The 61206-nt window shown below is 35.1% G+C and overlaps 4 protein-coding genes across 9 annotated transcripts; 3 read left to right on the top strand and 1 right to left on the bottom strand.

Annotated features, from left to right (window-relative positions):
* The first annotated feature begins 1171 nt into the window (after positions 1-1171).
* Positions 1172-7357, top strand: LOC114289887 (BTB/POZ domain-containing protein At1g03010). Its single transcript, XM_082899797.1, has 5 exons — positions 1172-2980; positions 3578-3680; positions 4865-4931; positions 5307-6494; positions 6655-7357. The coding sequence occupies exons 1-5, from the start codon at positions 2881-2883 to the stop codon at positions 7195-7197; spliced, it is 2001 nt and encodes a 666-aa protein (XP_082755923.1). The 5' UTR covers positions 1172-2880; the 3' UTR covers positions 7198-7357.
* A 4206-nt stretch (positions 7358-11563) lies between these two features.
* LOC114288682 (DHHC-type zinc finger family protein) lies at positions 11564-15836 on the top strand. Of its 2 annotated transcripts, XM_082899795.1 has the most exons (9): positions 11564-11952; positions 12728-12841; positions 12948-13283; positions 13590-13658; positions 13758-13829; positions 13945-14073; positions 14172-14252; positions 14801-14974; positions 15066-15836. In XM_082899795.1, the coding sequence occupies exons 1-9, from the start codon at positions 11911-11913 to the stop codon at positions 15612-15614; spliced, it is 1566 nt and encodes a 521-aa protein (XP_082755921.1). In that variant the 5' UTR covers positions 11564-11910; the 3' UTR covers positions 15615-15836. The 2 variants fall into 2 exon arrangements, with proteins under 2 accessions (XP_082755921.1, XP_082755922.1); XM_082899796.1 differs by lacking the exon at positions 13758-13829 and having other exon boundaries at positions 11764-11952.
* A 13984-nt stretch (positions 15837-29820) lies between these two features.
* On the top strand, positions 29821-33941 carry LOC114288681 (Ribosomal protein L7Ae/L30e/S12e/Gadd45 family protein). 4 transcript variants are annotated; one of them, XM_028232238.2, is made up of 7 exons: positions 29821-29955; positions 31028-31136; positions 31391-31438; positions 31593-31650; positions 31807-31944; positions 33079-33246; positions 33462-33941. In XM_028232238.2, exons 2-7 carry the CDS (start codon positions 31045-31047, stop codon positions 33528-33530), a joined length of 573 nt encoding a protein of 190 aa, XP_028088039.1. In that variant the 5' UTR covers positions 29821-29955; positions 31028-31044; the 3' UTR covers positions 33531-33941. The 4 variants fall into 4 exon arrangements, with proteins under 4 accessions (XP_028088039.1, XP_028088041.1, XP_028088040.1 ...); XM_028232240.2 differs by having other exon boundaries at positions 29822-29955; positions 33079-33153; XM_028232239.2 differs by having other exon boundaries at positions 29822-29955; positions 33079-33287.
* Positions 33942-35492: 1551 nt separating this feature from the next.
* Positions 35493-55793, bottom strand: AGY1 (Albino or Glassy Yellow 1). Of its 2 annotated transcripts, XM_082899793.1 has the most exons (20): positions 54996-55783; positions 54300-54372; positions 52343-52549; positions 50979-51081; positions 50614-50794; positions 49794-50012; positions 43785-43898; positions 43595-43708; positions 43211-43378; positions 42838-43013; positions 41468-41534; positions 41240-41386; positions 39851-39946; positions 39319-39387; positions 38999-39100; positions 38668-38919; positions 38494-38561; positions 36602-36719; positions 35937-36176; positions 35493-35818 (listed from the first exon to the last, which is right to left on the bottom strand). In XM_082899793.1, exons 1-20 carry the CDS (start codon positions 55419-55421, stop codon positions 35660-35662), a joined length of 3099 nt encoding a protein of 1032 aa, XP_082755919.1. In that variant the 5' UTR covers positions 55422-55783; the 3' UTR covers positions 35493-35659. The 2 variants fall into 2 exon arrangements, with proteins under 2 accessions (XP_082755919.1, XP_028088038.2); XM_028232237.2 differs by lacking the exon at positions 50979-51081 and having other exon boundaries at positions 50614-50793; positions 52359-52549; positions 54996-55793.
* Between the last annotated feature and the right edge of the window lie 5413 nt (positions 55794-61206).

Raw genomic sequence — 61206 nt, 5'->3', positions numbered from 1 at the left:
TTGATTTCTTATTAATTTCTTACACCTTTTATATGTAGACCTTTGTTATTGAGTAAGGGCCAAGAATGTGGGGGAGACTATGTAAACTTTGGGCCATATGTGTGAAGTCCATATATATATATGTTTTTTTTCTCATTGATTTTTTGTAAGATTCATTTCTTTGTATAATTAACTATGATTAAGGAATTAACTAACCATTTCATAATTCAAGGGATTTTGAGTGATTTATAATTCAAGGAATTTGTTTAACCAAATCCTTGATTCATTCTTTGCCCTTTATTTTTTTTTCCCTCACTTTAATCTTTAAAGTATGTAATTATTTTCAATTTGCATCAACAACTAATGTCCATCTAAAATTTTACCAAAACTTTCATGTCTGTGTCACGTCTCTCGAATTTATGGTGTAATAGAAAAAAAATATATAATATTTTAAGTATCAATGTGACAAAATATATAGTAATACTTAAAAGGTTAATGTGAGAAATTACTAATTTTAGTTCTATGGCTGTCCTTAAGTTTGAGTCGAATAAGATATTACATGTCATAAACTGATATCACATAATATTGGCATGACATTTTTCTATCTAATTTGCGCGAAACATTAGTTATTGGTCTAAATTATAAAGAATTATATAGCTTGATCAGAACCAAAAGTTTAAAAAAATGATAATAATAAAAATTAAAAATCAACGTTAGAATAATTTAGTGGAGAGAATGAAATTGACCATTGTTTAAATGATGCGTGCACACATATGTAAATGGCCTATCTTTCGGCTTAAAGTGAACTTTCCTTTGATTGTTTTTGATGATCGTAATTAGTCCTACCCAAATATTAACCAATTTAGGTGTGTACTGATAATGATCCAAAACTGTTTATTTTGATTTTATGATACCCTAGTGGAGATACATGATTTACGGGTTTTTGTTTTATAGCTACACTTGAAAATAGTCCATTCCCTTGTCCTAGAAGATTGATTGGTTAAATATCAATATTTTATATGTTAGACAATGAGAATAACTAATGTCACTAATTCACCAATCAAAAAGTTAGATTTTTTTTCGTAGTTTGTCTGCAATAATCTTGTGTCTTTTCTGTCATAACAAGACATATTAATGAAATATAAATTTTAATGGTTCGAGTTAAAATTGAAAGAAAATGATATGAAAAAAACGCTCTATTTTTTCTTTCTTTTTTTTTTTCATTTTGCTCTTTGTCCCACATTGATTTCTTATTAATTTCTTACACCTTTTATATGGAGACCTTTTTTATTGAGTATGTGAGGGAGACTATGTAAACTTTGGGCCATATGTGTGAAGTCCATATATATATGTATATATATGTTTTTTTTTCTATTTTTTTTCTCATTGATTTTTTGTAAAATTCATTTCTTTTTATAATTAACTATGATTAAGGAATTAACTAGCCATTTCATAATTCAAGGGATTTTGATTGATTTATAATTGAAGGAATTTTTTTTTGATCAAATCTTTTTTGATCAAATCGTTGATTCATTTCTTTGCCCCTTATTTTTTTTCCCTCACTTTGATCTTTAAAGTATGTAATTATTTTCAATTTGCATCAACAATTAATGTCGATCTAAAATTATACAAAAACTTTCATGTCTTTGTCACGTCTCTCGAATTTACGGTGTAATAGAAAAAAATATATATATATTTTCAGTATCAATGTGACAAAAAATATAGTAATACTTAAAAAGTTAATTTGAGAAATTGCTAATTTTAATTCTATGATTGTCCTTAAGTTTGAGTCGAATAAGATATCACATGTCACAAACTGATATCACATGATATTGGCATGACATTTTTCTATCTAATTTGAGATAAACATTAGTTATTGGTCTAAATTAAAAAGAATTATATAGCTTGAGAACCAAAAGTTAAAAAAAATAGAAATAATAAAAATTAAAAATCAAAGTTAAAATAATTTAGTGGAGAGAAAATGAAATTGACCTTTGGTTAAACGATGCGTGCACACATATGTAAATGGCCTATCTTTCGGCTTAAAGTAAACTTTCCTTTGATTGTTTTTGATGCCCATAATTTAGTCTTACCCAAATATTTACACATTAACCAGATTAGGTATGTACTGATAATGATCCAAAACTGTCCATTTTGATTTTATGATACCCTAGTGATGATACATGATTTACGGGTTTATGTTTTATAGCTACACTTGAAAATAGTCTATTCCCTTGTCCTAGATGATTGATTGGTTAAATATCAATATTTTATATATTAGGCAACGAGAATAACTTATGTCACTAATTCACCAATCAAGAAGTTGGATTTTTTTTCGTAGTTTGTCTGCAATAATCTTGTCTTTTTTGACGTAACAAGGCATATTAATAAAATAGAAATTTTAATGGTTCGAGTTAAAATTGAAATAAAATGATATCAAAAAAATGCCCCTAATTTTTATTTATTTTTTTCATTTTGCTCCTTGTGCCACATTGATTTCTTATTAATTTCTTACAGCTTTTATATGTAGACCTTCGTTATTGAGTAAGGGCCAAGAATGTGGGGTGACTGTGTAAACTTTGGGCCATATGTGTGAAGTCCATATATATATATATATATATATATATATTTCCTCTTTTTTTTCTCATTGATTTTTAGTTGATTCATTTCCTTTTAGAACCAGCTATGATTAAGGAATTACAATTTAAGGAATTTGTTTTAAGGAATTTATAGGGAATTAATAAGGAATTTCTTTTTAAGGAATTTCTTTTTAAGGAATTTATAAACTAGCCATTTCATAATATTCTTGCCTTTTCTTTCTGACTTGGAGTTATATATATACACATCTTCCTATAGGTTTAAGATTCATAAAAAGCTCTCTTTTCTTCTTTATTATTTGTTATGGGGTTCTTTGGGAAGATGTTTAAAAGCTGTTTGTTTACTTTTTTTGGCCTTTGTTTGAGCGAAGGGAGTGGGTCAAAAGCTGAGAGCATGATTAAAAGTATGTTTTATTCTTTTTGTATCTGTTTTAGTTTCTTAATCAAACTGAGTTTTTATCTTCCTGTATCCACTTTAATTAGCTTTACACATAATATAGAGTTTTTTAAAAACTAATCTTTTTATGCGGGTAGCTTTCACTCAGCTATCATTACAGGCCCCAAAAGCCCTGCAACCCTTCAGAAATCCTGCGATCTCTCTCCTCTTTCTCAAAAATCAAAAACAAAAACAAAAACAAAAACAAAAAAAACATTGTGAAAAAAGACACTACCCACCACACGTTTCACCAAAAAGTGCCACCATGGCTTCATTTTCTTGACCTTATCTTAATCAAATTATATGTACTCATTAAAAGTATATCTCTCTACCCTTTAATCCTGCGTGGGTTCATGTGTCTTTCTCCTCACTCCAGCTTTCTCTTTCTTTCCCACATGAGAGAGAGAGAGAGAGAGAGAGAGAGAGAGAGAGAGAGAGAGAGAGAGAGAGAGTAGGGTTCTTCAACAAAGTGGCAGCAGAGCAAAGGAGTTCACAGTTTGGGGATCTTGAAAGAGTCAATTCTGTTAAGTTTTGTTAAGAGTGGCTAAAGGCTGAATTTTGTCAGGTTCTGAAGAGCTGGGAGTTGTGACTGTTGGTGAATTGAAGCCCAGCATCGCAGGGAAGAGGTTTTTTCGGCCGAGTTCGAGTACAAGGCATGTCACTGAATGGTAATCTTCTTCTCCTTCTCTGTTCCACACACTGAACTAGTACTATGTTTCACAAAAATTAGGTAGTTTCAAACCAAGTATGATAAAATCTGGTTTTTACAGCCTCTAATTCTGCATTTTAACATGAATCTTGATTTATTTTTTTTTGAAAATCTGTGATGGGTTGGGTCTGGTTTATACTCTATACTTTTGGAAAATTTGAGGTTGAATAGAATTAAGTAGTTGAAAATTTTACAGAATTAAAGCTTGTTTTGGTCTTGTGCAAGAAAGCAGAGATTCCACCAAGCATCTTCTTCAACTTATATTATTCAGTCAGCCCAAAAGTTGTTTTTTCCACTTTCACTACTGAAAAGGGCAAAAAAAAAAAAAAAAACTTTAAATTTGAAATGACTTTTTAGTATCATAAAATAGGTTACTGAATTCATTTCATAACTGTAAGCAATCTTCATCGTGTCCAATCCCCCAAATTTTACAGAAGGTAGCAAAATCACACCTAGTTTTCAAGATTGAATACTTGTCGAATATGTGTCAACAAATCTCTTGTGCTTAAAAAGCACCCCTACGAGGCCGTGATGTTAAATGTCCTTATTTCAACACGCACCCATTAATGCTCTGATCTGGTTTTAGTATCCGTCTATCAATATTTTCGCATCTCACCCCTATCCAGAGGCCCTCAAGCGTATGAAGGAGTCATATAATAGATGCTTGAGTATGACATTTTTTACGTGAAATAGACTAAAAATTTGCAAACAGACAAACAGACACATTTTCTGATTGAAATGAAGGGTCCCAGCATACCCATGAAAGTAAGCGAAACAGCCAAATCAAATTGTTTCCTGAATGCAACCAGCCTTGCAATCTTCATTGCAGGTTTCAGAACCATTGGGTTAAATTTGGCCTTATCTGCTAGAAGTACTGCTTGTGAAGTCCCACTCCTTTTTTATAATTGAGCTTTTGCTTTCAACTGGGGTCCTCCATGTCGAACGTAGGATCCAAATGGATCACTGTATATGAATTGAAACCCCTTTGGAACAAATTGGTATCATAGGTTCAACATGGTGATGAAGATGTAAAGAAGAAACCAAGATTTTTAACTAACAATTATGTATGCGCAGTTTTCTTTCTTCATTCTTGATTTTACCCGTCTCTATGATGCTAATTTTGGCATGTCTTGTATCTTGCAGGCCGATATCTGATGTTTCCAGCGATCTTACAATTGAAGTTGGAACAACAAGTTTTGCGCTTCACAAGGTAAGGCAAATCTACTGCAATAATGAGAAATTTCACCTTTTGTGTAAATCAATAGCTTAAAGTGCCATAAAATCCTTTTAAAATCAAGATTTAATCCAAGTATCCCACGTCAGTTTTTTGAGGAATCAAACAATTTTCAACTTGAGAATTTGAAAATTCAGCAATATTTTGGCTGGAACAAAATAAGAAAATTTTGCTTGAACATTATGGTTTGTAATGGAGGAACCGAGGTAAAATTTTACATAAAAAAAGTAGATGAGAGTGAAATCTTATTAAAAAAGGCTAACACAAAATAATAACCACAACAATGTTAGAAGAAAGTAAATGAAAAGTATGAAAAGGAACTTTTATAATATGATCAGGATTCTTTTGCAGTTCCCTCTAGTTTCTCGGAGTGGAAGAATACGAAAACTGTTGTTGGAAGCAAAAGATTCAATAGTATCGCGTATAAATCTGTCAGCTGTACCGGGTGGACCAGAGGCATTTGAGCTAGCTGCAAAGTTCTGTTACGGAGTAAACACCGAAATTACTCTATCAAACGTTGCGATGCTACGCTGTGCGGCTCATTTCCTGGAAATGACAGAAGATTTTGCTGAGAAAAACCTAGAAACGCAAACTGAAGCATATCTGAGGGAGAACATACTTCCAAACACATCAAACTCGATATCAGTTCTTCACCGCTGCGAATCACTCCAACCCATAGCAGAAGATATCAACCTTGTCAACAGGATTATCAATGCCATTGCAAGTAATGCATGTAAAGAGCAACTCACATCTGGCTTGTCCAAGCTAGAGCACAACTTTCCTTCAAAACCTGAAACAGAAACACCCTCAGACTGGTGGGGAAAATCACTCACCGTGCTTAATCTTGATTTCTTCCAGCGCGTTCTATATGCAGTAAAAAGTAAGGGTCTGAAACATGATATAATCATCAGGATTTTGATAAATTATGCCCACAATTCTCTTCAGGGACTCGTTGCGGTTAGGGATCCACAATTGGTTAAAGGGGGTTTCTTGGACTTGGAATTGCAGAAGAAACAAAGAGCCGTCATCGAAGCTATAATCGGTTTATTGCCAACACAGTCAAGAAAGAGTGCTGTTCCCATGGCATTTCTTTCTAGATTGTTGAAGTCTGCAATAGCGGCATCAGCATCTACTCCATACAGATCTGATTTAGAGAGGAGGATTGGTTTGCAATTGGATCAAGCAATTCTTGAGGACCTACTCATTCTTGCAAATTCTCATGGAAACAATCACAGCCCAATGTATGATACAGATTCAATCCTGAGGATTTTCTCCATTTTCTTGAACTTGGATGAGGATGATGATGAGGATAATCACTTGAGGGATGAAAGTGAAATGGTATACGACTTTGACAGCCCTGGATCTCCCAAGCAGAGCTCAATCCTGAATGCGTCGAAACTGTTGGACAATTGTCTTGCAGAAGTTGCACTCGATTCAAACTTGACGCCATCGAAGTTCGTAGCATTGGCAGAATTACTCCCAGACCATGCCCGTATAGTGAATGATGGATTATACAGAGCTGTGGATATCTTTCTCAAGGTGAGCAACCCTTTCTCTCTGACAGATAGAGCTGCAAATGCCAAAACTCGTTTGCAGCCTTACCCACAGATGGATAGACCTATATCATTTCTATATTTTTGTGTCTGGATTTGTCAAGGCTTTAAACACTATTGTGTTTTGTGTGTGCTTCCACTGACAGGTTCATCCGAACATGAAGGACTCAGAGCGTTATAGACTTTGCAAAACCATCAATTGCCAGAAACTATCTCAAGAAGCCTGCAGTCATGCAGCACAGAATGAAAGGCTGCCAGTGCAGATGGCAGTGCAAGTGTTATACTTTGAGCAAATCAGGCTTCGAAACGCAATGAATGGCGGTCACAATCAGTTGTTCTTTGGTTCTGTCAATGACCAATTCCCTCAACATTCAGGTAGCGGAGCAGGAAGTGGATGCATCTCACCAAGAGACAACTACGCGTCGCGGAGAAGAGAGAACAGGGAACTCAAGCTGGAAGTTGCAAGAATGAGGATGAGACTGACTGACTTGGAAAAAGACCATGTTTCGATGAAACAGGAGCTTAGTGTGAAATCACATCTTGCTAACAAGTTATTCAGGTCATTTACGAAGAAGTTGAGCAAGTTAAATGCCGTGTTTCGGATTAAAGATATGAAGCTGATAGGTGGTAAGGCTAATTCAGAAACTCGGATTTTGTTTCAGAAGCGAAGGCGTCATTCTGTATCATGATTCATGATCAAACATGTGCGTACAAGAAAGAAAACACTTTTAATGTTATTGCGAATTTTAATGTTATTGCGAATTATGCGGTGTTGTGTTCAGTGAGATTTATTCTCTGCACTCTTTCTCCCGTTTTATCTAATGGAGTCTTTGAAAGAAAGCACTCAAATCAAACTTCGTAATTTGTATTCTAAAGGTTAGGAATTTGATTAATGGCAACATTTGGAAGGAAGATGTTGCAGGAAGCATTGATAGACAACATCTTCCTCCCAAGTGAGGCATTGATCGACCCGGAGCATTGGCCGAGCTTGGTATTGATCGACTGTGTTAGACATAATCACACATTGCCAATCTAATCCACCCAAGTTTGGTTAATATGCAAGGGCCTCTTCACTCTCATTGTCAATTGATTTTGAATTGGATGCTTTAACATGGTATTAGAGCTAGATCTTAAGTTGTCTATGTAAATATTTATCCACTCAATCAATAGGACTAATTGGTAATTAACCTTAAAAAAATATCTATATTTTTATTAGAGCATCTCTGATCCTTACTCCCTTTTTCATCATATATGTGTGAAATTTTTTTTAAAACTTTGATTTTTTGACTTGGCGAATACTTTAATTCTTATTCTCCTTTACATTTTTTCATTTTATTTGTAATTTATCGTCAATTTTTTGGAGAATTATCAAACTTATTTTTAAAAACCTATTTTAATTATTTTTGATGAAAGAAAATCACTGCTAATCCTTCCGCTTTTTAAATTTTTATCAAATTAAAGATGACTGTTTAAAATTTGGTGAAATTTTTCACTTCTCTCTTGATTTGATACAAGTTTTCATGAAAAGATTGGAGTTCACTTTTAACTTTTTATTTATCAAATTTGAATTGAATGAAGAATTGGTAAGTTTAAACATCGATTTTTATTTCAGCAATGATAGAGACCCCCTTTGTGGAGGACCCCCACAACCCCCTTTGTGATCCACACCATTCATGATGTGGACCTCACACATACATGAGTGGCCCCACACATCATGAATGGTGTAGATCAGTATGGGGGTTGTGGGGGTCCTCCACAAAGGGGGTTTGACTCATTTTTCTTCTTATTTACTTGTATGATGTGACATTTATAAAATATAAGATTATAAGAAGTGTTTGTAAGAGGGAGAATATTTAAGCATTCTTTTTCTTTTTTTCTTTTTTTTCAATTAAGTATTTAGGTCATGTTTGATTCACAAGACTAATAGTGAAACATTAATAATCCTATCAAAATTAGTGTGGTATTCACTATCCAATTGGATTAAGAGGATAAATTATCCATTGGATTAATAATCCCATCCCTACCCTATTACTAATAATTCTAAAAATTTGTTGGATTAATTATCTATTGGATTAATAATCCTAAACCAAAATGTTAAAACAAACACAGGATAATTGGACTCACAGATTAATAATCTCAATCCCATGCTCTAACCCATCCAATCAAACATGCCCTTAGTGTATTGACATGCACAGTTGTTTTTGGTTAGAAATATTAATGGAGTAATGTACAATGATTATAGTGTGTTGATAAGTAAGATATTAAAACATAATATGGTATAGAAATGTGATGAGTGTAATATTATTAGATAACTGTTCAAACTGAGAAGGCTGTACTTGATCGTACTAGTGGAGCATTGGATAAGGCACTTGCTCGGATTGTCTTGTCTGAACAAGAAAAATTAAAATGAGAAGTTTTTTAAATGGAAAATATTTGGGAGCTCTAGAAAAGGAGCTCCAATAATTCTAATGTGTGTGTGAACCCATTTGATATAATGTTTTGGCCTTGTGTTTTTTTTTTTTTTTTTTTTTTTAATTTTCCACATCACTAGAGCTCAATTAGATTTCTAGTTTTAGGGGGATAAATCACCATTGTTTTTAAATATAGATGTGCTTTGTTAACTTGACTTTTTTTTTACCAATGATTTTTGTTGACATCTTTTTAGGGGTGAGCATGGTCTGGATTGGACTGCATTTGGGTAAAATCAGGACCAATCCGTTATTTACAGTTTCTGAAAAATTGGAACCAATCTAATCCGTTTAAATCATGGAACCAATCTGAACCAATCAATTTAAATACGGATTGGATCAGTTTAGGACTACGGATTCACATAATTAAATAACAAAAAAAAAAATATATAAATAACACTTTAATTTCATAAAAACATAAACATAGTGCTATATTAGTTCCACAATAGTAACATGTCTTTCTATAATAGCGACATACTGTTCTAGAATTTAAACAACCATAAGAAAATTGGTTTCACCATAATTATTTAGACCATTACAAATTAAAATTAAAAACTAACAAACAAAAGTAATAAAAGAAGATATTATGCAGGTTTAGGTTTGAGTTTATGTTTTATATGGAATAAGAGAAGATACTATGAGGGAGGATGTATAATAAAAATATAGACTATTTGTATACGGTTCGGATCGGTTTCAATCCGGAACCGTGGGGTTTAATCCGGAACCAATCCGTGGACTACGGATTTTTAATTCTTTAATCCGGAACCGAACCACGGATTCAAAAAACCAATTTAAACTTATCGGATTGGACTGAACTGGATCGGATTACGGATTTCACGGATTCCTTACTCAGCCCTATCAAATTTAATATTCAAATACAATTATAAAAAAAAATCAAGCAGTAAATTCTTCTCAAATTCAATATTCAAATACAATTATAAAAAAAAATCAAGCGAATTCATTTGCACATCCATATTGGCATGATCATGATAGAGGTCCGTGTGCTAGTGGCTAAATGGAATTTTGTTAATTTTGCACTAATATCACAAAATTGTGTCACATCTGTAATGGTGGTCTATCTTATAATCCCAATGTCAAAATTGGTGTTTTTTTTTTTTTCTTTTTTTTTTCCTCTCCGAGTAGAACAGTAGAGGAATAGTAACGCCTCATTTGTCCTGTACTGAAAAAGATAAAAAGTCAAAAAATTATTAAAAAAGTTAAAAAGTTATCTCTATTCACTAAAAAATATATATATATAAAAAAACAAATTACACGGATGCCAAGTACAAGCATAAATAGCGGTGAAGTGATGTCAGTGATGGCCAAGTACAAGTCATACATATTGAAATGATAGTCAGTGATACAAATTTACAACGCGGGGTGCACAAAAAAATTATCCCGGAATGGTGTTGTTCGGCCCGTGGGTGCCCATCACGGGTCCCGTTTTGATAATCTGAACCGTTTAATATGTAGAATTTGTCGAGTACTATATATTTATAAAAAATCACGTTGATCGGATATCTCTAACTATATGAACAAATTAGTTTTGTATAAAAAAATGGATGGTGTTATAATTAACGGTTGACAAAAAATTAATCCGATCAGATAGCTATCGATATCCGATCAACGAGATTTTTTATAAGCATATAATATTCGACGAGTTGTACACATTGAACGTTTCCGATTAGCAAAACGGGACCCATGGTGGGCCTCCACGGGCCGAACAACATTGTCCAATTTAATGCCCGAAAAGGAGGCAAGCATCTCTTATACTACGCTCTGCAAACCGTGCTGCCTACCGTACAGTCTACAATGCACAAACTACTCCTATACACTAATTTATACAATTTTTAATACACATTTTTCGTAAAAAGTTAAAAAATTAACCTAAACAACCATATTTTTTCCCTCAACTTTTTAATCTAAAAAATTAAAAAATATATTTATTTAAGACGTCCCAAACAACCATTAAATTGTCCCACAATGTCATCCAGGTGGGGTTACTCCAGTCTCAAATGGGGTATTATTAAACCCACGTGAATAACAAACCTTTCTTTTACATCTAAGTCATTTTAAATTGATTTCTCAAATTCAAATTATTTTAAAATTTATATTTTTAAAATATGACTTTGAGCTTGAAATTCTATATTTTGAAAACATGATTTAAAAAAAATAATAATAAAACTGTACATTGTGGAAATGTGAGATCAATTTTTTTTTTTATTTTTTATTATCCCTTAACTTTCTTTTGCTAATGTGATTATTTAATATGTTATTTTAGTAATTTTTTAGTTAAAATATGAGACAAAAAAAATTAATATTTTTGAAATAATTTTTTAACTTTTTTTACAAAAATATATGTAAAAAACAGAGAAAAAATAAAATATTTAACTTTTATAAATTATTAATTTTTTAATTTTTTAAATAATTTTTTAACTTTTAAATTAGAATAGTGAGTTGAGTGTCACGGTGGTAGAGCGACATGGCAACGTCACAAGGAAAATGCCTTCGGGGGTGACCCCACCACCCCCACTAATTTTTGATTGGCTGAAAACTGTTTTATTTATGGGTCACCCCACTGGGGTCCAGCAGTGCTCACATCACAAACAGATCTGAGTCGTGGACACACACAAATGAGTGACTTAGATTTGTTAGTGGCACTGTTGATTTTTGATGTACTATAATAGCCGTCGGATTATGGAACCTCATCTGATCTGCAAAGCGCATTCAAATTTCAAAAGAAATGAAGGGAAAGTCGACCGTTGGTGGTGGCTGCGCGTGGCATGAAGTTGAAACTTCCAAGGACTCACACAAGCTCCAACTCTCTCTCTCTCTCTCTATTGTTTTTCTGCGTTGTGTTTGTTTCTATCGAACCAAAAAAGCTGCGACAATTTCTACCAAGGAAACTAAAACCCTCTCGCCCATTAATAGAAGATGAGACGCCATGGTTGGCAACGACCTCTCCACCCTTTACAGGTACTCCTCCTCCCTTTCCCGTTTTTCGTCGCAAATCAATGATGTTCTCTTTCTGTTTTGTCTCTGTCTTTGTGTCTCTATCTACTACTACTGCTGCTGCTGCTGCTGCTGCTATTAGATAATAAAGTATAATCTAAATTCATTCAACCAAATTACTTTCCAACAAGTAAAAAACACTCTTCATTTCAATGATTTGGGTATCTGAATTTATGTTTGCATCTTCGCTGAAGAAAAGTTGGATATTGATGTTAAAGCATCCAACTCAAAGCCAATTGGCTATGAGTTTCAATGATTTGGGTATCTGAAATTATGGTTGCATCTTTGCTAAAGAAATGTTGAATATTGATGTTAAAGCTTGCATCTTCGCTGAAGAAATGTTGAATATTGATGTTAGACCGTACAATACAACTTAAAACCAATTGGCTATATGAGTGGGCTTGGGTGTCTTAGATTGGCAATGTGGGTTTGAGTCCACTTTTGGGTGTTTAAATTTATGTGTGCATCTTCGCTGAAATGTTGAATATTGATGTTAAACCAATAGCAAGTGGAGGTGATTGAGAGGTCTGATTGAGAGATGGACCGTTTGTACCACATATTGCGAGAGGCCGCCCAAGACCCTAACTTAAAACCAATTAGTTATAAGTGGAGAGGCCTTCGCATTACATTAACCAAGTTTGAGTCTCTTAGATTGGCAATGTGGGTTTAAGTCTAAAAATTGAAATGCTGTGATTTGTCAATTTGTTCACCTCCAATTTCATTTTGCTGGTTATTGCAGATAGTGGGAATGGCAGTTTATAGTTTTCTGGTTGTGGCCTTTTTTTGCTTCTTGGGGCTTTTCCTTGGAAACAGAATTGCAGAAATCACTGTCACAACAATCTTCTCCTTTGTGGTAAATATAAATTATAATATCAGTTCATCCTTTTTCAAATCTCTCCGATCAGGATTCAGGACTCGCTGACACTTTTTCAAATTTTTTGTGTTGATTAAATTTTCAGGCACTTTCAGGGATGCTTCTGTTTATTAGGTGTACCGCAATTGACCCATCTGACAAAACCCGTTTTAGAAATAAGAAGAGAAAATCCAAATCAAGAGGGTTATTAAAGCTTAATTATGGATTTATTTTGGGTCAGATTATTACAAGGTTTTTCAGAAGATTGGAGCGGAAGATCCTTAGAGCTTTTATAAGGAGGAAATACTTAGATTCATGGCAAACAAGTGGTCAAATGGATCCCTTGCTCCCATTCCCCCTTGTCATGAAAGATGATGCAATTGCACCTGACCCAGATCCCAGAGAGGATGACATCTCCTTTTGCCCACTTTGCGATTTTGAGGTTGCCTGCCTGCCTACATCTATCTATGATTCTATATTCACTGTTTTGTTTGGTTCCATTTTCAGATTTTGTTTTCTGATAAATAATACTAACAAGAAGTTCAGTGAAAACAAACACCAAAAAGATGTTTTTGAAAATTATTTTTGCACGAAAAAGAAAATTATTGAGTGTTTTTGAAATTTTTTTTTTTGGGTGAATAGTTTTTGAAATTTTTATACTAATATTTTCACCAATTTAGTTTAGATAAGGAAATCCAAGTTTATTTACAGTGTGTTATCTGAAAATGTTTCTCTCATTTTATTTCAGGTTAAAAAGCACAGCAAGCACTGTAGGACCTGCAACCGGTGCGTTGAAGGGTTTGATCACCACTGCAGGGTAAGAAGTAGGGTGTTTCTCATTTTCCAGGCATTATATTTTGTTTCTGAAAAGACTACCATGTCATGACACCAATGTTCTTTGTTTGCATAATACCAGTGGTTGAACAACTGTGTGGGGAAAAAGAATTACACAACATTCATTCTTCTAATGATTTTTGTGTTGTTAATGGTCAGTTTCTTCTAAGATCACTTTAAAAGTTTCCCTTTGTTCAATAGCTAGTTTTTTTCTTCTTCTTTTGTTTTTTTTTTGGGTCCGATGCTAATCATGATTCCTACCGATACAGCTCATAATAGAAGGGGGAACTGCTGCTGCCATATTTATTAGGTGCTTTGCAGATAAAAAAGGGATTGAGCGGGAGCTGGAGAGAAAACTCATTGTAGAGTTCCCAAGAGGAGTCCTTGCAGCAATATCTGTAATGTTCTTATTGTTCTTTTCCTATTCTCAGTGTTTACTTGTTACAATTTTGAATGCAAGCTTCACCACTGATTTTAACTAGTCAATTTCTTACAGGTCATGTTAGTTCTGATGACAGCATACAGTTCAGCAGCGCTTGGACAACTTTTCTTCTTTCATGTGGTTCTCATCCGAAAGGTATTATAGTTATTGCTGCCATGCAAAGATGATTAGCACTGTTGGGTGTATGCTTAGGCCAAATTAATGGAAACTTGGGAATAAGCCATGAATGTTATTTTCTTGGTCCAATTTCTTGACATTGGTTCCCATGCATGAGAACCAGAACATGCATAAAAAGGGATGGGTTCAATGCGTGGTTTTTCAAGCAGACCCAGGCACCCAGCACTAGTACTATGTTTGGACTTGGGAAAATGTTGAAATTTCGTTGCAATTTAAACTACCACGGCACATGGGGTTTTTTTCTTCGAAGTTGTATGATGCCCCTTGCATCCCATTGTATCAACATTATAACAATAATAAGAATTCAACACTAGGAACACATTGCATTGCACAGCCCAGATCTCATGTGTGTACACACCAGTGTTATTGTCGTTGCTGCTGTTGTTAGTTTTTTGTTTTTTATTTTTTTAAATTCCATGACAACCAGACTTGAAGACATTTTGTGAAGTTCTCATTTTCATCACGGGTTCATTCATGAGATCATTATTGACTGCTGTTGCTCGCAGGGAATGAGAACATATGACTATATACTAGCAATGAGAGAGGAGAATCAGTCCATTGAACTAGAATCATTTGAAGATTCAGATTTCTCGTCAGATGATGAGAGCTTCGAGCCTGATTCTCCTGAAAAGCCATCATTTGTTTCCCGGTTTATATGCAGAGGACAACGAAAAAATCAGGTCAGATGTAAAACAGTCTCCCTTAGTTTTTGTGTTGTTAGAAACTTTTACCACAGGTCTTACTGGATAACACTATGCTTATAAGTTTCAGAACCCACCAAGATTATCCATAAGAATTGATGGAGAACATGAACCACCTAAGAAGCAAGGTTTCCGTGCAAGCATTGACCCGTGGAAACTCATAAGCATGAGCAGAGATAAAGCATTATTAGCAGCTGAGAAGGCCAGAGAAAGGCTTATGTTTCATAAGCCTGTAGTGGGACAACACGATGCACTGAAGCCACTTCCATTGGAGACAAAAAGTGGACCAATGTTGAACCTCCCAGTCCCAGTCCCACCAGTCCCAGTCCCAGATAGAAATGTAGGGTTTGGCTTGACACCTCTCATCTCCAAAGGGAGGCATTCAGTTTCACCAGGACGGTTCTCAAGCCCAAGAAGACGATTTTCCAGTTCTCCAACTATGCTCACAGGTTCAGCAGCAGCAGCAGCAACACCGAAGCACAAGTATAAAAGTAATTTTGATTTGAAGTTAACTGAGGTTTCTAGAGAGCTTGAGACTTACATTTCAAGGCAGGTGCTTTGCTCTGTTTTTAAGAAGGATGGAAGTGGTGAAGCAGCATCCCCAACCACAAGAAAATAATTTACAGTTGAATTTTTTTATGTCTCAGCCTTTGAGAAGATTATTGGTTTCTAGTTCTTGATGTAATATTCTTTATGAGTATCCTAGTGTTGAGAATCTTGAGATTCAAATTCACTCGTATACTCTTTAACAATTTATTTACAGGAAAAAAAAGGGGAAGAAAACATTTATGTTACATTTGAGGACAGATTAATTAAGACATGTAATTAGCCTGTGTGTATACTTGTCGAGGATTTTACTAGGTGCACTGTTTGGATTGGTTTTCAAAATTTATTTTCTGAATTTTTTTTGGTGAAAAAATAGAAAGGGCACACGGATCAAAAGTCCACGTACTAAAATAATATAAAAAGGGCATACTTATAAATTCTAAAAACCTTAAAATTTCATTTCTCCCCTTAAATAATATCAAAATTATCATTGTAAAAACATTCCACTAATTCAATTAAATGCACACCCCCACACCCTAAAAAGCCTCTCTCTAAAAAACTTAACAAAACCTAAGAAGGTGATTACTATTTTATCTTCACATACTTGTTCATGATCTGAAAAAATAAATATAGAGTTTTTTGTTATTAATTTAAAATTTTCCTTTTGTGGGTTTTGCAATCTCTACGACCTGCGGTTATCTGTTCCTGAACAAAGAAATGTTTGGTTATCTGTTCCTAAGCAAATGAACTATGTTCAGGCCTGTGCCCTAAAAAGCCTCTCTCTAAAAAACCTTAACAAAACCCAAGAAGGCAATTACTACTTCATCTCCACATACTTGTTCATGATCTGAGAAAATAGATATAGAGTTTTTCGTTGTTAATTTAAAATTTTCCTTTTGTGGGTTCTACAATCTCTACGAGTTGCGGTTATCTGTTCCTGAACAAAGAAATGTTTGGTTACCTGTTCCTAAGCAAATGAACAATGTTCAGGCCTGTGTTCTCGAATTTTGATAATTTGTTTGGGAGTTCAGTCCCGAAAAAATAACGAACAATTTTTATTATTTTTGCTATTTTTTTTCAAGAAATTTACCTTTACAAAGCCAATCTTATCTGAGCTAAGAACACCATCAAAGCTATGAATCTCTTTTGAGCTTTTATTGTTGTACTCCTCTCATTTCATGGAGTTTTGATTGCCGAAAAAAATTTCACTCATTGCCATTGTTAGATAAGTGTAGGCAATCAAATAGTTGCCACCGTTATCGCCGAAATATTGCCATAAAAGGGTTTTCAATGTTTTGAGGGTGTGTAGGTTTTGAAGGTAGAGTTTTAGGAAGATTGATGGATGGTAATGGAGGTGAGTGCTCTCATAAACCCTAATTCATGATGTAGTGAGTGTGTGAGCTTAATTATGAGATGGGATGTCCCAAAATTATTGATATCTTTTTTAATAATTTCATTTGAGGTTATTATTGTAATAAAAAAAGGCTAAAAATGGAAGATCTAAAATAGTTGATGGGGTGCTAATAAGGACAAACTCTTACAAAATGACCAAACTACCCTTTTATATTTGTTGTTCCTCCTACTGTTGATTTTATCTCACCCTTTCTCGTCTCGTCAGATCCCTTTCTTCTTCTCAATGTTTTAAAAATCGGACTGGTAAGTGAACCGAAAAAGAGATCTGGTGGACAAGTCATTGGTTCAAACGTTAGATTGAACCGGAATTGAACCGTGATGTCATAATTATTTTATGAATGTTTTTATAATTTAAAAATAAAAAATACAATCATTTAAAATATTTTTATAATTTAATATATATATAGATTCATCAAACATATATGTTTGCATATATTTTTATATTAATATTGTTTATAAAAATATTAAGGGCAAATTACCAACACCCCCTCGAGATTTGACTAAAATATGAATTCCTCCCTGAGATTTGAGAAATTACATCTTGCCCCCTGAGGTTTATATTTGCATAACAAATTGCCCTTCATTAATGATGAATCCAAAAATCAATTATTTGAAATCTTTCAATTAAACCAATCTGTTAGTGATTCCTCTCCTGACAATCATAATACTTCCTCTGATTATCATTCACCTAGTGAAGAATCTGATAATAATATTGAATTAGGATGCAATGATTTTTGTTGTAAACTAGTTAAACAAATTAATGTTCTTACTAAACAAAATCAAGAAGAATTTGCCCTTATTGAATTAATTAGTAGATTAGATGATCCAGACTTAAAACAAAAATATACTAATAAATTAAAATTTTTATTAACCAATTGTGATCTCAAACCTAAGTTTGATAAACCAATAATTAGTCTTTCCAAAACTTTAGAAAGATTAAAAAATAAACAAAAAGAAATTACTCTCCAAGATTTACAACATGAAATCAATCAGATTAAACAGACTATTAAAGGTTTATAAAATAAAGATAAAAAATTAGAAGATGAAATTATTACACTAAAACTTAATCACAGTTTAGATAATTTTCAAAATAATTTGAATCCCCTCGTGATTCTGCTAATAATTCTGAACATGATTCTGATCACACAAATCCTGAGAAATTGTTATTTGATAATCGATCACAATCTCATAATCTTGAAGAAAAAAGATTAAATCTAATTAATAAAATTTATATGCAAAAATGGTATTCAAAAATTAAAATTACTGTTAGTGATTTTGAATTAGAATTAATTGCTTTAATTGATACTGGTGCCGATTTAAATTGTATACAAGAAGGATTACTCCCTACAAAATATTATGAAAAATGTCATGAAAATTTAACCTCTGCTAATGGTAGTAAAATGCATATTAAATATAAATTACCTAAAGTTCATATTTGTCAAAATAATGTTTGTTTTAAAACCTCATTTGTTTTAGTTAAAAATATGACTGATAAAATCATTTTAGGTACTCCATTTATTTATTTACTACATCTAGTGAAGGAATAACTACTCATGTTTTAGGTCAACTTGTTACATTTAAATTCTTATCTCCACCTGAAATGCTAGAATTAAATCAATTAAAAGATTGTTCTATTTCTCACACTATTAATTGATTAACTAGACAATTAAATTTTCTTAAAGAATAAATTAATTATAAACGAATTGATCAACAATTAACTGATCCAATTATTATTTCTCAAATTAATGATTGTAAATTAAAATTAGAATCAACTATTTGTTCTACTTTACCTACTGCATTCTATATATTAAAATTTTTAATGAAAGACAAATACCTACTAAATCTATACCTATTCAGATGAATCATGAATTACTTGAAATGTGTAAAAAAGAAATTAATGAATTGTTAAAAAATAGAATAATTAGTCCAAGTAAATCACCATGGTCTTATCCTGCTTTTTATGTTAATAAAAATGCTGAATTAGAAAGAGGTGTCCCTCGATTAGTCATCAATTACAAGCCATTAAATGTTGTTTTAGAATGGATTCGATAACTTATCCCTAATAAAAAAGATTCGATTAAACGCCTTAGTCAAGCTGTTATTTTTAATAAATTTGATTTAAAAAGTGGTTTTTGACAAATTCAAATTCATCATAAAGATAGATATAAAACTGCTTTCACTACACCCTTTGGTCATTATGAATGGAATGTAATGCCATTTAGATTAAAAAATGCTCCTAGTGAATTTCAAAATATAATGAATGATATATTTAACCCCTTTAGTCATTTTTCTATTGTTTACATTGATGATATATTAATTTTTTCAAAATCAATTAGTGAACATTGGAAACATTTAACTACATTCTTTTACACAATTAAAAGTCATGGTTTAGTTATCTCTGCTCCTAAAATTAAATTATTTTAAACTAAAGTTAGATTTTTAGGATATGATATCCACCGCAATACAATTCTGCCTATTAGTCGCTCTATTGAGTTTGCGTCTAAGTTTCCTGATGAAATTCTTGATAAAACTCAATTACAAAGGTTTTTAGGTTCCCTTAATTATATTGCTGAATTCTATAAGGACCTTAGGAAAACTTGTCAACCTCTGTTTGATAGGTTAAAGGATAATCCTCCTCCTTGGTCTTCTGTTCATACTAGTATTGTTAAATAGGTTAAACAATATGTTAAGTCTCTTCCTTATCTTGGTATTCCTTTTGAGAACTCCTTCAAAATTATTCAAACTGATACTTCTGATATTGGTTATGGTGGCATTCTTCTTCAGAAAGTCACTCCTCAATCATCTAAACAAATTGTTCGTTATCACTCTTGTGTCTAGAATAAAGCACAATTAAATTATAGTACTATTAAAAAAGAAATTTTATCTACTATTTTATGTATTAGTAAATTTCAAGATGATATTTTAAATCAAAAGTTTTTACTTCGTGTTAATTGCAAATTTGCTAAATATGTTTTAGAAAAAGATGTTAAAAATCTTGCTAGTAAGCAAATTTTTGCTCGTTGGCAATCTATTTAAGTATTTTTGATTTTGATATTGAATATTTACCTGGTTGTCAAAATTCCCTTCCTGATTTTCTTACTCGGGAATTTTTATAGGGGGGATAGGGATGGCCACTCCTTTATCTCTTACCATAAATCCCAAATTACCCATTATAAAGCCCTGATCAAACAACTTACTTATTGTATTCACCTCCTCAAATTAGCCAAAAAAACTACTAAACGTACTCAGTATATTAATTATCATCAGATTCAAGCTTGTAGAAATTTACTTGCTCACAATTACAACTGTTTGAATCATCATCAAAATTATCTTGATCTTCTTAGTGGTTGCTAACCCTTGTTTCTTAATCAAACAGATGTCTCGCCCAAGGCCTCCTTCTGGTAAGGCTTTGGTCCCTTCTTTTGATAAACCTCCTTTTATTCCTCCTTTGGAGCTAGTAACCCAATATCACCCTATCGAAATGATTAACCGTTACCAAGTTCTTGGTAACATCCCCAGACCTAATTACTCTTCTGCTTTGGCTACTGATCCTTTTGCTTCTGCTAGCCAAGTAGTTTCAATTACTCCATTCCCTGTTAATCCAATCAGGTCTGCTCGATCTGATTATGTTAAATCAACCACCACTAATCTCTTTTTCAAAGAGCCTAGTCATCCCAAAAGTCAAACTATTAATGAACTTGCTAAATCATTCTTTGGCCCTGGATTACATTTTGTTCCAGTACATCGAGACAAAACAATTACCTATTATAAAGATATCCTGATCAATCACCAATCTGTTCTGATTAAACCCATTTATGATCGAACTTATGCCAGTAAGGTTCTGTATCATTCTATTTACATTCATAACATTGTTTCCTTAGCTGAATGGGGTCCTCCTTATCAGCTCCGTGAATTACCTGGTCATTCTATTCCATACAGTTACCATGATTACATTGATGCCTGGTTCAAGATCTTCTTGTACCAAAATAAAACCTTCAGTCACTTCTGGTTTATTCAATTTGATCAAAAATTCAAATCAGAATTACTTTCTTGGTTTCTGAGACGGTGGTCTCATTATGGCGCCATTTCAGATATCTTCCCTGATATTCTGATAGAACAAATCAACTATTTTGCTACTGTTTTCCCATTTACTCCTCATCAAAGGAAATTTCCACTCTTGCTCATTTTCATATCCAAATACAAGATTCCATGGATATTCAAATGGCATTATGGAATTTCTGATGATATAATTATCCGGCAACATTCTGTTAAATGATGGGATAAGTTCACTTCTCACTGCATTGTTGAAATTGTTCAAGCTGAATTCCCAATTAATCAATGTGCTCCTACTTCTGCAATGATTAAAGCCCAGCAGATCCCAACTGCTGCCATTTCTCAAGGAAGTCCTAGTCTTCCTCCAATCAACCTTGGGAGCCCCTCATCTAGTGGTTCCAAGCCCAAATCATCCAAGTCAAAGTTTGCATCATCAACTGATAAATCAAAGTCCAAGGCTAAGTCCAAAGCTCCTGCAGTATTGACTCAGCCCAAGACTCAATCAAAGCCCAAATCAGATAAATCAAAGGCTGCTCCATCCAAGCCCAAGGTAAAGCCTGGATCAGCCAGTGATCAACTGCTTCAAATGGTCCATCTCCTGATGGATCAAGCCCAAGCCCAATTAAAAGATGAACCGTCTGATGATGATCTTCCTGCACTGGCCTAAAAGTCCAGTTCAGAAGAAAGTTCAGATAGTTCACAAGGATCAACTAATCAAGACCCATATGGACCAGAGTTCCAAGATGCTCAGGATCCATATGCCTAATCAACATTGAATTCCATATAGATACAAATTAGCTTCAATCAATACTCTTTTGAGAAAAGCTGCCAATTTGTATTTATATTGATTCCTTTAATCACATGTTCCACCAAAAGCATGAATAGTAAAAGTTACTGTTCACTTTTACTGTTCATCAATAAACTTTTGTTAAAGATAATCAACTGTTCAATCAATCAGCCGAAAGCAACCGACAGCTCTGCTCAGTCTCCAATGCTGCCAGCTGCCTTCAATCAATCAACCAATTCACATGCTGCATAGTTATTTTCTTTTCTATATATTGTAATCAAATGTATTCATTCAGTATCTTTCAATTTTGTAAAACCTTGAGAGCTCTGAGTGAAAATCAACCCTTCTGCTTTCTAATTAAGATCCTTGCAACTGCAACAATTGTAATTGTAAGTTATTTTCTATATTTGAAATAAAAAGTTTTAAATTACTGATTTTGTTTTGGTTTATTAGTGCATTCCAATTCTGTGAATCAATTGCACATTTTGATTTCGTAATCCGTTTTCTTCATTCTGTTGCTGCTTCCGCCTTTTCATTTGTTATGCAAATATAAACTTTAGGGGGCAATTTGTAATTTTTCAAATCTCAAGAGAAATTCGTATTTTACTCAAACCTCGAGTGGGTGTTGGTAATTTGCCTAAATATTAATTATACATGTGTTTGAGGGAAATTAGTTTGAATAATATTATATATTTCCTATATATTAACAATGGCGGTAAAGTGCAAATTCATGCTCTTTGAAGCTTGAAATGTTAGGTTCAAATCCTTTTAGCATAAGCTTTTTCAATATTGGTTTGCTTCAACCCGGGCCAATTCATCCGGTTCCACGATTTAATAGCGGTTCGCATTGATTTAGCTTAAAAAGACCGATTTTCAAGAGGGAATGGATTAGAAGATATATCTGCACTGGATCATAGACCGATCGAACTGGCTGGTTCGATTTTCAAAACATTTCTCAAACCCTTCTCTCTTTCTCTCTCCTTGTCAGATATCTGTCTCCTCTCGTGCGTCTTCATCTTCGTCATCGAGCCACTGCTTCAATGCTGCTACTGCTCACTACTCCTCCGCCACGTCCAGTCATTCATTAGCATCAACGACCACCCTGCCTCAATCCCCTAATCTCTCTCTCTCTCTCCCTCTCTCTCTCTAATCTGCTTTTAGATCTGAGGAAAGGCCATCGTGTTCAACACCTTCCTCATTTCCTCAAGAACCCCGCATAGGTCCGCCATCGTGCCACGACATTGAACGACGAGGCTTTCTCTACCGCCGCCGAACCACCATCGCTAACCCACGGGGGGTGAATTACCACCACCACCGTCAAAATTGTTGGACAATCTTCACTATATTTCGAATAATTTAAGTTTGTGTACTTAACAACAAACAAAAGAAATAAAGGAAATGAGGAAGAATGTTTGATTACAAAAATCAAACTAGAAAATAAAATAAATAAAAACAAAAACAGATTTTTTATTTTGTTACAAAAACAAAATGAAAAATCTGAAACAGAAAAAATAATAAACCAGAAAATAAATTAACAACTTACTTGATTAATTTTTTGAACAAATTTTTGATCAAGTCCAGTGTTTAACACTGTGTCCTTAAGACATATTCGTCCTCTCTACGGTACTTTCAGAATGTGGACGACTATCTCCTAAGATAAAATGATCAATAAACAAAAAATTACAGCACTACAAATTTTTCGTACAACGAAGACACTTAGTGTATATACTCTTTCTCACAGAAAATTAATGGAATTAATGCAGCAAAATGCAGAGATGAATTGCAGCAGAGAAGAATGAAAATTGGAGCTAAAACATCAAATGATGGCTGCCTATTTATAGATGGAGTGGTGGCTGTACAGATTTGAATGAATATGTATGATACCTATTCGGACAGATCTGGTTTGAAATTCAAACAGATAAACTGTTTTGGGTTTGAACAGATTCAGATTTGTTGGACAGATATGAGACTATACACTAGACAGATTTGAATTTAAACTGTACAGAAAATGAACTGGACAGTTTTGAATTAAATTGTACAGAATTTGAAGAGGTGCAAACTGATTTGAATTCAAACAGATTTTATTTTACCAAAAATAAAATTAAATTCAAATGTTTTTTGCCTAAAAATATAAGTATTGGACCAGATAAGCCCAACCCAACCACACACCACGCACCTACGCCCAAGCCCAGCCCAGCCCTGCCCGCCCGACCAGATGGATGGCGGTGGCGACGCGCGCGTGTGATTATTTTTGGATCCAATGGGTATAATCCAATTTTCCCATAACCTTTCTATTCCACAAACTTGGGGTGCCCCTCGGGGCTCTGCCTAAGTTATAATCTCGTGTCTTATAAATCCATTTAAAACTTGTCCACCAAATCAATGTGGGACAAGCCTTAAACCAAACCTTTAGGAAATTTCACCCAAAACACCATTTCCATGGAGTTCTCTTTGACTTCAATTTCTCATTCCCTCGATAATGGTTTTGAGTAACTAAATATACAACGTGAATCACAACGCGGTATAGAGCACGTTACCACTTAGACCCGTGAAATTCGACGCATGGGTCCCACCTAAAAATTAGACCAAAGTTGAGAATTTTTTTTGTTTTTTTCCAAAACTTTCAAAATCATTTCTAACAAAAATCAGCGATTGACATCACCAATAACTTACGAAATAGCCCTAATTTTTTGATCTCTATTTATCTTGTCTTTAAATTTGTGTTTGAATCATTTGGTTTATGGATTTAGATCAAATTTTAAATTTTGTTTATATTTTACATTTTTTTTCTTTTTCCAAATTCATATTGAAATACAACAGTATCAATGTGTATATATATTAGTCACACATATTGTATCGCTAGTAAACTACCTGATGAATCATTTGTTGTTGTTATGGTCCTGTTGTTCTGTTATTGTTGATGATATAACAGATTGCACAGCTAGAGAGAGAGAGAAAATATAAAATGATTTGAATAGATAGAATTTTTTTTTAACAGATAATATTTGGACAGATAAAATTTAGACAGATAGCAAATTTACATAGAAAAATTTGTACAGATAAAAAATTTACAAAGAAAAAAAAATTAAACATATAGACAATTTTTTTTTTTGAGCATATAGGCAAAAAATTTGAATAGATAAATATAAATTTGAATAGATAGTTAATAAAAAGTCAAACAGATAAAAAAAAGTCAAAAGGTAAAATTAGAAATAAAATGTTCTTCAGAATTTCTCACAAAACTATTTTACAAAGTACGGATCTTTCATCAACAAAAAATATCCCTCAGATAGACAATCTCTAAATTGAATTTATTACTAATTTTCTTAAATAAAAATTAGCTTGACTACAAAAAAAAAAAAAAAAAAAGGAAAAAAGCATTTAAATGGAAACAACTTAAAATTGCATTGTCATAGAAGCAAAAATGAGCTTGTGTTTGCAACTATGACTTGTTTGGACTAGTAACTTTATAAAAGTGTAATTATTTTGAGTTATTCTTATTTATATGCAATTTTCTCAAAGAAATAATCATATTTTTGTCCCCCAAAAGAATGATGTGTAATTATTTTGATTTATTTATTTATTTATTATTATTATTATTTTAAAAAATAGTTTTGTAAAACAAAATCAAACATATGTTTATTTTTGAACAAAAATAAAAACATGTATGGTTCATACAAGTTGTAAGAACTTTTTTTAAAAATAAAATAGAGGTTGGCGAGAGATGGTGATAAGTTGTCAAGTACCAAAAAATGGTGATCAGATGTGGTTGACGGTGGTTAGAGATGGTTGCCAGTTGTGGAAGTGGTGGACGAATGTGGTTGTTAATGCTTAGAGATAATGGTTGAGCTCTATATGATTTTTGATAAAAAGTGATGGTTCAAAAGTGATAATCAACAGACAGGTGATTGTTGAAGGAAGTCATTGATAACAATAGTAAAGGCAGTAAGAAAAGGACAAAAGAAGTTATTTATTTTCTAAATAAGTAACACTAACTTTTTTTATTTTTCATTTTTTTATTACAAATAATTTAATAAAATTTATAGAAGGGAATTTTTTTTTAAGATCCGTAGTATTAAGATTATATAGTATCAAAGTCTTTCAATAGTTTAATAATGTCTAAGATCTCTCAAATTGATCTAGAGAAAATTCGATTCAGAAAATTTCTCTGGATTTTACAAAGAAAATCTCACCAGAGAAATTCTCTTAAAACTAGAGGAATTCTTCTCTCTAACGTAGAAAAATTCACTCAAAACAGGGAAATTCCCCCTCTCTAATCCAGAGAAATTCCATTTTCTATGATTTTTCACTTCGAGGCTCGTTTTCGTCCTCACAGTGATTCTCCTTGAGACAGATCAAGAACTTGAGATAGACAGAGCGACGGTGTAGAAGAGGAAGAAGGAGAACGGCTGGCGAGGGTGGGACACTCGAGATGGAGGGAAACTTCTTTGTTTCTCTGATTGAGAGAATTACACACATACTCACACATATATATATGGCTAATGAAGGCCTTGAATTCTCTCACAAAGATGTAGAACTAAATGAAGAAATGACCGAAATGCTGTTCCCAAAGAGGCGATTCTACTTCTACATCCTTTGTTTTGGCGGTTTGAACAGATCGGCGGTGGTGAGAGTGTAGTGGTAGCAGAGAATAAAGATGGAGGAGGATGAGAGGTGATGGGATCGAAGGATCAACGCTCTGAAGAAGCTTTAAGAATGGTTAAAGATTGTCGTCGGACCACAGCTGTCACGACCCGAACCCGCCCCCATGGGTTAAGGACGTAACCGGCCAGTAATCCTAAGATTACCTACGGCCTCAAACCAAACCAAGCGTATTTTAACAGAGTTAATGGGGGCCAAACGGAAGCAATTTAAAACTTTGTGCATAGAGCTGTGCTTACATGGCACATCAAAACAAACCATACATATGTACGTTAATAACTCACAACAGAAACATAGTGATATAGGTTCTGTACAGACAGGATCATTCAAAACTAAGTCAACCCATAAAAACTATAAGCAGACATATACAAAACTTCGCCAACCTGACAAAATGCAAATACACAACAAAAAGGCGAAGGCGGGTCTCATGCGTGAGACACAAGGGCTGACTCTCTCAAAACCTTAGTGGTTCCATACAGACTTCTCTGAGGCTGGGTCTGGACTTCTCTTGGCTCACCTACAAACACATGAATGAGCGTGAGCGAAAGCCCAGTGAATAATATCAAATCAAATACAGAAGTTACATAACGATGTAGATCAACATGTTCCAAACGGCCTTAGGCCCAATTCATATTTCCATTTAACAGATATATAACTATACGAAATTCAAACCAAGTGACTGTAGTTCTAAACATTCTGGCCCTTGGCCCATTTAAATTTCCATTCATGTCAAAACGGCCTTCGGCCCATTCATTTATGTCAAAACGGCCTTCGGCCCGTTCATTTATGTCAAAATGGCCTTCGGCCCGTTCGTTTACGTCAAAACGGCCTTCGGCCCATATATTCGTGTCAAAACGGCCTTCGGCCCACTCATTCATGTCAAAACGACCTTAGGTCCATTTATTTCTATCAAAACGACCTTCGGTCCATTTATTCATATCGAAACGACCTTCGGTCCATTCGTTCACGTCGAAACGACCTTAGGTCCATTCATATATGTCAAACGACCTTCGGTCCACTCGTTCATTTCAAAACGGCCTTTGGCCCACTCATTCATTTCAAATGGCCTTTGGCCCACTCATTCATTTCAAACGGCCTTTGGCCCACTCATTCATTTCAAAACGGCCTTTGGCCCATTTATGCTTATCGAAACGACCTTGGGTCCATTTATGCGTTCATATCAGACTTACGTCCACAATCCCACAATCCCAGTTAGCAATTCATAAAGCATCAAAGGGAGTAAACAATTGGACATTTACAAGCATTCAAATATCGATATTACTCACAGTGATCGGCTTGTGGATTTGCCCTGGAGCTTGACCCTACACGTTTCATGAACACAAAAGGGTCGTTAACAGTTCAATCCGTTCTGTAATTCACATATTCCTCTTTAGGCTTTATTATTATCTCATTAACTCATTTACAATGCTTAACATATGCCTAAGAGTGCTTGCAAGTGAAAGAGAACGGAAAACAGAACACAAAATGCAAAAACATGATTTCAGAAAATAGGGTCCCCGCTCGAGCGTGGACCTTCCCGCTCGAGCGGACCCTTAGGTCTGCAAAAGTACTGGTTGCCTTCAATTCCAGCTCGAGCGTGAACTCGGCCGCTCGAGCGTACTGCCTGTCTACATAGCTCCTCGCTCGAGCGTCAACTTCCCCGCTCGAGCGGGAACCATGTCTGCAAAAAATGCTGGGAGCTCGATTTTCCCGCTCGAGCGGCCATTACCCCGCTCGAGCGGACCTCAAAAATCTGGGTTTCCCAGATCGTGTTCTTGAGCTCCAATTCGGTTTTCCATCTACATTTCTTGCATGCAATGGCTCAAATTACACACTTACACATGCTAACATGCTACTAATACAAGATTACAACATTAGGAAGCTCAATTTCATGATTTATCTATATGCATGTCCCAAGATATCTCAAACCCATCATCAACATGCTCAAATTCAAACATTCAAGACTTATACTCCCATGATTTGTACATGCATGTGGGAGATGCTCATCATCCTCAACTTAGATGGTACAAATGGTGATTACAACATGAGCTTCCTTTAATATTTCACATGGGTTATACACATTTGTGCTCAAACATGCAAATTTCGAAGTATTTCTTACATGCATGCACATATTAAGCTTCAATTCAACAACACAACTCAACTTCATTACAATCTTGTTCTTGATCATCAAGATAGCTTGGACATGCACAAAATTACAATTATAATCCAAGAATCACTCACCTAGGAGCTTGATCCTCACAATCTATGGTTAATTCTTGAGCTAGCCTTCAAGACTCCAAAGCTTCAAGAGCAAACTCAGATGATTTCCCCATTTCTCTCTCAATTTCGGGTCTCTCACTCTCTCTCTAGAGAGTTTAATCAGCCAAAGCCACATAAGGGAATGAATTGAGGGTGTAGTGCCCTTTTACATCAAACCCCACTATTCCAAAATAATAATAATAAACAATTGGGCACTAAATTATCAATTTAATCAACTTAATCTGACCCGAATCAATTTCTAATTAAATTTCACTGTAGGCTCTAAAAATTATGCCAATCACAATGGCGTAATCAATTTCGGGTTCTGTGGCCGATAAGGCCCTCAATTTAATTTCCAGAGCAGATTATTCAAACAGATATTCCTACGGTGAACAGGTAGAATTCCAAAGTCGCATATATTCACATAATGGCACACAAAAATCATATCAAAACATATAGTCACATACGTATTAGGGACCAATTAGCATATTACGAAACAGGGGTGTTACAACAGCGGAAGAACTTCTTACGGCGGTTCAATCGGAGTAAGAGTGGCGGAGGAGGAGTAAGGTAAGGGAAATCCCAATACGATCCTCTCAGTTACGCTCTCAACTTCGATGATGGCCAAATGCAGAACGGTGATTTGGATGAAACGTTTCTTGGCTTCTCGTCGCGGTACGTTTCGATTCCAATATCAGTGAAATCGTCCATGGATAACGATGCTTTGAGCTTCGCTTAACGAAGGAAAGAGAGTTGAAGAAGACGACGACGACGACGATGAACTCAGGCGATTGAGGTGGAGTTCGTCGGAGAGAAAAGAGTAGGGAAAAAGGAAAAGATGGAGAGGCCAATTTGATTTGAGGGAATTAAATTTCTCTATAATATGTGGGTGTTGGGGGATGAGGAACTTTAGATATCACAAAACAATATTGTCTATCTCTTCCATTACTAAAAATAAGATAAAGATCTTAGACTAATTTTCTCTTTATAGAATGTTTACAAAATCTTGAACTATACCAAACAAGTTTTTTGATTTATCCTTTTTTTTATTTTTTATTTTTAATTTTAAATTTTTTATAAATATAAATATTTATTTATGAATAGAAAACCAGGTAGGGTTGTTTATTTTCAAACCCTGTCTCCAGCAACGCAACTACACACCAGGCATAGAGCCAAGAGTGAGTCGGATCAGTTGTCAAGCAAGTCAGGCCACAGTCCAGCTCGAGCCTCTTGCTTCCTGGTACCTCCACTCCACTCTTCATGTCCTCTATTCTGTAATTTCTGTTTATTTTGATTATGTAAAATTGGTCTCTTTGATTTTGTAATTCCAGTACTTGGCAAATAGGGGTTTCTTTGATTTTGTAATGGTTAGGGTTCGAATTGGAGTTGGAGCCCTTGTCTCTCTCTCTCTAGGATCTTTGTGGATAGTTCACATTCTATGCATCTTTTTCTTCTTTTATTTTTTATTTATTATTTTTTTATGTCCTAGAAAAGCCAATGGGGATTTTGATTGTAGAGCACGAGAACTTGTATGAAATTTATGGTTTCCATTGGTTCAAATCTAATCACCTCAATTTAAGATGAGAAAAAATTCCCCATTGGTATCAAATGGTTATAGATTAAGTGGGAAAAATGCATTAAAAAAAAAACAAACAGAATGATTAGGCTCCCGCTCTTCCAAGAACGGACTAACAGGGTCAGCTACCCAGCTAACCTTCCTAATTAAATACCGTTACTGTCTAGGTAAATCTTGTTGTGAAAGACCTATCACTGGATAATTCATGGGTAGAGCCAGAGCGTGAACTGTACAAGTTACCAATAAGGTTGATTAAATGAAGTAAGAGGCTCCGGTGTATAGAGAAGACCTCACTGTTTAAGAAGTAACCATAGAAATGATGGAGCCTGCTATTTATTTTACTTTTTTATTTATATGTTTTTGATACCGAACTCTCTTTTCACTGAAGCTTCTAGGGTGAAAACAACTGTAAATTACCAACCAGCTCAATAATTTTCTCAGTTTCTTTCAATTTTCTTTTCGTATCTATGGGCCCTGGGTCTCCCAGGATCATGCTACATTCACGAAGTGATGCAGCCAAAGGGAGAGACGCCCATCATGAGTTGGTGGTTGGGTGGGTCTCATTTGGGCCCCTTGAGGAAAAATCCTGAACATATGTTCAATTTATTTATTTTTTTTATTTTTTATTTTTTAAATATAACAGAAATCTGTAAAATCATATAAAAGAGTCATAACAATCTTTTGTATTTCAATTTTATGTTTTGTTTTGTTTTTTTCCGCTCTTTTTCTTCTACAGCATTCAAATAGAACAAAATGCGACGCGGTAGGAAGAACAGAACAAGCTCAAGAAAACCTAACGACGCTTCTGCCTCCAGCAATTTTGTTCCTCCTTCTCAAGAACAAATGTATTAGTAAAAAAACTTATACTTTCTTCTTCTTCTTCTTCTTCTTCTTTTGTGTGTGTGTGTGTGTTTGCACACACTGTACTTCACTTCTAAAGTTCTTGGTGTCCTCATTTTTGATGAATCAAAATGAATTAAATGCACACTTTTTTATTGGTCTCTGATCATCACAAAATTTAGCTTTTTACTTATAATTTTATGTTTATTGATTATGGTTTTGAAAATGATGGTTGCATGTATGTGGACTTGTGGAGTAGTTGCTATGAAGGTGAAAGTCTTGCTCAGCTCATCAAATCCATCCAGAGGTAACCAACTCTATTGACAGTCTCTTCATACAAACCAATTTTTTACATTAACTGTGTCGGTATAAATATATATACACACACACGTGCAGAAACACACACTCTGTATATTAGGCAAATGGGTTGTCCTGATACTTCATATCTTTTGAACGTACAGAGAAATGGAATCAGCTAGACTTTTGGACACAACTTTACCTCACAAAATATGGATTAAGGTAGGTTTTCTCTATCTTCCTTCCTTAAAAATCCCCCCTTTTTTCTGTTTAGTCTTTGAATAAATTTTATAGGGCTGAATTGCTGACTAGCTTATGTCTTCGAACAAATTTTAAATATTTTTTCTTGATATCAATCTATTCTCTTCTCCTTATTAGCAACAATTTTCTGTTGGGGTTAATGATGTCACACGTGTACTTGAACGCATGCCCCCAGTTGCTGTGAAGGAAAGCTCTACTGGACACCCTTTTACAAGCCAAAGTTATCGCAGTAAAGCTCCCCCAATTCAGCTCCAGGTTATCTTCCCTTCAATTTGTTTTTTGAAATACTTAGGGTGTGTTTGGTTTGCTTAAGAAAAATTTTTAAAAATTTTTTTGGGGAGAGTTTAGAAATTTTTTGATTTGTTTGGTTGTATATTTTGAAAATAGTTTTGGAGTTTGAGAGTTTGGGATGATTTGATATTTTGTTGTAGTTGAGTAGATGTGTGTGAGAGAAAAAGTGATCGAGAAGGAGAGAGGAGAGAGAAAAAGTGATTGATTGATGTGTAGGAGAGTAATTTTGAAATTTTTTTTTCAAAAAATTTGAACCAAACGAATTTTTAGAAAATTTTCTCAAAAATTGTATCTTGAAATACAAACCAAACCAACCCTTAGTATCTTTTCATTGTTGTTCAGTAACTCTCATGCCTGTACAAATCAACTGCTTCACTTCTGCTCCTCTTTAAGTAACCACCCCAAAATGCATATGTAGTCACCTAATGTTTGTGTCATCTAATTGTTGCCTTTTATTTTATTTTATTTTATTTTTATTTTTTTATTTTTATTTTTTTTCCACTTGGTTTGCATTTCTTTAAAATTTGTGGTTCAATAGAATTATACAATAATTTTTTTGGTAAACACTGGAAAAGATTCTCTTGTAATAATGTAGAAATGGAACTACAATGTGTAAGGTATCATCAATCTAAGATCGAAGCCTGAGACCTTGACCATTGATCATTCAATAAGTGGAAAAGCTCTTCTTAATTGGTTTTGCATGTCATAGAACAGAAGTTGTCAGAGGCATACCATTATAGGTTGTGTATCTGAGTTGTGGCATCTTCTATTTATTTTGTTTGGTGTGTCTAAGGCAGTGGCCTCAAACGTTGCCAACAGAAATCAGTGCTCGACTGCTCTCTTTGTTCAAACAAAGCTTGTCGTGTTTTACATATATCTAACTGGACTAATGGTTATCCCCAGTCTTATTATCTTTGTTACCTTGGATTAGTGAGAGACATTCTCTTTTTCTTTTCCCTTTTTAATCTTTGGCAAAAGGGTTATTGATACTTAATACCTTAATTTTCATATTAATACATGAGTTAATCTTATAACACAAAGGGTTATTAATTAGTAAACTGAGAATTGATGTGTCTGTTTTATTTTTGAGGTTTGTAGGCCATACTACTAGCTTCTGATTGCAATCCACGATGGCTGACGAGGCATCTGCCAAGCATGGCCTCATCAAGAAAGGTACCTCTGATCTTTGTGAAGGATAAGAAAGGGGGTTCCGTAAGATTAGGTGAATTGGTTAAGTTAAAAACAGCAATTGCCATTGGAGTTAAGGTACGGAAGTCACTACTTAGAGAATGAGATCTAATCATCATGTGAGAATGAATACTTTCTTTACTTTTTATAATACTATTTTTTAAGTTCATTGCTATGATTTACTTTATGTTGCTAGTAACTTTGCATAAATTAGTGCTTATCAGTTTACATGTAGATTATATTTTTGGGAATTTACATGTACCTTCTTATAACTATTCCCTCACTTCATCTAGGTTAAAGGAAATGCCATCAACCAGTGTATTGAGGAGATTCTTCATGGCAACGAAATAAATTTTGGATAAGATTGCATGAGCTCAACTGAGATGCATGGAACACACGGCCCCTAACCATGGTTTGAACTGACAGCAGCTTATCAATGAATAGGCAGGAGACAGACATTAATGAGAGAACCACCAATGGATTCATGCAGCTTTCATAGTGATGCTCATATATTTTCCCTTGTGCTGAATACAACAAGCTCTCAAATCACATTTCACCAACTATTGGCATGGTTGAATGTTGTGGGCCTTCTCAATGTAATATTCACCACCTGTTGCAAATGAAATTATGTTTTTACCTTTTTGTCAGATTATACAATCAGAACATTAGTTACTTGAAGCTAATGGCAGTTTGATGTCTGTTTTAGTGAATTGCAATGTTTTGTTGAACGGGCAAGTTCAAGGTATATTATAGAATGAGATGCTACTACTACACATTGATTTGGCTGGACTAATATCCATCATTTGGAATAGGAATGGCAACGGGGTGGGGCGGGGCCGGGGAACACACTCCCCATCCCCGATCCCCGATGGTCGAATTTTCCCCGGCCTCGATCTCCGATGGTCGGATTTTTCCCGGCCCCGATTCCCGACGAGGATCCTATCACTGCCCCCACCCCCGCCCCCAACGGGGATCGGGTTTCCCCGACCCCGAGCATTCCCCGGCTAAAAAAAAAAAAAAAAAAAAATTCAGATGCCTCACACACACAGATCTGAAACAAAAAATACTATGTTTTATCATCATCAACAAATATAGATTTAAACTTTAAAAAAAAAAAAATTAATCGCATATCAGATCACTCACACACATATATTGTCATCCCCACACAGATCACACACACACACACACAGAGACAGATCTAACACAGACAGATCTGAGCGACGCCGTCGGTGGGTTCGGTGGTGGTGACAGAGATCGAGATCGAGAGTGACTGGCGGTGGCTGTGGGTTCGGTGGTGGTGGCAGAGAGACAGACGTTGTGCGGCAGTGGTGGTGATGTCGCCATCGGTGAGAGAGAGGGGGAGTCGGGGCCAGCGGTGGTGCTGACGTCGCCGTCGGTGACCGCGAGAGAGAGAGAGTTGACAGCGAGCGAGATGAACGAGAGAGTGGGAGAGAGTTGAGATGAGAGTGAGGGAGAGAGAGATGAACGAGAGAGTTGAGTTGAGATGAGAGTGAGGAAGAGAGTTGGTTTATTATTATATATATATATATATATATAAATATAAATATAAGGGGTATAAAAGTAATTTTACTTCGGAGAAATTTGGGGATGGGGCTGGAGACGGGGGCGGGGCCGGGGATCAAACACTGATCACCATCCCCGGCCCGTGACAGATTGGGAATTGATTTTCAAATACCGTCACCTCCCCGTCGGGGATATTTTTTAGAAAAAAAACCGCTTAAATCGAGATCAGGATCGGGGATTCCCGTCGGGCCGGTTTTAAATTGTCATCCCTAATTTGGAAGTTATATGGGACATAGTTCCATCCTTTCCACGGAAGTGTAGATGTACGAGGCAAAACTCATCTAGTGTAATGAAGTCAACAGTTGACATGCCTATAAAGGCTATTCTTTATAGTAAGCAACACACGATTGACTCGTGTGTGAGTGAAAAAAAAATCTGAGAAGTTATGTTGGGACATTCATTCTATTGTCTACTAAAAACAAACACAAAAATGGTGGTTCTATTGTTTCAATTAAAAAAAAATCAAATTAAGACACCATATCATCTTTGTTCCAAGAGTACGAAATAATTTCCAAAAACAATCAAATGATGTCGGCCTACTGAAAATGGGTCCTGATACCAACTGTTAATATAATATGTAATCGTGTGATTAATTAGACTCTTACTTACAAGTGTAGTTTTCAACATCCATGTTCTGCCATTCAGTGTACAATACAACCATCAATCTAATCTGAGTTACTGAACAATTGTGCTGAAGTCTACCATTGCCTGTAAGACTTGAAATGAGTACAAGAAGAAGCTAATGTCAAAATAAAGCAGCTTAACCTTCATTTACTGATCTTTTAGTTTCTTTACATTCAACACTAGTTACTCTTTGACAAATATGTACCATACAACACATGAGGCTCTATTATGGCATCGAAAACAATCAGATTAGTCTTTACATTGCTCCCATTCCTTTTGAGTTTCATGCACTAGACTGGGGCCTGACAACTGCTGAAGAGGAGTCAACGATGCCAACAGGACCAGGGTTATTATTACCACTACCTCTTCCATTTGCAACCGACTCACCTGATTTCTCTTTCTGTTGTCGTCGTTCCTGATCCTTCACTAACACTGGTTGAAACTGACATAAAGAAGACATTGCATTTGAGACAAGAAAAGAATTAGCAAACTGCATGTTTCACATGGATGGACAAAATAATGATGTTGTAACTTGTAACCCAGTTCCAGTAACTACAAACCTGATATATTGAATATATCACATTTCTTCTAATCTGTGCCATCATCTCTATGAAAAGGTTGTAGCCTTCAAGCTTATATTCAATGAGTGGATCCCGCTGTGCATATCCACGTAAACCTACAGCTTGCTGAACAAACTTGAGTGCTTGCAAGTGTTCTTTCCATAAGCGATCAATGTTACTCAGAATTAGGAACCTCTCTGCTTCTTTCATCAAGCCTGGTGCTTGTTTCTCCACAATATCCTGAAAAAGCATATTATAAAACAAAGTAGTATATTAGTAATTTTTAAAAAATGAATGATAAGGAATTGAGTTCCTGAGCATGGAATATAGAACAAAGTCAACATAACTTGGGCTATCATAGATGAATTTTCATAAAGTCAGAGGAAGAATGCTGTGAACCTCTGAAATTTATTTGGATTACCAAACCAACAAAAAACAATGAAAGGAAATTTATGAATCTGTATCATAGCTAGAAAAGTAAGAAAGAATTTTTTTTAAAAAATAATAATTAATTTAATGCTGTAGAAATAATGGGTTCAGACCATACATATCATGGACACACTAAAAAATAAGACTTCACAAGTTTGTGAGCAGATGCAGCATACCAGAGACTAATTTACATACAAGGAAAATCTTCCAATCATTTGACACAAAAAAGTACCAACCCTTTTCTGTAAATATGCATCACGACCACGAAGGTGAAGGTAATCCAGCAGCTCTTCATAATTTGAACATTTGCTCACCAGCAAATCTGGAGTCAAATCATTCAACAAATAGCAATACCTACAGATACAGTAATATGAGGAATTATCAGCGATGTTGAATTTTAAAGAGATAACCAACATGCAAGCAAGCAATTATCATTAGCAAAGTAGCACGGGCATGTACATTGGACACAGACGCACCACATGAAGTAAACACCGACACATCAAGTTCTCAAAAAGTTAGACACAAACAAGGGCGAGATATGTAAATAAATATAGCTTTTGGATGTATACATATATCATTTTTTTCTTATATATGTGGGCATATATGAGATAAATAAATTTCTAACTCAATGGCCTAAAAAAAGTATGCAAACTTTTATTAATATTCTAAACATCCAAATTAAGGTTTGCATAATGTGGAAGATGAAACTTCACAAATATGATTTACTGCTAGTTCTATCTCTCTCATTTCCTTTTCCAATTTACAATTATATTCTTCTCCTACATGGGAAAGTGTCCATTGCACTTGAGGTAGACGCATTGGTGTGAGTTCATCCTATTTAACCAAGAAGTGCCAAAAACTACTCTTATGAAGTGTTGGTCAAGTGCCTGAAGATTGTCTATCAAGTCTACAAAACTATGAAATTTATTCAGGGCTGGCCCTGAGGTGAGGCCACTAAGGCGGTCGCCTCGGGCCCCCAATTTTGAACAAAATTTAGGGCCCCTAATTAGGGGAGTGTATCATGTCGTGTTATTTCATAATTACTTTAAAATTAGTTCAATTCATTTATTTTCATGCTGTTGTATGGTGTTATTTTGATTCGTGTCCGATTGATATTTAATGTAAAAATTTATTTCTATTAAATGAAATTATTCATAAAATGTTTGATTTTAATTCAATTGCATTTTTCTAATTAAAAAAATTGTACCTTATTACTATATATTTTTTATTAGATTGACTCTAAAATAGGTAACAAAAAAATACATATCTTAAATGAAAAAAAGATATTAGCCTTAATTATTATTTTACATATTTTTTTATTCAGTTAGATGGAGTTAAATAAAAGATTAAAAAAATGTCATCGTATCCCTTAGTGAATATTAAAATATATAACTAATAATTCATATTATTAAATCGTGTCATACTTAGATTCATGTTGAAAAATAGTCAACCCTAACTTACGAATTTTATATATTGCTTGAGTTGTGTCGAAAATTCTCATCCTTACCCCCAATTAATTTTAGTTCTTATAGCATTGATAAGTTAAAAAATAAAGATTCGATTCAACTAATTGAAATTCAACTATTATATATATATATATATATATATATTTGTTATCTAAATTTTGTTGAATTGTAATGCAATAGAAATAAATTTTTATCCTTTTTGTTTTATCCAAACAAATTTTTTTAAAGGTAATAATACATGAAGGGTCCAATTTAAAAAATTTGCCTTATGGCCCTAATAACTCCGGGCCGGCCCTGAATTTATTATAAAATCATGCAACGTTTAACTAGTATTGGTTATGTATCTAGGGCTTGCCAAGAAGTGTAGGTGTACATGGACATGGCCCCTCTATAGAATTGTATGTACTTAGTTCATTAACTCAGCAAGGAATTAACACAAAAATCAGTCACCGGTGATATTCCAGAAATCTGATGAGGTAAAGTTATGTTTTGTCACTTGGAAAATGTAGACACAAAGGTTAAACCTGTCATCACTCTGTGCTAGACCCCATGCAAGAATTAGGAAAAACAGGATAATTCCCAAAAGTACGACTAGTGTTTCAATTATCACACACATTTAGACTTGAATACCAACTACACCCAGGAAGAAGGGTGGCACTTACTGTTGGAGTTTCGCAATGAGCTTTTCAAGATCCCAGCTTTCCCTGGAAGCATCAGGACCAATATTTGCCTGTTCATATTATTGAAGTCAAACTACGAAATATGCCAACGGTTTGTGTAAAAAGATATAGAAGACATTTAACTAATAAAGTTATTACACCTCAGATTCAATTTACCTCCAAGATGTCATCTATTGTCAATTCAGCATATTCAATAAGAAGAGACTGGAGATTGTCAGATTCAAGGGCTCGTCTTCTCTCTGTATATACACGGTCTCTTTGGCTGTTCAAAACCTCGTCATACTCAAAAAGTTGCTTCCTAATATCAAAGAAGTAATTCTCCACCTTCCGCTGAGCTTCATCAAGCGCTTTTGTCAGCAAATTGGATTCAATTGGTAGGTCTTCAACTCTAAAAGCTCTCATCAAACCCTACAATTCACAAGGTTAAGAATTTTTAAAAGCCTATCTTGAAGCAGCTCAAACAAGTAGATTTGTCCAGAGTTTAAACCTGAATTCTATCCCCCCCAAAAATCCGAAAGATATTATCTTCAAGACTAAGGAAAAAGCGAGAACTTCCAGGATCCCCTTGCCTGCCACTTCGACCACGCAGCTGTACAAGTACAATTGCAAGTTTGATTGCAAAAAAAATTCTTTCTAGGTGAAAAATTATTCCAATGAAAAGCAGCCAAGAAAAAGAGTGATGGAAATACACAAAAGAATTTTAAAAAAAAAAAAACAAAACAAAACAAAAATGAAAGAAAAAGAAAATGTTCAATCAATTTTTTAAACTTGAATTGCCAATTTCGAAACAAAATGTAGAAGTTAAACCTGATTATCAATTCGACGTGACTCATGGCGTTCTGTCCCCACCACATGAAGTCCACCGGCTGACACCACCTGCATTGATGATATTATACTTCTCATTAAAGAAAGTTTTGAATCATTACAATCCAGGTTCCTGTGATGAATTGATTTATTCCATTTAGACATTCTTACTTTAGAAATTTCTAATTGGATTTCTATTGCACAAAAACTGAACAAACTTTGATGAAAATTATTTGATAAATTAATCAAACCAATGAGATTTCATAATTTAAATGACTGGATGCTAATGATTTGTGTCAGACAAACTACAAGCCAAAAATTATTCCATTATGGCACTTGACTATAGACTATGAAATTTGATCATACAAAAAGCATATCTACTAGTTGGGTCCTTGCGGACTGTGTGAACTATTTTCCATAAATATATGACAGAGATACAAAATTCAAATTTTCCCTTTGCTTTACCTTAAAAAGTTCTGTAATTTATACCAATGGACAAGAATTTAGTAGGGAAAAAATCAGGGAGCAGATTTACCTTCTTCCTTTCCACCTCAGTGTAGACCTTATATTCTGTAACAATTTCTAGAAAAGCATTGCGCAGCTTTGCTATTACTTCATCTTGAGCAGGCCCCTAAAAATTCAAAATATGTTAGTAGAAATATAAATATATATATATATATATATATCCATGTTATGTCTATGTTGAAAAACAATTAGCACTATTATTCATGATAAACAACCAACTTGACTAAAAGCTAAGTTGTTAGAGAGAGGCATTAATTAATTATTAGGATATCCATCATAAACATGGCAAACACATGAACATGTTATAAATTATCAAGTAGGTAGTGAGGTACAACCACAAAATATTGTCTACTCTAATATATGTTAAATTGTTAACAATCAACTCATCTAACTTAAGGTGTCTCATTTGCTTCTTCATTGCTTTGTGGCATATCAGTTTTGTGGGTGTTGATTTTTTCCTTGTTCAGTATGGTATGGGTGCTGCCAGGGACTGTTGTGGGTGTACTCCACAGTTGGAGAGGGGGTAGGGTTGGGAAGAGGCGGAGGAAGGTATGGCCTTTGGCACCTTTGTGTTTGATGTGGACGATTTGATTGGAGTGGAATCGGCACATTTTTCAGGGTGTGGATGACTCAGTGGTTTGAATGAAGGCTCAGTTTTTGGTATTTTTTATAGCTGGGTGACCGGAACTATGTCCCTGGATTTGTTTGCTTTCATGGATTTTTTAGATGCTCTCCGTGTTTAGGTTTGCGTTTTGTTGACAATCCTAGATGTATTCGTTAGCATTGGCTTGATGCTATTTCGTTAATAAAATTGTCTTTATTTATCAAAAACAATCAACTCATCTAACACCTTTCCTCACGTGCAACTAGCACATGAAGAAACAAACAGACAAACACACAAATTAAACTTGACAAGTGCACAGACACACAAAACATAGTGCACAATAACAAACATAAAGTGGGAATAAACACATATTGTGGGACTTGAACCTAGAACCTCCTAGCACCATAAGTTCAATTTGTTAGGAAAAAGGGCCAACAATGTACATCTAGCTATCTAACACTCTTCCTCCCTCATGTACAACCTTGTCTCGCACATGGAGAAACAAATAGACAAAACCACACAAACTGGATTGAATAGGTGCACAAACAGACATAGACAAGGTGCAACTTAATCATTTTATATTCTCCCCACCATAAATGAGCCAAAAAATGCATGTATTACAATATCAGGTAAGTGAGATGTTTGAACACAAGACATTTGCTTGCTCTAATACTATGCTAAATTGCTAATAACCAACTAGTCTAAAAGTTTAAGCTCATCTACTGATATGGGACATAAACTAAAATTATAATCTTCATTTGTAGAGAAAGAATTGGAATCTTCAATGCATTTCACCTTTTCACTACAATAAGATAGCCGCTCCTCCGCTTCAAGCTCACTTAGCGATTTCTGACCCCATGCTTTGACAGCTAGCTGTACAGCTTCCTCAGCCAACTTAGTATTGTCTTTGGAAAGTGTGCATGGAAATAAGTTTTCATTTACCTGGAAGATTATATAATGGTAATGAAACTGCAAAACATAGCAAACTTGATTGGGAACAATTTTACATACATCAAAACAAACCTTCCATGTCTTCTTTGGTGGTGGTTTCTTGACAGATACAAAAACTCCTTCGGCAGGTTTAACAACTCTGCAGCACATTATCATTTCAGAAACAAGGTAATGACTGGCTTGAGGTGCAATATGCCATCTAAACTTGCAGATTGCTTCTTAACAAAATCTTGCAGTTTCAGAATGATACAATTTCATGCCATATGTGCAAAATCATGTAATAGCATTAAACAGGAGAAACAGAAGAAGCTCCTGCCAATTTCTGTTACCAATATGACAAATAAGCACCATGATACTATGAAGTTTCAAGTGTTGTAAGAATATAGTATCGGCTGCAGGGATGTTTTTTTTCCTCCTAATGCAAGTAACATGTGCTCAGAAAAGAAAAGAAAAAAATAATAATAACAGGGCAACATTATGCAAATCTGACAAAGATAATCATGTGATGTGACAGAAGCTAGGGGTGGCTATCATCCTGATGGCCTGTCAAGCCCACCCTGACCATCACAAGGCTTGAGCATGCTTGATACATAAGGCATGTTTGATGCAACTTTTCTCAAGTTAAAAGTTGGTAATCAGAAAGCAGAAGCTAAAAACACACCTTCCTCAGCTTCCAGATGATCAGTTTTTTTTAGCTTGTTTAAGCTATTTTTGCCTTGTAAGTTGTAAGCCGAAATTGTACCAAACAAATTGGCACATCTTCCCAAAATAAAAAATAAATAAATAAAAACTATAAGATGCACCAAACACCACCATAGACCCATAAACCAAGAGGTCACATTTTACAGCATGTCCAATTTGCAATTTTGACTTGAAAAAGTCTCCTCAAATTCCATATACAAACACAGATAGACAAAAGAGTATTGTTTATGTTATTCTTAACTATGGAAATATCTTTTAAAAGAGCACAACCAGAAAGCTTGAACCCAAACTAGTTCAAAACACAATTGAATACCACTTGACTACTGCATTGTTTCTGTAAGGTAAGAGTATAAAACAATCTAATTCAATGAGGCTTTGTAAGCTAGATTTGGAGGTCCCCAGGCCTTCAGTTATTACTTAGGGTCAGACTGCAGAAAGATGATTTAGGCCTGATGTCAGGTTGGGCTGGCCACCCACCGCACCAATGGCCACGCCTAAGGCCCTAAACTTGGATAGTATTAGATTGAGGGTAAACAAGATAATAAGCAGAATGCATTGTAAATAAATATTTCTGTAGGCAGTATTCCTATCTACTAGATTCATACTCAAGGAACATCATAGAAGTTTTTCTTTTACACTTCCTTTTCAGTAGAGGCTGTATCTGAATGAAGAATATGGAGATAAGCAATGTAACAACCAATTGGTGCAAGTTATCAATTCAATAAAAGCTCGGATGATACCTTGGCATCAGCATCTCACGTAACTTCAACCTTGCCATGAATTCTGCATTACCACCAAGGATTATATCAGTTCCACGACCAGCCATATTGGTAGCAATTGTTACCGCCCCAAGACGACCACTCTGTGCTACAATTTCAGCTTCTCTCTCCACATTCTCTGGTTTCGCATTGAGAACCTTTACATAAGCAGTGATAGTTAAAATCTTTTCAAATGAGGAAGACTTGATAGTACGGAAGTTTGATTCCATATTATATAAAATAGACATCAACAAGACACTAAATTATACATAAATGTTTGTCATGGAGTGTAATCAATGTCTACATATTCCACAACTAGTATAGCTTACGATTAAGAAAATCATTTGAATCCCACCTCATGAGGGATTCCAGCTTCATGCAACTGTTCCGACAATGCATCACTCTGCTCAACGCTGGTCGTGCCAACAAGCACTGGGCGACCTGTTTTGTGCATTCTAGAAATCTCTACCACAGCTGCTCGCCATTTTCCTGTGGTTGCCTTGAACACCACATCAGATTCATCCTGGAAAAAAAAAAGGTAAAGAAATGAGATGTGGTAGGCATTAAACATACAAATATATGTGTATGGATGTACACCATACATGTGCTTATTTAATTTATCATATCATTAAATTCTCCATATTTCCTCTCACATTCAGGTTTGAGTCTCAGTGGTAAGATTACAAGCATGGACTGCAACATTGCAAATAATAAATTGCATGCTCAAACAAATACAAACCTTTCTTATCATGGGCTTGTTTGTAGGCACAATTGTAACTTTCAGTTTGTAAATACTCTCAAATTCTGCACTCTCAGTTGCCGCAGTGCCAGTCATGCCACAAAGTTTTGGGAACTATAACATACCATTGAAGCCAAATATCAGAAAGTTAAAAGAAAGGAGAATGAGTTTCTAAAATGCTTTCCCAAACCTGAAGAAAGAAGTTTTGATAGCTAATCGATGCCAGGGTCACAGTTTCATTTTGAATGGGCAAGCCTTCTTTTGCTTCAACTGCCTGGTGGAGTCCATCACTCCAACGTCTCCCCTAACACCAAGTAACCAACTATAAACATTAAGAAGTCCTTAAAAAATCTACTCTCCTTTCACCTATCTGACACCAGAAGGTGGTGCATGTTCCACATGCATGATCATATCATGCATGGAGAAAGATGTGGGAGAGAGGCAGAGATATGGAAGGGGGGGAGGAGAAAAGTACTGCCCTTTTCCATCATTTTTTACACAAAATTACACTACCACAGATTAATTGCATTTTCTCATAATAAATGCTCTTTCAAATTTCAAAAAGTTGGGAGAGTTTAGACCATAGCTGAAGTAGAGACCAAACCAGGATGCAACTTAAAGTCATGGTATAAATATTCTGGGACTCTAGCGTAATCTAATAAATAAAGCTGAATAAGTTCATTTTATAATAGGAAGAGAAATGCTGAATAGTTCCTGACCTAGTTCATATTTAATTGAACCCTCAAAACGTTCAATTTTTTTATTTTTTATTTTATTTTTTGGAATCAGCCTCAAAATGTTCATGTGTTTATGATAAGAAGACAAATACTTGCCAGATTGTCCTCATAAGGATGGTTTATAATCATGTATTCTCAACATATTACATCACAACTCTTGCCACAAGCATGCATGAATTGTGACACTGCCAATACAATGAGATTGTTGGTAATATTGTTGGTTCTCAACCTGCAAGTTGGGATTTCACTAGAATCTGGAGGTGTGGTTTAAGCATGCAATAATGAAGATAAACAAAGGAACACCAGTTGACAAGGACACAAGCCAAGGATAAGCCCTCTATATCACCAACTCCGAAAATATGAGGAAGAAGGAATATATTTCTGTTATATTCAAAACTTCTTATTTTACAAGACCAAATGACACTCCTTATATAGGAGATATTACAAACATCATTATAACCCATTATATGCCACTTACATATTATATATTACCACTATCTACCACTATCTACCACTATCATATTCTATACATGCCACTATCTACCACCAACACCACTATCATATTCTATACATGCCACTATCTACCACCAACACCACTATCATATATTATATGCATTAACACAAATTTCCAGCACTCCCCCTCAAGCTGGTTTGAAGATATCTTCCATAGCCAGCTTGCTAGTCAGCTTATCAAATTGCTTCTTGTGTAGTCCCTTCGTTAGCACATCAGCTAATTGTTCACCTGTTGGAAGGTAGGTCATACAGATTATGCCAGCATTGATTTTCTCCTTGATGAAATGTTTATCCACTTCTATATGTTTTGTGCGATCATGTAGAACTGGATTATGAGCTATAGATATAGCTGCTTTGTTGTCACAATAGACCTTCATAGGTGTCGGGTGAGAAAGCTTTAATTCTTCAAGAATTCTTTTAATCCACATTACTTCACAGATTCCATGGGCAACAGCTCTGAACTCTGCTTCTGCACTACTTCTAGCTACCACATTCTGTTTTTTACTCCGCCATGTAACTAGGTTCCCACCTACAAAGGAGCAGTATCCGGATGTTGATCTCCTGTCTGTAACACTTCCTGCCCAGTCTGCATCTGTGTATACTTCAACTTGAAGATGTCCATGTTTCTTGAACAGTAAGCCTCTCCCTGGAGTTCCTTTCAAATATCTTAAGATCTTATAAACGGCCTCAAAGTGCTCTGCCCCTGGTGAGTGCATGAACTGACTTACCATGCTGACTGCAAAGGCAATATCAGGCCGCGTATGAGACAAGTAAATCAATTTCCCGACAAGTCGCTGATATTGTTCCCTCTCTTTGACTTCTTCAGCCTTAGCAGCTTGTAACTTCAAGTTAGGCTCGATCGGAGTCTCCACCATCTTACAACCAAGCATACCTGTTTCTCCAAGGAGATCAAGAACATATTTTCTCTGATTAACGAATATACCTTCCTTGGATCTTGCAAATTCCATTCCGAGGAAATACTTGAGAGCTCCCAGATCCTTAATGTGAAATTCTTTTGCGAGTTTCTCTTTGAGGGCTGCTAACTCTGCTTCATCATTACCAGTTAAAATGATGTCATCAACATAACCAATCAAAATTGCAATTTTACTGTTTTTTGAATGTTTATAAAATATTGTGTGATCTGCTTGACTCTGCGAGAAGCCACAACTGATAACTGCCTTCCCAAAGCGTTCAAACCACGCTCTTGGTGATTGTTTGAGTCCGTATAATGACTTGTTCAATCTGCATACTCTGTCGCTTCCAAGTCTCTGCTCAAATCCCGGCGGTAGGCTCATGAACACCTCCTCTTCAAGATCACCATTGAGAAATGCATTCTTAATGTCAAGTTGATGTAGAGGCCAATCTGAATTTACTGCAAGAGATAACAGTACTCTGATGGAATTTATTTTAGCAACAGGAGCAAACGTCTCCTGATAGTCGATCCCATAAGTTTGAGTGAAGCCTTTAGCCACCAGTCTCGCCTTGTATCTCTCAACGCTTCCATCTGCGTTACATTTTATCGTAAACACCCATTTACACCCAACTGTTTTCTTGTCTTTGGGTAGATCAACTATCTCCCAAGTACCACTTTTCCTTAAAGCATTCATCTCCTCCATGACTGCTAATTTCCAATTCGGATCATCCAATGCTTCCTGTATATTTCTTGGAACAAACAAGTGTGAAATCCTAGATGTGAAAGCTCTATGGTTTTTAGACAGTCTTTGATAGGAGAGGTAATTTGCAATAGGATGTTTAATGCAATTTCGGACACCTTTCCTAATTGCTATAGGAACATCAAGGTCGGAAATAAAAGGAATAGGATTACCTAAAATTTCGATGCCAGAACTCGGGTGGACATTCGGGTCATTAGGATGGACATTCAGGTCATTATTCTTCAGATGAAATCGCTTCCTAGTATAAACCTGAAGCTCAGGATTTAGATCATTTTGTAGTACTTCTCCCCCTAAACAAGAATCTTCTTGACTAGGCACCATAGAACTTGGTTCTCCTAAGTGATCATTATCAGACAGATGTGGTTTTTGTGTAGGATAAATGACATTGGGGAGCGGGATAGAAATATCCCAAAAACGGTCTTCTACTCCACTTGTCTCCCCCTGAAGAGAAGTGTTGGGGAAATAGGATTTTGTTTCCACAAATGACACATCCATACTCACATGAAATTTCTTGGTTTGAGGATCGAAACACTTATACCCCTTTTTGTTTGAGGAATATCCCAAAAAAACACATTTTATAGCACAGGGGTCAAGTTTTGAACGAAATTGACTAGGAACATGAACATAGGCAGTACATCCAAAAACTTTGGCGGGTAAATCAGAAAACAACCTCGTGTCAGGAAAAAAAGCTTTGAGACAATCGAAAGGTGTTTTGTATGTTAACACCTTTGTAGGCATCCTGTTTATCAAATAAGAGGCTGTTAAAATTGCTTCACCCCATAAATATTTAGGAACATGCATGTAAAACATTATAGCACGTGCAACTTCAAGTAGATGTTTATTTTTTCGTTCTGCAATGCCATTTTGTTGAGGGGTATCCCGACATGTAGATTGATGAAAAATCCCATTTTTTGCCAAAAACTCACCCAACTGCTCATTGAAATATTCTGTTCCATTATCAGAATGTAAAATACCAATTTTGGTTTGAAATTGGTTTTCAATCATATTGTAAAAATTTGTGAATAAATTTTTCACGTCAGATTTTTTGTTCATCAAATAAATCCAACATAAGCGGGTATGGTCATCAATAAATGTAACAAACCATCTTTTACCAGAAAGAGTAGTGATTTTAGAAGGGCCCCAAACATCACTATGAATCAAATAAAAAGGTTTGGAAGTCTGGTAAGGTTTTGGCAAATAAGTAGAGCGATGAAATTTTGCAAAAATGCAACTTTCACAATGAAAAGAAGAACAATCAATCCCTTTAAATAATTCTGGAAATAAATGTTTCAGATAAAGAAAACTAGGATGTCCTAGCCTATAGTGCCATAGCATTATTTTTTCTCGAACAGAGATTGAACTAGTACTATTAAAGCTCTGAGCTTTTTTATTACTAACAGGTACTTCATCAAAGTAGTAAAGACCTTCAAGCATCCTAGCACGCCCAATCATCATCCCCGAGTTCTGGTCCTGAAATTCACAATGGGATTCAAAAAATGTAACACGACAATTAGAATCCTTAGATAGTTTACTGACAGACAAAAGGTTACAGGCTAAGTTGGGGACGTGAAGAACAGCATTGAGATTAATTTTCTCAGTTAGTTTAATAAATCCTTTTCCTGCAATAGGTGAAAAACTACCATCGGCTATTCTGATTTTGTCATGACCAGAACAAGGGAAATAGGTACTAAATAAATGGGAAAAACTAGTCATGTGATCGGAGGCACCGGAATCTATGATCCACGGAGAGAAGTTTAGGCAAGAGAAGGCTTTAGGATTTCTACCTGTTTGTGCCAACAAAACACTAGGAGTACCGGATGAGGAGTTGGATTTTATCAGCTTTAAGAGTTGATCAATCTGCTCTTTGTTGAAGGGACCTGAATCGGCTTCATTAGCGGTAGGAAAGCCACGATTCTTCTCTCCTTGTTTGCTGCTTTTCCAGTTGACAGGTTTGCCATGGATCTTCCAACACGTTTCGCGTGTATGGCGAGGCTTGTTGCAAAAATCACACCAGACCCGTGGCTTATCATCAAACCTGCGCTGGTAATTTGCAGCCTTGTTGGCCGCAGCATCGCTAATTAAAGCAGAAATTTCAATTGATTCACCAGTACCTTTTTTCTTAAGCATGACGCTCCTTCGGCTCTCTTCCCTTCTGACTTCGGCAAATACTTCGCCAATGGATGGGAGAGGAGGTCTGCCAATAATTCTTCCTCGCACTTCATCGAACTCAATGTTGAGGCCGGCAAGAAACTTGTAAATACGGCTGTCTTCCACAGTTTTCTTGTGGTGGTTGCAGTCGTCAACCGATTTCCATTCGTATGTGTTGAAGATGTCAAGATCCTGCCACAACCTTTTCAACGAATTGAAATATTTGGTGACGGAATCATCTCCTTGACGAATCTCTCCCAACTTCAAAGTTAATTCGAAAACTTGAGATTGATTTCCTAGGTCAGAATACATCTGACTAACATTATCCCACAATTCTTGTGCAGTAGGATAGCACATGTAATTAGAGCTTATATCCTCCTCCATAGAATTGACCAACCATGTCATAACCATGGAGTTTTCAGCGTCCCAACTGTCGAACAGCGGATCATTAACAGCAGGGGCCTTCTTGTCACCAGTGATGTAACCGATCTTTCCTTGCCCACAGATATACATCCGGACAGATTGTGACCAGCGGAGAAAATTATCACCATTTAGGCGGATGGTGGTGATTTGGACAGAGTGAGAGTTGGACGTTTTCACCGGAATGGCAGCGGCAGGGGTTGAAGTGGTTTCGGACGTGACTTCCGACATGGCTATGACGGTTTTAGGGCTGCTGCGTTTTTTGTTGCTCTGATACCAACTTAGAAAATATGAGGAAGAAGAACTCCGAAAATATGAGGAAGAAGGAATATATTTCTGTTATATTCAAAACTTCTTATTTTACAAGACCAAATGACACTCCTTATATAGGAGATATTACAAACATCATTATAACCCATTATATGCCACTTACATATTATATATTACCACTATCTACCACTATCATATTATATACATGCCACTATCTACCACCAACACCACTATCATATTCTATACATGCCACTATCTACCACCAACACCACTATCATATTATATGCATTAACACAAATCTCCAGCACTTATTGTACTGGATAAAGTTTTTGTATTGAGAATGGTTTTAGAGAACATGTGCACTCAACGATTGTGTCCAACAGGGTTGTACAAAACAACATTTTCCATTCAAGTGCACAAAAGGGTTAACAGAGTCACCTGCATAACTCGACCTGTAAACTCATCTACAATAAGGACTTCCTTGCCACGGATAATATAATTCACATCTCTAAGAAAAATTTCTTTTGCTTTTATCGCATTCAAAACATATGATGCCCATTGTTCCCGGGGATCATATAAATCTTTGACATCCAGAATTTCCTCAGCATCCACATAACCCTGTTCTGTGAGTAAAATGCTCTTCTGCCTCTCATCAACCTGCAAAAACAATTCTGGTAAGGAAAAGAATAACAAGGTCTCTTCTGACTGCTCAGTGCTCACCACAAGAAACTGGACAATAAATTTTTGAGTATGGGGGTAAGGCCTGGTACATCTTTGCCCTCCCCAGAGCAGGCCTCACTGTAGCAGGAGGCTCATGCACTAGGTTGCCTTTTTTTTTCAAAGAAACAAAACTTTGCACCAATGGTTTTCAAAAAGCAATTGTTTTAATCTAGAAGCATAAATAACACTCCAAGCTCCCAATTTGGTTTTAATCCAGAAACATAAACAGTTCTAAGCTCCCAATAAGAGCAATGGTCCAAAGCCACTCTCAAATTTTTGCATTCAGTAAATCATCTGAATGACAATGATGCAAGGTGAATGAGTTGGTAAATTGCTCCTTGTTTAAAGGACATAATTACAGGTAAAGAACAGGAAGATATAAGCTTGAAATAGTTGATACCTAACTGTCATATAATGGCCCTACGAAAGGAATCTCACTTCACAGTGTTAACCAAACATTATAAATTCTTACTGTACAATATTCAAACTAAAAAGAGAACTAAATTAAATATGCCAATCGCTAGTTTAATTTTTTTACTGTGTAATGTATATCTTGCTGAAAGGCAGCAGCTATCTTAGCAGCTTTGTAGTACCGATCACTAGGTTTTTCAGCAGGTCCTGATATGATAAGCGGAGTTCTTGCTTCATCAATAAGGATGGAATCAACCTCGTCAATTACACAGTAATTGAAACCCCTCAGCACAAGTTCATCAACACTCTGTAGACCAGAAATATAGTCAGTTTGGATGGAGACAATATTGGACAAGCTCTTGTAAAAAAAAAAAAAGAACAATAAAGACAACACAAGACATTATTGCCTTCACGGCACTATAGTATATTTTGGTTATTTTCAGAAAGTTGCTAATTATTAAAAAAATTCACGTAGCACAAAAATTACTTTCCGTGGCAAGATTATCCCTCAAATAATCAAATCCGAGTTCACTGTTGGTGACATATGTGATGTCGCACAAGTAATTTTCCCTCCTTTGTTCACTTGTCATATTCTCTGCCAACATAAGCAACCCATTGTTACAGTGATCATCCAAATTCAGAGTCCAGCATCCACCCAATCAGAAGTTGCAAAATCACATATAAACAAAATTCCACTAACACAATGACAAGCAATTAATATGCAGTTAAAATCTAAAAACAGTAAGTAAGTCAATATGACGAAAGTGTATGGAACAAAACATAATGGCAGAAAAAGGATGAAAACATATGCAGGAATGGGATAATGTACATTCAGGGAGAATAGATGAGAGAGCCAAGCAACTGAATGAAAAAGTAAGAGGTCTTCAATAGGATGGTGAGACAGATACAGCATAAAACTAATGAGAAAATTGAATACAGTGCAAGTACATAAAAAAGTAAGCTTCAGATTTGATGCAAAAGTGGGAAGGGGGCCGAAAGTTGTACCCCCTGGTTCCTTCTAGAAGAGAACAATGTAACTTGATAGAAGCACATCAAGTTAATTATTTTCAGCCATTCCGATTCAATCAAGTTAATAATTTTAAGTCATTCTGACATCAAATCAATTTGGTAGACAGAATTCAATAAGACAATACCATGAGAGAAGAAAAGGGACGTTCAGGGAAAGGTAAAGAGAGAAGAATCAAGTACAAAATATAAGCCTTTTGATTGGATAAACTAGAACCAAAGCAAACTACAGGAAAAACTGAAAATGGAGAAGGAACTCGCTAAATTTTTCATCAAGTGCAGCTTCCTCTCCATTGCTTCAGTGGAAGTGCATTGTGTGGAAAATGGAAAATTTAAATATGATAGAAAATAAAGACTTCGGTCACTTGAAAGCAGGTTTCGCACGATTTGAGTTCTAAAGTACCGCAAGGTATATAAGGGTTAGGCTGGTTGTTTTAAGAGCTTCATTGAAATAAGGATTACTAATAGAAATATAAAACGAGGTATTCATCAAATGAAAAACTTAGATTCAATACACTGTAATTTGGGAAGCGCCTATCCACCTCCTTCCCTGAAATGCACTTCCTTATCTCCACAGTTGAAAGCCCATTTCAAAAATGCATCTAAATAATACCATGGAAGGTGTTTTTGATAGCAAATACAGCATGATACAGCATGATAGCATGTACAAAGTAATAAGACCATGGAAGGTGTTTTTGATAGAAGGCACACAAGGCATGAAATACAAAGCCACAAGCTTTGAAATGATCAATCCCCAACTTACTGGAAGTGAGCATAAATCCACATGAAAAGAAGCTTAGGATAACAAATAATAAAAGAGTGAGACATACGTTGGATTAGGCCAACCTTCATTCCAAGAAACCGGGGTACTTGACCAACCCATTCACAATCTCGCCGTGCTAGATAATCATTGACAGTGACAACATGAACTCCTTTCCCAGTTAACGCATTCAGATAAGCTGGCAAAATAGCAACCAGGGTCTTTCCTTCTCCAGTCCTCATTTCAGCTATTTCTCCCTTGTGAAGAACCATCCCACCTAAATGACCAAAAGTTATTAAAACAGAAGAGTTCCAGATATGCACATGCACTCAAATTGATGAGTAAAAAGAAAACACAAAACCCACTTTTTAATGACCCCAACTGGTTGTGAATAACAATGACAATGGGCTTCAATGCAAGCATGAGAATATGGCCATGAAGACCTCCCCAGATTTAGATTGAGGGGATCCAAGTATGTGTGTGTGGAGTGTGTGTATACATGCACCCACCCACAACACACATGGTGTTTGCAATGTTGTAAGTATTTGGTGGTGAAGTCAGTGGCAGAGGCAGTGGGATCCAGGGGGGCAATTGTCCCCTTGAAAATAAGAAGAAAAAATCAGCTTCTGCATATTGTTTGGATAATGCATATACATATACATAAATACGTACCTATTTTGATATCAATGCAATTCCATATCTATTGTCTGCCATAATACTGGAAGGGTAGATTGCCTACTTGCTAAAAGAAGAATTCCTTTTGGCTCTCTTATGACCTATGCTAGAGTCCTGCTATTCCTAAACTTTATGCTATATTAGGTTCACTGGAATGAAAGTGAAATGGAATGGAATGGAATGCTCATTCCTTACCATTCGCTTACAATGGTGAATGATGATTCCATTTACAATCTATTTTTCATCCTTTTTTTAGCGAACCAAACATGAGAATGGACATTCTAATGGAATGATCATTCCATTCCACCTTCACTCTAGTCAGCCAAACACTACCTTATAGATATATAATTCAAGACTGAAAGTGTTTAACTTGATTTAATAAACTTGCAATACCCCTACAGGGAAGCAAATATTGAACACTATCCCACTGTTTTAATTTAAATGGAGACTAATAGAATATAAAAAGAAATATACACCGATGGGCACCAATTGGATGATCATAAAACAGTGGAGCACAAGATTGAAAATAGTCTACTAGAGGAAAGAAAATAAAATATAAAAAATAGACACCGGAAGAAAGAAAAAGGAAAGAAGAATAATGTGTTGTATTCACCATAAACTATTTTTTTCCTTTTTTTAATTTTTATCTAGTAACCCACTTACTTGACCACTTTCTTAAATGTTTTCACATGTTGCAAGTCTAATGATTAACGTTGCTCTTAGCTTGCTCAAATTAAATTTATTAAATTTTTGCTTTAGTAAGTGCATTGTGGATATTGATAGTTCGTATTTGAGCGAAATCTAATTGCAACATTTTGAGGGTTGTTAATGAAAGTGTCATACTTTTTCTGGGCAAAAAATATGAAAGTGTCATACTTATTGCAACCATTTTCTTACATTTTTTATTTTTATTTTTTCTGTCTTGACTTAGTTAACAGACTGTGTTGGGGTTCTTTTTCTTTTTCATTATCGTGCGTTGATAAGAGTCCATATTTTCATTACACAACAAAATTACGAAAAGAGCCCGTATATTAAATGGTAACCTATGAATTAATAACTTCGTATATTACTAGGTTATGTGCACGAAAAAAACTTAAAAGGAAAAAAAAAAAATACACAAGTCAAACACTGTTAAGGAAAATAAATTTTATTTGTTTTGAAGATTTAAGTATTGACTAAAACTACATCTTCAACTCAAAATTACTATTTGTTAGTAAGCACTTTTTCCCTCTCTCAATCTCCTGGTAATATTAAGCACAAAAGAAAGGAAGTTCAGGCTTTTTCTAGGTGATTATTTTTTTGGGGAAAGGCAACTTACAACAAAGTCAAAAGAACCCAACATGACAATTTACCTATCAGTTGAACATCAAAAGGTCGAAGTCCTAGAACTCTTTTCGAAGCCTCTCTCACAACAGCAAATGTTTCCTGCAATGCAACAATTTCTTTTGTGATGAATATACGCATTGCATTTCCAACAACAAATGGAAGAACAACTAAAAAGAATAAAGAAATACAACTTCTGGTTAACTCACTAAGCAAATGAACAACACAGTGGCTTGTTTGATTCAAACACATCCCTTAATAAGATGGATTCTACAATCTTATTGAAACAAGCTATGGGCTTCAAATATCTTTCTAGTGTCACACACCTAAGAGTTCTTGTAACACAGTGATTGTGAAACTAAACCAGTTAAGTTACAAACATTCGCCTGCCAGAAATTGAAGTTCTCACTCTAATTTGTTGGTGTTGCCAGATAAATTCTTAGAGGGGCCACCCAATCCATATATATATATATATATATATACATATTTTTCTATCCCCAATTGATAAAGAAAGGAAATGTTTTGAATGCTTATCAAAGATTCTATTGCCTTTCAAGTTAGAAGAACCTAATTATGTAGTTATTGCTTCTTTGTGATGAGTATTAACTATTTCTAAAACTTGATTGCCTAATCATTAACTCTACCTTTTGTCAAAAATAAGCACTCTATCAAAGGTTCACTAGTATGTAGCATAACTTAAGAAGAAGAAGAAGAAGAAGACATACAGGTAAAAGAGAGTCCAAAGAATCACCCCGGCGAGCACGTTCCTTCAAGACTTCCGTCTTCTCCCTCAATTGGGAATCAGAAAGGGTTGACATCTCAGCTTCAAACCCATTGACGAGAGAAACAGTTGAGGAATACTGCTGCCTAGTGGATTCCCCTGTGTCAGCGCCCTTAAATATCCCACCCAAGAGCCCTCCCAACGATGCCGTCGGACTGAAAGCAAAGGGCCGCCGCAGAAGCCGCCGTCTGCCGCGGCCGCAGAATCTGAAAGCTGTGGTTGGAAAAAGGGGTTCGCATCTTCTTCTTCTGGTGGTGGAATCTAAGGAGAGACTCACCGGCCTAGGGTTCCTGAAAGTATCGTAATTTACATCCTTGGACTTCACCCCCACCACCGCCGGCGACTCAAATGGAGTTGCCACTGCCGCCATTGCTAACAATAATGAATTGATTGGCAATTTGAATTAATGGTTGGAGAGAAGGGATGCAATGGCGAGTAGTGAATTGTAAGCAGCAAAAGCAGTCTTGAATCTGGTGTATGTGATTGAAAATGGAGAGAGATTCATATGAAAAAAACAATACTAGGAAGAATTGAATTGAGTCGTTGCTCTTTCACTCTCTCTCTCTCTCTCTCTCTCTCTCTCTATGGTATTTTGCTTGAGAGATGAACCGAAGCAAGAGGGTTTGCGTGTATGTGTTGGAGAGAGAGAGCTTCTTACACAGAGGAAGATGAAGATATGTGATGATGAATGATGAACCAGATGGCGGGGATAAGGTTTTCAAGGAAAAAAATAAATTAAGTTAAAAAAATGGTTCTTTTTATATCAATTGGAAATATATTTGCCAAAAGCATAAAGTTTGGTAGCTTGAAAAAACACTAGCCGGAATGGCTCCATTATATAAAACGACATCGTTTTGAGTTTTTTTTTTTTTTTTTAACAGATCGAAGAAGAAAAAGAAAAGAAGGAGAAGAGAAGAAGGAGATCGCCATGAACGGAGATCACCATGGACGGAGAGGCCGAAGGAGATGCCGAAACTAAATCTTGATTTTGGGTTTGGTTTTTTTTTATTCTATGGGTTGATTTTGATTTTGATTTTGGGATTGATTTTGGATTTTGATTCTATGGGTTGATTTTGATTTTCGATTTTAATTTTGATTTTGATTTTGGAATTGGTTTTCGATTTTGATTTTGATTTTGATTTTGGGTTTGGTTCAACCTTGTTTTCTAGATCATCATGAACGAAACATATCAATGAGTCAACTTCTTTTTCTGGATCATCCCATTAGAATTAGTTTGATGAATCAACTTCTCTTGTTTTCTACTTCTCTTGAATTCATCATCCCAAACGAAACATATCAATGAATCAACTTCTTTTTCTGTAAGTAAACCAACTTCTTTATTCTATATATATATATACAAAAATCTGTACACTCGTGTGCTTGAGAAAGATCTCTAATCTAAAAGATGAGATGATAATGATGAAGAAATTGGGGTGTTGTTGTTTGTTTACTGTAGGCTTTTTCTTTTCTCTCTCTCTCTCTCTCTCTCTCTCTCTCATCCCAACGCAGTAAAACTAGAAAGAATACTAGAAATCCTCACACCCAATTAGATTGATGAATCAACTTCTCTTGTTTTCTAGATCATCCCATTAGAATTCATCAAACTACTTTTTCTGTAAGTAAATCTGTAAGTATTGATTTTGATTTGGAAGAGTTGGCAATATTTCACCTCTGGTTTCAAATTCCTGGTAAATTTGGAAGAGTTGTTGTTGCTTGTACTGAAGAAGAGAAAATACAGAAGAAGAAGAAGAAGAAGAAGAAGAGAAGAAGAAACAAATGAATGAGGGAAAGGAGAGAGAGAGAGAGAGAGAGAGAGAGAGGGGGGTGAAAAGTCAAAGTCGGGCCACTCGAGCCTCGACTTTCTTGAGCTACCAAGCGGGACTCTTGCCAAAATGTAAAAACAACAATGCTAGGTATCTCAAAATTTTGTGGTTTAAATGGCTTAAATCTATCAAAATGACGTCGTTTTGACAGATTTTGAGTGTAAAACGACGTCGTTTTGACAAATTTGAGCCATTTGAGACACAAAATTTTGAGCTACCAAACATTTTTCATGTAAAAAATAGCTTCTTGTTTTTTTTTTTATAGTAATTTTTCTAAAACAAAATTGGAAAATGTCTCGTAGCTCAAATTTTGTGGCTCAAAAGTGGCTCAAATGGCCAAAACGACGTCGTTTTGGCCATTTTTATGTTGTTCTGTACTCAAAACGACGTCGTTTTGGCCATTTGAGCCACTTTTGAGCCACAAAATTTGAACTACGTAGCATTGTCGAACAAAATTTTCACTTTGTTTAGCTTTGAATTTTTAAATATATTTTTGAATTTTGAATCTTTTATTTTTTGTGTTTTGTTGATATTAATATTTTTTTAATATATATTTTAGTAAGTTTTTTTTTAAATGCACAATATATTTAAAAGGGAAATTTTTTTAAGGTCCCTAATAATAATAATTTAGAGGATAAAGGACACCAAAAAAAAATAGTGATGCATCAAGTCCCTCAGTAACATGGCGCGCGTTTTTAATTATTTTGTAGACCAAAATACCCTTTCCAAAATCAACACAGAAACGAAATTCATTCCGACGTCTGAGTTCCATTCCGAGCATCCAGCATCTTCACGAACAAGAGAACAGCAGAATTAGGGTTTCAATATCATCTTCACCATTGACATTAGAGCTTCATTATCTTCTGCAAAAATCATTCCCATTCCTTCATCATAAATTTCTCTAGCCCTGTTTTCACAGTTCATCGTCATCTCAATTCATCTTCGTCACGTCCCATCTTCATCTTAGGCCATATCAGCTCGTCATTCAAGTTTCATCCTAACTCTGGTAAGTTTTTCTACAATACAAACTAGATTTTCTCTGAAAATACAGTTATTTGCATTTTATATTAACCTTTCATAAATTAGGGTTTCAATTTCGTAATAAAAAGCTACATAAATTTGAAAAAAATTATTTTTGTGTGTTTTGAACTTATTCTTGAACATGTTTGTGTGATTTTATCTGTAAATTTCTTTGGCATTTGAATTTCTCTGGTTTTTGCTTGATGTATGTTTCTTCTTTCAATTTTCTCTGACATGTTTATTTTGAAAAAAGTAATTTTCTGTGTTTTCATCTTATTCTTTAACATGTTTCTGTGATTTTGTCTATAAATTTCCCTGCTCTGTAAATTTCTCTGTAATATGTATTTTTAATTGGAATGTCTATCTTTCTCTGGAATGTCTATTACTCTCTTGTCTCTGTCTAAGTTTCTCTGGTATTTATAATTTTCTCTGACCACATCACATCACTTTCCTCCCTTGTGTGTCTCTATCATGTTTAATTTTCTCTGGCATTTTAATATTATAGACTAGAATGAATGTTTCTTCTTTGAATTTTCTCTGACATGTGTATTTTGAAAAAAAAGTTATTTCTTTGTGTTTTGATCTTATTCTTGAACATATTTCTGTGATTTTGTCTATGAATTTCTCTGCTTTGTAAATTTTTCTTGAATATGTATTTTTTTCTGGAATGTCTATTACTCTCTTGCCTCTGTCTAACTTTCTCTGGTATTTATAATTTTCTCTGACCACATCACATCACTTTCCTCTCTTGTGGTCTCTATCATGGTTAATTTTCTCGGGTTGTGTATGTAAATTTCTCTGGCATTTTAATATTATGAATTGAAATTTTCTCTAGAATGGAAATTTCCTCAAGAATGTGTAATTTTCTCCAAAATGTGTATTTTTCTCTAGTATGTTTATTTTGTTCAATTCTTGGTTTCAATGTGGTGTAATTTTCAGTGGCATGTTTACATTACTTTGTTTGTTTTATCTTGCTAATTGTGGAATGGAAATTTTCTTTGACTTGCCATGTTTACCTTTCTCTGTCATTCATTTTCTCTGGTGTGTTTACTTCTATATGTAATTTTAACAATTATTGAAAATTTCTCTCCTATGTTTATGCTGCTTTGTTGATTTTCTCTGACATTTAATTTTTAATGTCCAATTTTCTCTGGCATGTCCAATATTCTGTAATTTTTTCTTATCTGTAATTTTCTCCCTTATTTGTAATTTTCTCTGACATGTCCAATTTTTTTGGCATGTTCAATTTTCTCTGGGATTTAATGTTGACATCTTTATGTTTTAATCAGTGTCTAGAAATGGCAAAACGTAAAAGCAGCGAAACACCGGAAACACCAAGCAAGAAACAGAAACTCTCTCAGTCTTCTTTTGAGCTAAGATCAAAAACCAGCAGCAAAACACTAGAAACACCAAGCAAGAAAGAACAACTCTCTCAGTCTTCTTATGATCTAAGATAAAAAAATCAGCAACAAAACACCACAAACTCCTCGCCAAAACACACAAGCCCAAGGTGATGAAGCAACTAGCATCCAGATGAGTACCTCAACTTTAAAAGACTTAAACTCAAGGAGGAAAAAACCTGTTAAACTTCACAGAAAGAGAGCTCACTACAGCATTCAATACCGATCCAACCTCTCATCTGTTGTCTCCTTTTTTCAAACACTTAAATTCAATTCAAACCAACTTGTAGAGCTTCAAATGACCCCATTTTGGTATTTGATCCAAGCTCTAACCACTGGAAGGATGGATCCAAGGAAATCTGATGATGATGTAGTTACAATAATCCAATGTTACAATGAAAAAACAAAAGTATTCACAGTTGGTAAAAAGAATTTGACCTTTACAATAAATGACATGACCTTGATTTTTGATTTGCAAGGAGGTAAAGAAGCCATGTTATTAAGATACTCTAAAAAATCAAAATCTGCATTCCGAAGGAGAAGATTCTAAAAGGACACAAGGCTTACTGGTCCTGTTCTTAAAAATGCCTTGGTCAAAGCAATAAAAGGCAAGCAGCCAACTGACTTCAAAGATGTAGTAATCATTGTTACGTTGTACTTGTGTCTCACCCTATTTTTTACAACAAGTGGGAATTCAATATGGTGGGTTTTTATAAAGTATGTGGAACCTTTTGAATCAATGAAACAATATGATTGGTCAAAAGCAATTACATCAACATTGATTGATTCTATCATAGCATTGCACAAAACTCCATAAAAAGTTACGGGGTGTGTCATTGCATTGCCGGTAAGTATAATATCCATTCAAATTTGCAGTTATCATACTTACAAATTTGTGCGTTTAGAAAAATTTAATTACTTTAATTTTCATCACAGTTTTGGCTATGCAAACATGCAAATATCATTGACTCGGAAGACAGTAACATAATTGACTTCCCAAGATGTGCCAAGTGGAACCTGCAAACCTTGACGAAACAACTGTAGAAGACACCAGTCCACTCTCTTGCACCTCGATAGGTTAGATTTCTATCACAACTAAAATCTCAGTGAAATTCCAAAATTTCTCTGACCACTGCTTTGTTTCCCTCCTTGTGCATTGATTGATTAAGATCAATTTTCTCTGAACTATCAATTTATGTTTTCTTCTTTGGTTACCCCTGGTTTATTTCTGCCATTGTAATCAATTTTCTCTGCAATCCAAATTTCTCTGACCACAATTGTAACACATTAACTTATATAACTTGATTGATTTTCTTTAATATCTGAATTATGTTGGTTGTTTCATAATTTTCTCTGGCTTATAAAATTGTTTCTCTTTGTGTGTAATTTTCTCTGACCCATAACTTATGTGCCATGCATCTTTGATAAACATTGTTTATTTCTATCATTCTAATAAATTTTCTCTAGAATCCAAATTTCTCTGACATAATTATAGTCAAACATTAACTTGTATGCCTTGATTGATTTTCTCTGATATATAAATTATATTGCTTGTTTCATAATTTTCTCTGCCTCATAAAATTAACTCCTTGTCTGTAATTTTCTCTGGCGCATATAATTTTATTTAAAGTTTGTTTCCCATTAGTATCATTTAGATGAATTTTATTTTCCTTATTTGAATTTTTTCTCTCAATGAATTTTGTAACATTTCTCTAATAAAAGAGCCTTCTATTATAGATAGATAACAAGGAGCTAGTCAAAAACCCATAAGAGGAGTTCTGTCTTAGTGAAAAGATGAAGAAAGAATAAAAAAAGGCAATTGTTAAATTCAAGGAGACATTACAAGATTCATCTGGAGAAAGAGGGAATGAAGAAGCAGAAGACAACATAGAAGAATATGAAGCCAGCAATG

The sequence above is a fragment of the Camellia sinensis genome, chromosome 12 (genome assembly GCF_055761805.1).
Source record: "Camellia sinensis isolate YWXY chromosome 12, ASM5576180v1, whole genome shotgun sequence".
Taxonomy (NCBI): Eukaryota; Viridiplantae; Streptophyta; class Magnoliopsida; order Ericales; family Theaceae; genus Camellia; species Camellia sinensis.
The sequence above is the reverse complement of the archived record's forward strand: the minus strand, read 5'-3'. Positions and strand labels throughout refer to the sequence as shown.

What these genes read in the sequence shown, in the direction of transcription:
- LOC114289887 (XM_082899797.1), top strand. Translation starts at nt 2,881, where the DNA reads ATGGGGTTCTTTGGGAAGATGTTTAAAAGCTGTTTGTTTACTTTTTTT. An exon ending in ACAAGGCATGTCACTGAATG is followed by an intron (nt 3,681 to 4,864) that starts GTAATCTTCTTC and finishes TGTATCTTGCAG; the next exon opens with GCCGATATCTGATGTTTCCA. An exon ending in CTGTGGATATCTTTCTCAAG is followed by an intron (nt 6,495 to 6,654) that starts GTGAGCAACCCT and finishes TTCCACTGACAG; the next exon opens with GTTCATCCGAACATGAAGGA.
- LOC114288682 (XM_082899795.1), top strand. Translation starts at nt 11,911, where the DNA reads ATGAGACGCCATGGTTGGCAACGACCTCTCCACCCTTTACAG. An exon ending in GCCCACTTTGCGATTTTGAG is followed by an intron (nt 13,284 to 13,589) that starts GTTGCCTGCCTG and finishes ATTTTATTTCAG; the next exon opens with GTTAAAAAGCACAGCAAGCA. An exon ending in TGATTTTTGTGTTGTTAATG is followed by an intron (nt 13,830 to 13,944) that starts GTCAGTTTCTTC and finishes CTACCGATACAG; the next exon opens with CTCATAATAGAAGGGGGAAC.
- LOC114288681 (XM_028232238.2), top strand. Translation starts at nt 31,045, where the DNA reads ATGCGACGCGGTAGGAAGAACAGAACAAGCTCAAGAAAACCTAACGAC. An exon ending in CTCATCAAATCCATCCAGAG is followed by an intron (nt 31,439 to 31,592) that starts GTAACCAACTCT and finishes TTGAACGTACAG; the next exon opens with AGAAATGGAATCAGCTAGAC. An exon ending in CAATTGCCATTGGAGTTAAG is followed by an intron (nt 33,247 to 33,461) that starts GTACGGAAGTCA and finishes CACTTCATCTAG; the next exon opens with GTTAAAGGAAATGCCATCAA.
- AGY1 (XM_082899793.1), bottom strand. Translation starts at nt 55,421, where the DNA reads ATGGCGGCAGTGGCAACTCCATTTGAGTCGCCGGCGGTGGTGGGGGTG. An exon ending in CTTTGGACTCTCTTTTACCT is followed by an intron (nt 54,373 to 54,995) that starts GTATGTCTTCTT and finishes GTTGCATTGCAG; the next exon opens with GAAACATTTGCTGTTGTGAG. An exon ending in TTTTGATGTTCAACTGATAG is followed by an intron (nt 52,550 to 54,299) that starts GTAAATTGTCAT and finishes TTGGTCATTTAG; the next exon opens with GTGGGATGGTTCTTCACAAG.